The sequence below is a fragment of the Cyprinus carpio genome, chromosome A12 (assembly GCF_018340385.1).
Source record: "Cyprinus carpio isolate SPL01 chromosome A12, ASM1834038v1, whole genome shotgun sequence".
Classification (NCBI taxonomy): Eukaryota; Metazoa; Chordata; class Actinopteri; order Cypriniformes; family Cyprinidae; genus Cyprinus; species Cyprinus carpio.
The window spans coordinates 14,618,238-14,687,556 of NC_056583.1; the positions used below are offsets into that span (position 1 = coordinate 14,618,238).

General features: G+C 37.0%; 1 protein-coding gene across 1 annotated transcript; it reads left to right on the top strand.

The window, feature by feature from the left end:
• Positions 1-34,986: 34,986 nt before the first annotated feature.
• On the top strand, positions 34,987-40,652 carry LOC109058235 (homeobox protein MOX-1). Its single transcript, XM_019075452.2, has 3 exons — positions 34,987-35,767; positions 39,102-39,274; positions 39,896-40,652. Exons 1-3 carry the CDS (start codon positions 35,302-35,304, stop codon positions 40,016-40,018), a joined length of 762 nt encoding a protein of 253 aa, XP_018930997.2. The 5' UTR covers positions 34,987-35,301; the 3' UTR covers positions 40,019-40,652.
• Positions 40,653-69,319: the final 28,667 nt, after the last annotated feature.

A 69,319-nucleotide genomic window follows, 5' to 3' on the forward strand; every position in this document is an offset into this window, starting at 1 on the left:
TTAAGTAAAATTTACCTTGATCTTCAAATTCAATTACTTAAAGCATTGTGTTTCCTTCAGGAGTATGAGTAAATGTTTGAACCTTTTTTAATAGTTGTGTTTGGGCCCCTAATTGTCCTCGGTGTGAAAAGATGGATCTCAAAATCCTACAGTCACTGCTGGAAAGGGTTCAAATATGCAAAAGAGGCTGGAAAACTGAAGAATCTGCAGGACATGGAGTATTTTTCTGAAGAACAATGGACAGTTTAATGTTCAGAACAAACAAGGGACTCATGAACAACCATCACAAAACCAAAAAACAGTTGTGAATCATTCAGGTAACCACACACAGTATTAAGAACCAAGGGTTTCCAAACTTTTGAATGGGGTTATTTTAATAATTTAAGCTATTTTTTTTTCTTGTGGACTAAATGTAAGCATCTTTTATGTAAAATATCTTACTAAGGACAGTACTAAACAAAAAAATAACATGCATTTTGTATGATTTCTCTTATTTTGTTAAAATTATTAACATTTTCACAGATTCTGCAAGTGGTTCCCAAACTTTCGCATGCCACTGTAAGGCTATAGAGAAACACGGCAGCACCAGTGTCTTTCATCTGAATAATTATAACAAGACTCAGCTCTGGACCAGTCTATTCTCACTTGTTTTAAAGCTTAATTACAGAAATGTCTGCCCAAATTGGTTGATGAGGTCTGAAGCAGCTCCACTACTTCTACCGTCAGTTGACATATGTGAGCAAGCAGAACTGCTGTTGAACCATCACAATTTCTGAAGTGTTTGTATTTACAAGCATTACTGTACATCAATTACAGTTTGTCTTAGTAACTATCACAACATGATGGAATTTATTTAAGCCTAATGCCCAGTGGAGTGAGGGAGATCTATAAGTGCTTATGGGGGAAGTCATGTATTATGTGTATTTTGTATGTTAGGTAAACATTGTAGTACTTGCAGAGAGCTTTAACATGTATGAATGATTTGCTGATGAAGGGTCCCATTAAAATAAAGAGTTCCATTATTATTATATATTTTTTTACAGATGCCTGTTCATGGTTTTCCATCTGACTACTGTTATTCCTTGGCAAAGCTACTGGATTCCTCATGCTTGAAATTAATTTGAATAATCAGTACCTTATAATATTGCTGTTTACAGACAGAGGTTCATGCAAAGCTGCACACAAACAACATTACTTTGCACCATTTCAATCAAAGAGGAACTGTTTTTCTGAGTCAGCTAAACATGCTGACAGCTAGAAATAATTAAAGTATAAAATCACCAGGGCTTGTGTGAGAACCAGCCATTCTTGAAAAGTCTGTGAAGTTCAATTTTGATTTTAAAACAGGATTTCCAAGAACTTGCTGTGCTGTACAGTGATTTTTAAGAGGTTTGCACATACAGTCATGGTCAGATGACAATTCCAGTGCCCACTTATTCAAAGTTCAAGATGTTCTTCTGTCAAACAAACATGCCCCTCATTATGCATTCAAGGCATTTCAAATCTGTTGCTTTATAGTAACAGGAACGAAGCCAGAAGTTTTATTTATTTTCATTCATCAGAATCAGTTATTATTGGATATTACATAGTGCACTTAATATTAATAATAGTAAAATTTCATAACACTGTTAAATGTAATCTTTAGCAAATCATAATATCAATATATATTTTTTTTACATTATAATGTTGTGATGCCGAGATTCACTTGTAGCATTTAAAATTATTTATTTATTTATTATTTATTTATTTCTAATTTAGAAAACATAATAAATATTTACAAATACATTTTAATATCAGCCTTTTGTCAATTACTGGCCATAACATTTAAATATTTATTAGGTTATTGGAATCAGAGAGAATATTAATATCATGCATCCCTGCTAAAACACTTTCAACATCAATAAACATTCACTGAGGAGTGAGATTTATTACACCAAAATATGGTTTAAGGTATCAAACACATTTATTTGCAAACCTATACTTTTGTTGAGATCCATGCCATACCACCTGCATGCCAAAACCTCCTAAGGGTAAATACAGTATTTTGAGCTATGAAAAAAAGTACCTGGGAGGAGGTTGCAGTGAATCCCTTGGGATGAGGTGTTGATTTGAACTGCAATGCATGAGTGAAAAAATAGCAGCATGGTGTTGGGAACAGGATGAGGTATAAGAGACACAGAACAAGTGTTTTACATTTGACGCTATTAGACACAACTAGGAGCAAACATACAGTAAGCCAAATCAAACCCATATGCAGCAGATCTTTCAATGAAACTGTATGCATTGCAGCAACCATGATCATTTTTTTCCATTATATTATTTACGCTGGGGAAACTCCAGGTTTCATTAATTATAAACTTAAGGGTTAGTCACAGGTATTGACTGTTTACTTTTTCAGCTGGGTCACTCACTGGCGGTGGTCTTGTTACTTGAATGTGCGAGATAAGCAGCAGTACCATTCATTCTCCACTATACTAAGTTAAGTGTAATTTCTCATATTACTGAACACACAACAAATTCCGGGAATGGATTCGGTTTCTTAAACCTGGTTCCTGTTTGTAGCGAGAGGTGTTTTATTGCAACACAATGCAAAGAGCTTGTTGAGTATGTCGAAATTCTTGGCACCAGAGGATACTATATAAAACAATGGCTACGTTTACACGTATACCAATAGCCTGATTATTATCAATAGTCAGAATAAGGAATTACTTGAATTAAGGTGTTTACATTACATGAGTAAACCTCTTTAATCCCTTTTACATGTTGCATGCCATTATTTTGCTATAAGAAATTACGTATTTAAGCTACTTAGACGCTATTCAGTTGTAGCCCTACTCACAGCTCAAAACATAAATTGCAAATGTAACAGGCCTATTTTTATATGCTTTAAATACACATTTTCATTTGTTTTCTTTTAATACTATATATGCATTTAAATCACATTTATTGCATTCTGACCAATAAAAGTTGAATAAAGATATATAGAAAAGTATAGAAAAAAATGACAAAAGTACATAAAATTACAAAAAAAGCTACAATTAAAACTGAAAATGTAAAAAATAATTAAAAATATTAATAAATACTATAATAGCATATAAATAATACTAAAACTGCACTACCTCACACATGAATACTGTACTAAAATCCTGCACTTCTTATTCAGTGGTGCAACAGATCTATACAGCAACTAGTGTAATTTGATTCCTGAACAAATGACTCTGAATTACTGAAAAGAACCATTAATCACATACAAGACTTCAGTTACTCATGTCAACACATACAGTAGTTAAGCATGCATAATATGCACTTTGCCAGTGGTATTTTATAAAAATACATGAATGAAACATGTTACCACATTATGTGTTTGTTTTGTTGTTTATTATATAATTAAGACCAATTATAATATTGCACTTTTTGCCACTTAAACACACCTTTTGCAAAAATAGTTTGTATCCGTGTGCATGAGTGCATCCATCTGCAGCCATAATGTGCACTAGATATGCACAATAAATGTGATTAAATGTGATTTAACATGCCAACATTGTGCAATTAAAACCACAGCACTTCACATATTTAACTGCAATTATGGTTATGCTCATTATGAGCACAATCACATAAACAATCACAGCATTCTATTTACATGAGTTTCAGCTTAATCGCATTATAAGAGTACATATAAATGTAGCCAATGTGTAAAAACCAAACGATATGGATTACTCTGCCATTGTTGAAACAAGACGTGTCCTTTCACAAAACAAATCTTTACCTCCCTCACATTCTGTATGATTAATGCACAGCATTAAACAGTTCAGATGAACAACATTCCCTCCAGCCTAAGACAAAAGTGTGGTTTTACTTTGTCTTTGATCAACTTTCAAAGCAAGATATTTATTATTGATGTGGTGAGATAGAGTCATCTCCAGCAACCCAGCATCAAAGCTATGGGAACAAAATGTCACGATAGTTTGCATTAGATGTGTGTGCGTGCATTCAATGTTTGCACCCCACAGATGGAATGTGAAATGTTTAATTAGGTGCCTGTGAGTGGTCTCATGGGAAGGTGCTTTTAAATTCTCAGACCCGTGGTCTCTCGTGTACAGACGGAGCGCAGGTCAAACCCATAGGAGGATGGCGGAGGCACAGTAGCGGAGGCTTGCTGGGAGAGCGACATATGCCATGAATACCCACGAACCCCTGCCACAGTTCCAACAAAACGCGTTGCATCCAATTAAAAGCCACAATAGCCGTCTGACATTGCATGACTAGTGATAAGATCACTGAGGAACTGTGAAAAATGAATTACCCTCACACAAACTACTGTGGCATTAAATAAAAACCAACTTGCAACACAATACGCCTCTAAAACACGCAGCCCAGAGCGTGCTTCCAAACATCCCTTGGGAACACCGCCTGCTTATTTGTGGCTGCTTTTCAGAGACAGGGGAAAAACAGGCCTAATCCTTCACACTACCTGGCTGATGCCGTTAAAAGGTGCTTCTTCCCCTGGGTCCGACATGTGACCCTTTTGAGACAGAGGACAAGAAAGAGTAAAAGAAAGAGAGAGCTGGAAGGAGTCATTGCCACCATGTCTTGCTAACCGCACGCACACACGAAAGGTCTGTTCCAAGTGCCATTGACCTTCTGCAATAAAGAAAGAACACAAAACAAGACCTCAATAACCTGAAAGCGATACACTGAAGAGGAAGCAGCCCTGTCGCATGGACTAGGTCTGAATGGTTCCTTTGGATCAACAAATAAAGTGAAGGAAGGGTTGTGTGCTGTCATTGTGAGATCAACAATAGCAGATGGTAAACTCCGGGTAATGGTGTATAAAAGACACACCAAACTATGGATATAATTTTCTGTGAATGATCCTATTGTTCCACTGAAACACTGTTTTTTGGCTGACGACCAAACTGTGTCAGGTAACACAGGTTGTTTGTAGAGAGATCTGTGGTGATACAGGATTGGAAAGAAGTAGACAGAAAGTGATAGTTCCATTGATGGCACATTTTCTTTTTGGATTTGGGGAAGCAGGGTTATTTTCATAACTAAAATGAAACTATGCATAATATATATATATATATATATATATATATATATATATATATATATATATATATATATATATATATATATATATATATATATATATATATATATATATTCATTATTTCAAAATAAACCCCTTTGAGCAATAATGACCGGCTGAATATAAATTATTCCTTACATATTCAATATAATTTATTATACTGAAACTTTTTTTTAAATCTAGCTTTAAATTTCACTAATAGTTAACTGCATAAATGTTTTTCTAGTTACAGTTTTTATTTTTTATTATGTGGAAATATCCATTTGAATTATGCAGTTTTAACATATAACATATAACATATTTAACATATAACAAACTAATGAACTTAATGTTATGGATATTTGTTAGTCATACATAAAATTCTGCACTCATAAAAATCATGGCACAGTTTATTTTTAACTATTATTTGTTTGATTTTATTTAAATAATAATATTTTCAAAATACATTTATTCAGATTGTTTTTTTTTATTTGTATCTTATGAATGTGGGGTGATCTTGGGCTCTGCTGTAAATAGCTATACATCTAAAATGTTTAATAAATAAAGAATAAAACAATACATTTATTCAGATTGCTTAGAATCAGCAAAAATATGTTAATTGTGAAAACAAGTACATTTATTCAGTTAAAAGGTATGAACATGGGTAAAATATAGCTACTGTGCAGTACAAGCAATTTTTATAGTTAGTTAAAATGTATGAAATTGAAACAAATTGGATTGATTGATAAAATATATACTAATAAATATATAAACTTGATTATTGTTTATTTAAAACACAGTTAGTTTATTATTACTAGTAGAGGAATGTTGTAACATTTATGTATGTCTAAAAATATGAATGCGATTATGTTTATGAGTTTATGTTAATAATGTGTTATTCAAATGTATGGAAATTACATATGCAATTTAAATACATACATTTTAAATTTGGGCCTAAATATTTTTTAAGTGTGAAACTAAAAACATAAAAAGAGGTATACTGTATATCCTCATTAAAAAAAGGAATAAAAAATAATAATAAAAAAATAGCAAAATTAAAATAAATATCAATCTGAATCTGCAAAACTATAATAACCCCTTGGGGCACTTAATCTATTCCATTCCATGAAAACAGGTCTGTCAGGCCGTTGTGATACCTAGACGGGCCTGGCAGCAATGAAGCCTTTACTGCACTGGAAACTATCCCCTGACAGGCAGGCTTCAAAACCAAAGAGGTTCAACCATCATGCACATGTTCCCAGTATGAGCTTCAGTAATGTGAACAGCACATAAGAACAGGTCCATCTCATGTCACCTTATAAGTCAGAGTAATGTGGGACTTTGGCGCAACCCTTTGGCACAACCATGCCTGAAACAATTTAGGTGAGTTCATTTCATGGACCTAAACCTTTATTTCCCATGACAGAATTACATTCAGATTAATGGAATTACTATATAAATGCCCAGCTAGGTCTTACAGGCGAATACACACAGATGTGATTCATCCTCAAAGTCCATCTGCGAATACCGACAAGTGATGAATCCCTATCACAGGGAGCAGAGATCTCACGCGTGCACTGACTCGGCACATCTGCTCTGTCCGTGGTTAGGATCTGTAGAGTCAAATCAAAGTTTGAACCACTGAAGTCATGAGTAACAGTCCAACAATGCATCTTACCCACTTAATCCTCCTTACTTCCAGTGTTTCTGGATCTTTTGTTAGCTGAATAAACAGCACCAACAAAGAAGTCATCAGCCAGAGCTTCTTATTGCCTTTGGATGGTGATCCCTTTAAGAATAAGGGTGTACAGTGTTCTCAAATAGAAGACGCAGCAGGTTAAATTTTAAATTGAATGTTTCTGGGCTAGTGTCAGATGTTATGTGAGCCCTGAGGGGTGACAAAACAGGCAAACAACACCACAGGAAGTGGCAGCTAAAATGTACTTGATTTAACTTTATAAATATAATTAATTTTATAAGCTTAATATTAATGCACACACACCAAACTGCCCACATTTGTGTTGTCACAACAACTAATGTAAACAACACAATGTGATCATATACGTAGCTTCTTCAAACTAAGCCTCTGTATATTGAGTTTCATCTAGAGGAAGTGCACGAAAGAGTATACGAGTGCTCCTTTATAGCTTTTAACACAAAGCAAAGCCCATACTTTCAAAATATGTCATGAAACGGAAGGACCCACCCAGGTCTTACCTGCACTCCATTCACAGAGAGAGTGGGTGAATGGGTGCAGAGGATATCATTACAATTAAATAGGAAACATGGTTGAACAAATCCCAAAGACCATCAATTAATATCTGAATGCTCTATTGTGTTGGTGGTCGGAGGTTTAACATTTTTAAATGACACCTTTAAAAAAGTGAAAGAAAGCAAAAAAAGAAGATAAAGATCTTTATGAAGATAAAGATCTTGTAGGCTGCACATTAACATTAAAGGATTTAAATGTTTTATGCAACATCCAGTTCTTTAACAACAGGTACTAAAATGAAACATAACACAACACAGCCTCTTAAATTAGTATGCAATGACTCATTCAACAGGACGATGATGCTGAATTAATCGTCTATGATTTACTGTGCTTCCTCCACAGAATTTCACGTCGACCGCCTCTAGTACTGAGTGCTGAGGAAAAGCTGGTGAACTTGCAGAGCTGGAACCCCAAGTGCTATTATTCATAAACATTGTACTATAACTGCATGTCCTCACTCTGAGCCTCTAATATAGCACTCAACCCTGAGGAGACAGACACTGAGTACAAAGTCTTTATCACCCTCCACTTTCACCTGAGGGAGCAGATTAGAGAGGGGGAAAATGACTTACGGTAATGCAATGTGAGCCAAACAAGACTGGCAGCCAAAGAGCTTTTCAATACCATGAATATGGATGATTCAAAACCTGACAGCGCAGCTGGGATTTAAATTTTTCTATATGTTTAGTAGCCAAAAGTTTGATTTTGTAGAGATTTCATGGATGTATCTGTTCAGTGTGAGTAGTGACAGGTATGAAACTTTACTGGCACGGTGGTCTGTAGTCAAAATCAACAACTCAAATTATGCATAAAATACAATATTACAAAATCATTTAAAAATTCAATGTGCGCTACAGGTCTGTAGTCGTTTACAGGTTGATTTTATTATTTCAATAATAATTTTAGCCCAGCCTTAGTGTTATTGAGAACTAAACTGTTCATATGTTTCATTGACAGATCTCATGTATGTATGATTACAGTTGATCACAGATTACACATGAACCCTTTTCGTTTTGTGCCGCTTATTTTTTCATTACATTGTGGATATTCATTTTAAACTTGTCCTCAAAATGTCAAAACTTATCGGTCTAATAGTCTAATAGTGAGCAGTACTGGAACAAAATTAATAATAAAATTGAGGTATGCCCTGATATAAAGTCTTTATATTATGACTAATAACTGCTAAAAAAGTAAAACCCAAATAACTGCTAAAAATGATCTGTTTCAAAAGTGTATTTAAGCGTCACAAGATTTTTAAGATTTAAGATTAAGATTTTTTTTTTTAAAGAAATTATTAATTTTATTTTGCAAGGACACATGAAAATCAATCAAGTCACACTAAAAACAATTATAGAGTCACAAAATATTTGTTTTTCAATTGTTCTATTCTTAAAAAAAAAATCCTCAAAAAATGTATTATAGTTTTACACAAATATTAATAACCTGGTTTTAACATTGATGATAATAATAAGAAATGTTACTCAAGCACCAAATCAGCATATCAGAATGATTTCTGAAGGATCATGTGACACTAAAGACTGGAGTAAGGACTCCTGAAAATTCAGCTTTGCATCACAGGAATAAATTATATTTTAAAGTGTATTAAAAGAGAAAACAGTTATTTTAAACTGCGATAACTGTATTTTTAAATGAAGCGTTGGTGAGCAAAATAAACATTTTACACACTGCCAAAGCTGGATTCACTATTTTAAATGACAAACTGAATGGAAGAATGGCAGTTTAAAATTTCCTCTAGAACTCATTAAGTAGATGGAATGTGTGAAGTTTGTTTATTTGTATATTTAGAGTGCGAGAGGGTGTGATGAATATCATGCTTACAGCCCCATGCAGGCCCAGGGCATTTCACTGCACCCCTTCCATTAAATGACTTCATCAACGCTCCTTAGCTGGAAGATCAGACATCCACCAGCCTGCCAGCCATACCTCAAGATTTCATATTAAAGAGCCTTGCTTTCACTCTTAAACACACACACACACACACACACACACACACACACACACACACACACACAGAGACACTCACACGTGCATACACAGACACACACATACACACACACACACACACACACACACACACACAGACACACACACACACACACACACACACACACACACACGTCCCATGACCTGCCAGTCTGACGCACACAAACACTCAACCACTCGCCTGATACACAAATCTACAGAAACAACAGTGAAGACTAAACAAAAAGGTCAATAACCTTGATCTCGATGTGTAAAGCACTTTGTCACACAGAGTCAGCATGCGTTTTACACAAGGCAGATCTCCACATGCGTGTGGTGTTTACAGAGCATTCTTCATACAAGTGTGAAATCTCACAGGAATTTAACTGCTATGTTTGACACTAATGAAGGCGCTAATGTAGAATGCTAAATGAAATCTGAAAATATGATCTCAGTCGAAGTCTATGTTGCATACAGGAGAACCTCAAGATGAGCAGAAGTGAAGGACAGCATTTCAAGGGATAGTTCCCCTAAAAACGAACAGTATTTTACTCAAATCATGTTGTTAACTTGTTCCAAACCTGACTCTGTCTTCTGTGGAACACACAAGAAGATATTTTGAAAAATGAAAGTCAATAGGGTCCAATGTTGTTTTAACTTTCATCATGTAGACAAAAACTATTGTTTTTTTGGGTGAGTCATGTCTTTATTGTGTCAGCCTTGGCTTCTGTGGATGCTGCTGACATAATATAGCCTTCAAATTGTGTTTCATTGCAAATGAGCCTCTTTATTTCAGACAGTGCCGCTGGCACCCAAAAACTGCAAAACACTGCTCATTTGACATTTATGGCCCAAATCTGCAAATCATGGAGCCAGTGTTTTTCAGTGACCAAAAAGGTCCAGAGACTAGTGGAGCCACATACAGTATACAAACTGGAGTGAATGTTTGCAAATAAAGTGGTATGCTGGCTGATCATTATCAACCTCTCACAAATAAAGTAATTCAGCGGTCTGTATGCTTTTTTATTTTCATATGATTAGGATTTTTTTCAGGGAGGAAATGGATTATTATTATTTTGGGCCAAATATTTAATGTCCCCATTATTCGAGCAAGTCTATAAACAAATGCGTCAGGAGCAATTCGTCGTACTTACAATAACATTCTGACATTTTCCCACAGTGTGGCCAGGGCTGGCAGTAGGGCCAAGGCTTCTTTTGTACTCCCTGAGAGCTGTCAGACCCTAAGACTACCACAGTGCAGACAGGTAAAGGAACACTGTCAGAACTGAACAGTACTGTACTGATCTGTTTAAGCAGCACAGAACATTAGTGTTTAATATAGTTTCTCGAGTTTGCACTTACATATAATCAGATTGAGCAAATGTTAAGCATATTTGGCATGCTGTCCTAAGGGAGGGCTCCGAGCCCGGAATATAACTCGAACCCAGAGAACTCCCCCCACCCCCACATCCCTAGTCTGGGATGAGAATATTTAAGAGTGAGGATTTGGGGTGGAGGAGGGATGCCGGAAAACTGTTGTATGTATATACATACATATCGTGCAAGTTGATCAAACTCCACTTGTGCTGAATTGATTGATAATCTGAACATGCTCCTCCCGAACCTTGTTAATGAAATATAAAATAAATGGCTATGTGCGCAGGCCAGGCATTCAATTTCATGGACAAGGACTGATCAAATTTAATTTGAAAAAGTATAAATTTATTTCAGATAAAAATGTCTGCCAAAACAGTGTTATTATGGAAAACAGAAACAAATACATTTTTTGACTAAAATAACAAAACTAACATATTTAAATAGAAATAACTGAAACTAAAATCTGATCGCATATCTCTAAAATTAACTAAAATAAAAAACTTTTGTTTTACTTAAAACCCATCTGCGTATAATAAAAATGAACATTCCAGGAGATAGCAATAACACTAGAATGTACTGAGAAATGTAACAATTTTAAAGGATACCAGTTATTGCATTAATTGTGGCAGCCCTAACATAGTACAACTAAAGAAAAGCTAAACACATTGAAATAGGATCACTAAAACTAACAAATGAGAGAAAAATACAAGAGAAAATTGAAAATAAAATATAAATTAAAAAAAGTGTCTTGCTGCATAATGGAAAAGCATAAAATGTTATTATCATTCATTCAGTTTTCCCAAATATTAACACACTGTGCTAGATATGGATATAATAATCCATAAGATTAGATTGACATAATGTTTCCAGCACTGTGCATTGTTACATTAATTTTATTCTTTTTTCTGCCAAATGTAGAATTATCCATGGCACTTTTCCCACTGGAAGCAGTTAAAAGTGTATAATACTGAAAAAAGCCAAAGCACTTAACACAGGGAGGACATATGAAAGCACTTTTATCATAAGCAAATTCCTTTGCATTTACATCCTCAATCACTAGGGATGCGATGCATGACTTAACCAGAGTCGGACATAAATCGTAAGTGCTGATAGAAAGCCTCTTCACATGCTGCACTTCATCACACAACAAGCTTCTCGAGACCCATCTGAAAACTTGTCTTATTAACAGAGTAAAAACATCTTTTGCTCCCTGCAATTCATCATATCTGGGGCTCTGAAATCTCAGAACGGAAACGGCAATGCATCACAGAGAAACTGATCTGAGCCATTTTAGGAAACCATTAGTGAAACGAGCGATGGTGCAGATTGTGTCAGGGCCGTTTCCTTGTTCCAACTCTGCCGGCTGCTATTTACAGCGTTCTGATAATTGTTTGGAGGCCAAACACCAGCCAGCAGATACATATCGTGAAGGAACCCAGTTGGGATCAAGTTCAGCCCAGTCCTTTGTAATTACAGCGAGAGACAAAGGAGCACATGTAAAAGACAGGCAAACAAATATAAGGGCACGTGTACGCAGGATGTCCGAACTGACACACACACACACACACACACACACACACACACACACACACACACACACACACACACACACACACACACACACACACACACACACACACACACACACACACACACACACACACACACACAGGGCCTCATCAATCACACTTTCTCTGGAGGGTCCACATAGCCAAAAGCAAATGTACATTGTGCAATTGGTCCTGTGTAGAACTTGAATAATAGTTCACAGTCCCAGAGCCTCAGCTTGGTTTGGGACTGTGCCTAAATGTTCCTCATGAAATCAAGTGGCGTACGGACATTTCTTCTCTTTGCTTTTCTCACCTTTGTCTAACTCAAGACCTTCATCCTCACTTAGCCGGTTCATGAGAAATGTTAGCCCTGCTGACATCCCAGGCACCAAACATCCTCATCGGATTGGTTTTTATTAGCTGCTTATTTTAGCAAGAGTTCTAAACAATAAAAGCCTTCAGTTTTTGCAGTGAGAACTGAACTGTAAGTGTGGACATGTTACACATTGCAATGTCTTTAAAAGGTGGAGAACATTTGCAAATGTCATCTTGTGGTGGTGGATTTGTTGATTCACCAAGACAACACTAGATTCTTCTGTTTTCAACGAAGAGAGAGAAAATAAAGTGCATTAGTACATGAGTGTGTGTGAGATGTTCATCCATTCCTGCATCAAGCTCTTTAACCTCAGCTCCCTAAAGACTGTCCTCCTTAAAGCACCCCTAAAAAAGCCAGCTATTTTTCTCTACAGATGAAACACTCCACTTTAAGAGCAACAAGAATCACTTGGGCTTTGTGATTGTTACATTTGCAAACCATGACATTTTTTCCTCATATATATTGTATATGACATCCCACAATAAAATTATGGAAACAGAGGAAACTAGAAACAGACATTTAGAGTTAAGAGGATGAAGCTGTAATCAGAATAATTATAATTGTAACCCTTAGAACTGAAAACATATTTACAGAGATTTAAAGTCACAATGAAATGGAAGTAGCAACAGATCTTTCTTTCGTGCCATGACATCCATCTGAGTGAAATATAAGGTGGGCAATTGGTTCAATCAACCGATTGTTGATTGGATGGAAGCAGATCTGAATGCAGACAAAAAGGGGTGAGGTTTAAGCAGATTGGAAATGTCCAGTATACTGTACGTCTGTCATTTCACTGGAAGTTCACGTTTTTGGTTAAAATATGAATTTTTAAAAATTAATAAAAAATGCATTTCACAATAAGACCAATAACATGCATTTCAAAAAATGTCATCCCATGTTAACTTTAAGGAAATATTATAAGAAACAATATTAGAGCAGGAGCCATTTCAACATATGAGTGAGAAAATATATCACTAAATGTTTATGAGGCTTTGCTTATGAAGTATTTACAATGTATGATACAATTGTTGTCAGATAGCCCTGATTTGAAAAGTAATTTAATGTAATCTTAACCAGCGGTTTGTGATATTTTGGTTATTTCTCAATCAAGAAGAAACTATTATGATGAGCTGTACTTGCATGACTGGAAAAAGCTGCCTAGAAGAGTTACAAATGTAGGGATGGCAAGTGAACAGACTTGCCCTTAAGGGATAGGGAGAAAGTGGACCAAAATACAGATTACAAAAAAAAAAAAAAAAAAAAAAAAAAGGTTCTGGCCATAAAATTTGATTGGATGAGCCACACTTAAGTCACTAATCAAACCAATATATCAACTGAACATCAGTTAAATTCTATATTAATACGCCAAGTTACTACTCCACTTGAAGCTATACAGTATGTCAAACAACGCCCATTAATTGTGGTAAAATCACTTTACTGCACAGTCACTTGTTACTTATTACTTTAATATTATCCTTCAAGATGTTCTCTGATACATGGGAGTACATAAAACCCACAGCTTATTTAAGTTGTGATGTTTACAAATCCTTTAGCAATGCAAAGCAGTAAATAACTCTCTCACTCACTTGCCAAACACAATCATATCACATCCTCATATAAAGAGGAAGTTTCTCTGCTATGTATTCAACTGCCTGGAACTGAATGTGGTTTATTTACTGAAGCTTATTAATGTGTGTCTAAGTGATTAAAGAAATGAGTGTGTCACTGCACACGCAATTACACAACGCTGACTCCTTGTCTTCAGTGGCAGATGCCTTGAGGATTTAGTTGAGTTGACATTGGCTCCTTCAAGGCTGAGACTGTGCACTGTGCATGCCTTTGTGGCTCCAAGGTCTGACTCCTGCCTTAAATGCTCCCATGCATCACTGCCTAGAGACTCAGATGCCAAAAGAGCGCTACATTAAACACAGAAGTGCATTAGATGACACCTGACAGAATGGACTATTGGAACTAGCTTTGTAAGTGTGATACAATTTATATTTCAAAAAGTAAAAGCTAAATGAATAAAGTGTTAACTAACCTTACAAAATGCTGGTAGCATAAAACTAAACTTTTGAAGCACAGAACACAAAACTTACTGATGTTAAAAAGTAACCCTGTTTTTTGTTTTTAAAAAGTATCTTCCATGTCAGTTTTATTACCTTATAAAACTGACATGGAAGTTACTTTTTAAAAAGGATGGAGCACTTTTCGGTTCAAATATTTATTTTATGTGTGCTCAACAAAGATTCCAAGTACAACTCACAGCTTGAAGACTTGGAGCTTGTGCTTGAAATCTCTGACAGCTCACCTCTGTGACCCACTTTATGAGCAGCAGCATTCTTGTGTCCTTTGTGCAACAATTACAAATCATTCTCCAATTACAGCGTCTCTGTCAAAAAACATAGTAGGTTATCAGCTTGTGCAAAATTAGTCTACACCCCACTACTCTATTTAGGCAAGCAGGAAAACCACGGATTCATTGGCATTGAACCTTAATTGTAATAATGGCGGTGGTATAGCTAAATGAGCAAACTACAGCCATGAGGGCCATTGTTTATGTCTGCGGTGCAGGGTAAATAGCCCATTATTTATCGCAGCTCTTGTTTGTTATAAAATGCAGCTCTGCTGTTGATCGTATCAGTGCAGATGTGGTCCATTCACTGCTGGTACTCACATTTAAAACAGCCCTCTAATGCTAATAAGTCACTGTTCTGTGCCTTATATAGCCTATTGTACTGCTGTTTGTAGGTATATATAGTATTAAACTCACATTTGAATCATGGAATAAAATAATGTTGAAATATATTGTGCTTACAAAGATCTCAGTTCTTGTGTGAACCTCTGTCAGCTTCTGTCAACAGGAAATGTGTCCACCTCATGCAACAAACCCTGCTGAGAAAACTGAGGGCAGAGAGGTCATTCACAGTAATATTCATATCCATCTCCTCAACACCTCAATCTCCTCAAAAGGTAATGATCTGAACTTCACAAATCTGCTTGTTAAAATGGCAAAGGGCATTGAGAAGTGGTCACTGGATGGAGTATCCAGTAAATCCATGTTTGGAGAAGATCTTAGATCTGAGACGTGGCTTTGTTGACAGAACTGCTGACTGGACCCCTATAAGCACACTATGTTTTAGAGTTTTACCCAGAAGTCAGCCTCTCCTGATATGTGTGGACCCCTGACCCAAAGCGACCTTTTCTGCTGTGGAGAAGCTACAATGGCCCATCCGCAAATTACTTATCTGGAAATCACAGCTTTATACAAAACAGACCGTTCCGAAACAGTGACAGAGAATAGAGACCGTCATTGTTTGTGTTTCACCTCTCCATCAGCTCAGCTCTTCCTCTTCCCACTGAGAGCTGAGACACATGGAGAGAGAGCAAACATGAGGCTCCTGACTCTCCCATCTGTGTGATGAATATTTAATAAAAATGAAAAGATCATGCTACGTTGCATCAGAGCGGGAGGAATGTGATGGGAGGAAATGTCATGGGAAATGCTGGGGAGGAGCCTAAGAGTTCAGCGCCTCCCTGATGACTGTTGAGAAAAAAGAAGGTGAAAAAAGCATTTCCTCTCTTATCCAACATGTGTCATCTCTCAAGAGTTAATGAAAACAACTTGAATAGAGTGATGGGAGTGTTGATGGAGCCGGGAGCAATGGCGTGTTAGACCTCATTAACTGAGGTTCCCTCTTTCATTTCTCCCTCCCTGCATTCCCTGGTCTCTCTTTCTACACTGAGCTCTCTCCAGGTATTGGTTTTCTTGCATTCGTCTGCTCCCCTGCACACAGGGCGGGTCTGCACCCCAGCCACAGCCCCTGAGGTCTCCAGGACAGGCCAATTGAAACCATGTGAGATGAAGCAAGTTTTTCAAATGAGTTAAACGTGAGACCACAATGACAAAATCTAGGGAAAATGTAGGTTCTCAGGTCCCCACCTTAACATAAACACAAAATATGCATAAATGAATACATTGAATATGGTGTTTAGATTTCTTGACATACGACCACACAAAAGGAGTTTGGTAGTAAGTTTACTCCCACTTTATACAACATTATGACGTTATCCAGGAGTTAAAATTGAATTTTGAAGGTGGGGAATCCTAAATTCTGACTGAGGATTCTGGTGGTCTAGCCAAGACATTACAGAAATGTACAAAAAAACATAATATTGCAAACATTTTGTGATAGTATTGTACAAATATTGGTCAAACACACACTTTTACATATCAAACCATTCAAAAGTATGGCATCATTATGATATTAATATTTTAAAAAATTATACTTTTATTCAGCTAGGAAGCATTAAATTGATCAAAAATGATAGTAAAGACTTTTACATTGTTACAATTTCCTTTATTTCAAATAAATGCTGTTCATTTGAACATTCTATTTATCAAAGTAGTTTATGTAAATTGCAATAATATTTTACAGTATTACTGTCTCTACTTTTTTTGATCAAATAACTGCAGTTTTGATGAGCATTTGAGACTTCTTTCAAAAACCTTTGTATCATACTGACCCCAAACTTTAGTATATAACAGTAGTGTATAGAAATTTGTCTAAAACCTAAAGACAAGTGTACACTACAAGACAGAAAATTGTAGCCCTGTCCACATTTAAAGACATTTAAAAGACTCATCCTCTATTGTGTTGGTACTCACATCCAGGACTGAAGTTACGTGTATGTGTGAAACAGAATATACAGTGTATGAGACCGAATATATGTAGTGGATGAAAGAAAAGCTTAACGATTTTTTTTTAAACTCACTATAACTTCTGACAGTATCCTATTGTCTTTAACTTTCCATTAAACTGTCCTCACATGATCTCTGACCTTGCCCAAAACTCCCATTATGACCACACTCTCTCTGTGCTAAACCACTGTTTGAAAACATGCACAATTTTTGGTATTTGATGAGCAGGTTGCACTTGAAATTAAAATGTAGTGTATTAAAATGCTAGAGCCGTCTTCCCTATCTTGCCTGTACTTCCTGTGGAAGAAATCCATCCAAGCTCAGGATGACATAATAAGCTGTGAAATTCTTACTATGTCCCAGGCATATACTCATTTTGTGAACACATACTGTACACACTGACCTAGCGGCATTCAAGGATAAACACATGCTCACAAGTTTGTTTATTTGTTTTGTCACTCCAAAACCATGGAGCTGGGTCTTATATTACTTCATCTTTAATTTCAATTGACAGACCCTACAGATCTCTCTCACTCTCAGAGCTTATAACATTGAGACAGCTCCAGTTTGACTAATCATTTAGTGAGCAATGAGCTCAACTGTTCCATGACACAGGCCAATTTCACATCTTCACCATGTCCACCTTTAAACTCCAATTCAGAGTGATGCAAACCTCAGCCTGGCTCTTCTACATCAGCCTGAGAGTCAGCTGAGGCTGAACACATTTACTTTTAACCCTCTCACATCAGGAATGTCATTATAGTCATATATACTGTACGGTAGACTAATGGTAACTAAATCTGGGGTCTGAAATTGGCAACTTTGATTTCAGGGGGATATTGTTTCTGCCAGCCACCCCAAAGACCGCAGCACACATAAGGCCACGTTTGATGTTAACACACTGTGCAATACAGTCATTATATTGTGTAATCCATTAACATCAACAGCTCAAGATGTCTTACATTCCCTTTTTGAGGTGGTGAAATACTGGATAACCACAGCTCTTATGTGGCTTACTTGTAATTGTTCTTTAAAATGGACTACAGGGAAATGCGTTTGTGCCAACAAATTTTCAGACTGCTCAGAACAGAAAAAAAGCTGCCTGTGATTTGATGGGTTGCATTCAGTATAGTAAGCTAGTCTTATAAGGAGATCTAGAGAGCAGGGCATTGTATAAGAATAAAAAAAAATAAAAAAATTCCTGAATTGTAATTCAGAGAAATTCAACATGGGTAATGCATTCTGGGAAATGTAGTGTTATTTTACCCTGGTCCACAAAAGTTGTGTGATGAAATATAAGTTAGACATAAATTTCTATATGTGACAATTAAAATTTTTCTACTACCAACCTTCCAATCTATCTTTCAATCTGTCCATCTTTAAACCTTGTTCAAATTTCAAACAAGGCTTTGTCAAGTCAACATTCAAAGTTTGTCTTAAAAACATTGATTTTCCAATTCAAAATGAATTTCATGAATCTTTGAATTCCTGCTTCCATACATCCAATTTCCAGTTCTGCATCCTGTTTGCTACGTCATTTTAAATTATTTTAAAATTCAAGAATTTAATCGTGATTTAAAAGGGATTCTCAATTCAGTTCTGAATGGTGCACAACCCTGCTAGAAAGGTTCAAGGACTCAATGTTTGCACAAAGTGATCCTCAAAAGCCAGAACTATTACATGTTTAGAGAGGTATTAAACACTTGAAAACATGAAATAGCCTTCAGAAACTTCCGAGGCAATGTGAGTGTTACTGTCCTTCCAAGGCCATCACTCTGTTGCTGTTACTGAAATCCTCCAGCCTTCTGACACTCTGGGGTGTTATTTTGCATAATGGGTGCTCATGAGCACCCTTCTAAATCATCGGCCCTCAGACTGCTAAATGTGACATGGGCAGAAGAGTGCAATGCATCGTGGAAGCTCCATGAGGGGAAGGGAGGGTGAAGAAGATAAAAAAAAGTCCTTCTTCTGTGTAAACAGCATGATTGGAAGTCTGCAATTACAGACTGCAGATAGGAGAAGCTGGAAGAGATAAAAGTGGCAGGATTCGAGCGGTTCAATTCCCAACAGATTGATCTGAATGCACCTCCACACGCAGAGCACACGCACGAAACAGACATCTTCCTGACCTGAAGCAGAACTAAACCACTGCCGACAAGGCAATCAAATTCCCCAAAGGGGAGTTTCAAATATGACGATAGTTTGTATTTGTGGTAAACTAATATTACAACTACATGTATATTTTTCAGTAGGGAATATTTAGTCCATATGTCAACATCCGAATCAACATAACACCTTATGACACTGAGGTTTAAAGACAAGAATTCTTTTTTTAATGCTACTTCAAACTCAAATGTCTAACCAAACATCTAAAACCTCCTAATGCTTGCCAGGACTGCTCTGGAATGGTCATTAAAATCTGTGCAGGAGTTTGGAAGGACTTATATGCTGTGTTTTTTCAAATGTGTATCTTTATCCAGAGGTGAATAATTCCATGTTTACTTCATCATTTATTTGTCCCGACCAACCTAGGCACACAAAAACAAATATAAGGGGTTTAGTGTGTTTGTTTTGAATGTCCCCGAGAGAAAGAACTCCTTTAAATAAAGCTGGGGGATGGTGGATGGAGAGTGAGAATTTGGTGCTCTGCCTTGTGCTGCAATGTCTCCCTCTACCTCTCTGCATCTTGGATTCGACCCATTTCCTCCAAGTCAAAAGAAACATTCAAGGTGCCACTGAAAGATGACCCTCTCTACTGAAGCACAAAATCAACTGATAGTAAAACCCTTCACTAACCAGCTGGCAGGGTATCAGAGAGTGAAATGCTGTGAAATGGGGATATCTCTCGAATGAATCGCCTTAAGAATTCAAGCAGTATCTGTTCTTAAAAAGACAATTATGCTTGACATTTTATACACCACTTGCTCTTCTTGACTTAGATAGATTCAGTGACTGTACACACCATCAGTGGAAAAATGACATTACAGCATCAATATCTATTGTCGGGATGGAAGAACCACCTGTGGTCAGTAACATTGGAGTGGATGAGGTCTGCATGGTAATATGATTGTGGTAAAAATGAAGAAAGAACACTCATCCACCCTAGAACAGCTGCTGTGCTTAAGTCAGAAAACAGAACAACACCTGCTGTTGAACATCTATGACCAGAGGAAATATTCACTGAACATAACCTGTACACATTTCAGCTCAGTGAAACTATATATAAATTTGCGTGGAGTATACGCTAAGGAAATGTCTCTGTATGAAGGGGTGAATTCATAATGCCTTGACAACTTCAATTAAATTCCTGAAATTCAATTAAATTTCTATTATGGTAGCAAATTTGAATGAAAAATTCAGTGAATAAGAGCAATTTTGAAAGTGTAATTTTTACATAATATATTTGTAGGTAATATTTTAAATAAGAAATATTTTGATTCATTCATTACAAAAAAAAAGTTTGTAAAGACAAACATTAAATGAGCTAATATCTTCATAATTAAGAAAAAAAGCAGACTTCACTGAAACGTGTTTCAATTCAATAAAATCAAAAAAGTTGAAAGCGAACCAGTTTAAAATAAATGACAGGAAGTTCAACTGAAAGCTGAATTGGAATGACAGAAAGTCTAATTTACTGAAAATTTGTCTTGACAATTGTTATTCTCTTGTTAGAAATGACAGCTATATCAACCCAATCTCACGGGAAAACATAACTATTTTACAAGGTGGCAATTTTGTATGAATTCGTGCAATGTGAATCATTCAACCACGTGATTTTTAGTAAAAGAGTAAATATTATGACCCGCCCCTAATCCCCCTAATTCTTATGGTTTGCGTCATTATATGAAAATAATCACACATGACTGTGTTGGTTATTTGCATTTCTTTGAATTCCAATTTATTTTTAGTCTCATTTCTTACAGTCAAAATGCAATTCTGCATCATGTTTCCAACCTCAAATGAAATTCAAAATTAGGAATTGAATTGGAATTTAAAAAATCATTTTGTGCCCAATCCCAGTATCCTGTAGACCTATGTTAGAAAGCTATTTTGGTTTCTCATCATGATACCTCATCTAACTTACAGACAAAGACAATGACGGCTTAAGGAGGAAGTACAAGAAACTGTTCATGCCTGAGAGCAGCAATTACTCACTCTTGACTCACTTGTTATCGTTTTCTTTATCTTTACCTCACTCCCTCTTTTTCCCTCTTTACCCCAGTGTGACTCCAGCCAACAAGATCTCCAGAGAGCAAGCCCGTCTTGCCCACAATACCCCCAGCTCCAGCTCACAGCCAGACCGGAACTGCAGGGCATCCGTCTGCCAGCTAATGGCCTCTAATTTAGTCCTAATAGAGAATGCAATGAACATGCAGGAGAAGAGGAGGAGGAGGACAAAAGAGAGAGAGAGAGAGAGAGAGAGAGAGAGAGAGAGAGAGAGAGAGAGAGAGAGAGAGAGAGAGAGAGAGAGAGAGAGAGAAAATAAACATAAGCAATAGGAAGGGGAAAAGGGCAATTTCAGTTGAAAAATATTAATGTAATCAAGGCAAATTAGTGGGTTTGGGATAACATTCCTATGGTGCAGACTGTTTACGTTCTGGGGGAGCGGTGGAAAGTGTGGTGGGTTGAGGCAGAGGGGAGTCTTGTCTATCACACACGTAACAACCCACAAGCAACATGCGCTTGTACACACATACCCACGTGGATGCCATTGAGGTGTCGTACACCCTCGACACCCCTTGACTGTCATCTCTGATGAGGATTAAACTGTTTCAAAAAAACACAAACAAGTCCTGCACAAATTATATTAGTGTATTGAACACATGTGGGAAATATAAGAGGGTGTTACACAACTGAAGCCTGTTGTATGATTTAGAAAAAACTGAATGAAGGATGCTGTGGAAAGAGAACAGAGGATATTGTCAAAACATTGGAGGATGGATGGGAGGATGTCTTGAATTTTTTTTTTTCAAGAATTAAGATGAAACTGCTAGTAGATTGAGGGAAAGGATGTATAGAGAGTTGCGATAGGAAGTGAAGAGGATTTGTGGGAGCTATCATTGAGTTGATAGAGTGTGTTGATGTCCTGTTTTCTTATGGGGCAGTGTCTCTTCTGTTTTCCTCCTTGTTAGACACGCTTGAGTGAAAGGAGGCTGACCCTGGGGAAAGAGAGAGAGAGAACGAAAGAAAGAAAGAGAGAACTCATGCTGAGCTCCACTACTGAATACACTACGCTGGGATACAGCATGGAAACTCATTTGAGGCTCTAAATACACACACACACACACACACACACACACACACACACACACACACACACACACACACACACACACACACACACACACACACACACACACACACACACACACATTCATTCTATGAAAAGAGTAATTTGTGACTACGACATTTTCTGAAGTGGACCATACACAAAAATCTTCTAAGCGTTTTGCAATATCATATATTATTTAAAGTTTAAATGAAATAAAATGTAATATAAACACTTATTCTGTGGTAATTTCAAGCAATGTTTCTCTATGAAAACTAACAAATATTAGGGTATCAAAAAGTAATACTCACACAATCTATGACATTCATGTTATAACAAAGTTAAACTCAAATCAGTTTTTCATGTTGACATTATATTACATTAACAGATTTTTAATTTAACAAAATGTTCATGTAATACAGAAAAAATATGATGATTAATGATCCATAATCCATCATCTTTTTTAAATAATGTATATGTAAACTTTTTGTTTTTAAATTAATAATATACATCTGTCACACTTATTTAGCACAAAAGGTTAGTCAACTTTCACTTTAAACCACATGATCATTGGGGTTTTCAGAGGAGCCAACTCTTAACATTGTTTCATAATTAGTTTTTTTCTTCATACTAGACTCAATTTTTTTCAAGCATAACATATCCGCTCCATCACATAAAACAGAAGAATGAATTTTGTTTTAGATGACACTTAAAGCTATTCTCTGTCTGATAGAATGATTGAAAACATAGGTAATTTGACTAAAAATGTCAATTTTCTAAAGTGGAAAAACCTGGTTTCAAAACCCTGACTCACATTCACACACTGCTTTTTAATAAATAGTAGAGAAGTATGCAAATGTGGACTTAGGAAGTGTGTCTCCATCCACATATCTGCACCATAACATCCTTTACCCATGTGGTTGTAAGCTACTTTTTTGGCTGGCTAGCATGCACAGTAACAAACACAATCACACACAATCAGACATTTTAACATTCTCTCTCAAGTGACTATGCAACAGGTCCTCCATGCATCTGTCATGGCTGTGAGCTGATTTACTGATGTACTGTATGTTTGCTGTGGCTAACCTTTGAAACTGCACTCCCATGTGGAGGAAGGAGACTCGGAAGTGTTGAGACAGTCTGACACGGTGGAAAAGTTGGTCAAACATGCGTGAAACGATGCTCAGGAGACTTGGATCCTCACAGCTAGGGCTTTATCCTACTCACTCTGCTCAAATACACTGCTGTGTACTACACAGAATTATAATTCAGAGGATATATGGCTTTATGTTTGCTTTTGAGGAACATTGCTGGATGGTCTAATTTCTTTAATCATTTTTGGACATTGTGATGTGAAAAGTAATTAAAAGAAATCTACAACAAAAATTCAAAAAGTCAATAATATATAAAAAAAAAGAGATTTATTGAATCCAATTTGCTCAACTGCTTAATATTTTGTTAATATATAATTAAATTATGCTAAAAAAAAAAGAAAAAAAGAAATCAAGCTGACCTGAAAGTCACAGAGTTCCCACTAGTGGTGAAATTCAGTACAACATGACAAATGAGGGACAAGGGAGGAATTTAAAATGTATTTCTCCTAGGGAGAAATATCCAACATCAACCCATTCTGAATGTTGCTCAATGTTCTGTGTCTATCAGTAGGTATATCTTAGGGATATATAAACGAATATGATGTAATGTAATAGAGTCACATACAAATACAAGGGTCATTCATTGTCTGTGAATAATGACCAGGATGGCTGTGGCTGGTTTGGGTGAAATTGAAGACAGATGTTCTTGTGAAAACATTTCTTGGGTGGTGTAATTTAGGTCACCCTAGACGAAGGTGGGGTGGAGTGCAGGGTCGGTAAAAACAAAAGTCACAGTGAGCATGATCATATTGTATACTTTCCAGAACCTTGCTGTTTTTGAAGCTTTATAACATAGCGAATAAATATATTACCCAATGGTTATGCCAAAATGCATATGAAACTGCCTATATCAGATACTTTTGGTTTCAAATACCTGTATCAAAACAATGACACAGGGACACACTGAACACTGAACATATGTTCCTGGTGACCTGTGTTCTATAACATTCTATAATGCAAGTATGTCACTTATAATGACAACAACGATCCATCTGGTTAATCTGTCCAATTATCCAATTAGCATTGGTCCTTGCTTTGTTTATAGTAACAAGTGCTGACTGATCTCTCCTGAGAATCAATAAATGTGTTAAACATCACATTAAATACACATTTCAACACCTACTCATCTGGAACTTATAACAGTGTTGTTCTCTGAAATGACCCCACATGTGCTTAAAGATAATTCACACTGTACCTAAAGAACCTCAACCTATAAAAAAGTCACATAAACAGTTTGTAACAAGTTCATATATATATATATATATATATATATATATATATATATATATATATATCTATATATATATATATATATATATATATATATATATATATATATACATATAACAGTAATAATACTAAATACCAATAACTGGGACTGGGACAGAAGCAGGGAGAGCAAGTTTGCAGCGTGAAATGAAAGTCGTGAAACTAGTACACTGAATGCCACAGTTGACCACACAGAATCAAGTCTTCCAGAGAGATGCAAAATAAAATAAAATAAAATAAAATAAAATAAAATAAAATAAAATAAAATAAAATAAAATGATTATGATTAAAATGATTAAATTGTTATTTTAACTATAATAAAATAATATATTATGAGATATAATATTAACAATTATGCCTAACCTATTATCCGATAATATATAATTCTGATCCAAGTAAGTGAACTTTTTTTTTGGCATTACCACTATTCACCTCAAGAGGACGCCATGTACATGCAGTTGTTGATAAGAGCTTTCACAGTGACTTGTTAATAGAACTTAGCATGAACTTGCTGGAAACATCAACAGTTAACAACCATTGACCAGTAACAGAAATTAATACAGAATTATGAACGAAATAGCTTTTGTGCTTACTACTTTACATAAGTCGACTAGTCACCACTACACAACTGATCCTTTCAATGATTTCCCTCATGTAGGAAAAGTCATAAGTGCTTCGGCACACAAAAAAGGCTAAATAAATAAATGTATCACAGCATGCTGTGTTTACAAGAATGATTTCTGCGATCATTTATTTTCCCTCAATAAAGCCCTCTGCCTTGTAGATTTGTTTTTCCCTTAAAGTAAGTGGCTGTTGTTCAACAGCTTTCAGACAATGAAACATGACACTCCCGAGGTCTCATGATAGTCTGCAGAGTGCATTTTGTTTGGCACATAAAAGCAGGCCATCTAATGGAATACGCAAAGAGAAAGAGCACAGTCTGTTCGGTGCACACCGCATATCAATACTCATTAGGGGAAACCCATGTATGTGTTGCCACACATGCTAATGAAATCATGTATATAATTCTGAATAAAAAGTATCATGTTTTGGTGCGCTCCAACTGCTGTACAATATGGTGGTTTTACTTAGAAAAAAAAAGTAAGTTTTTTGGCACCTGAGACATGGTTTGGCCTTCCATACTTGGAGTTCAAAGGCACTCTGAAGGGTGCATGAAGCACACTGCTTTTCAATAGCAATTTAGCATTAGCAGAAACTGCTTCAACTCTCAGATTTCCAAAGATTACCTGCTCCATTACAACACACAATGTACTCACAGACTAACAATTGCCACTAAATGAGTATATTCAATGCGAAAGTCCTTGAAGATTTGGTTTGAATGGATTGATAGCTACAACTACCAATGCTAGTTGTACAACAAATTCTGCAAGACCTCAGGCCTTTCCTGAAACATTACACATGAAACTCAACACGCTACATGTTCGCCTGCTGTGGCTTACAGACAGCGGTCCAGAGAGACCTACATGGAGTGTATGCTCTCTTGAAGGAAGCCAAACCTCCTGCTATTTGTTACTCCCTACACTATTCCATCTGGCTTACCTCAGTCTAGTGCAACTTACATCTAGAACCCTTTTTATTTGTTAGTCGAATGAAAAAAATCTTTGAATGAGAAGTCTTTTCTGTACATTGAAATTTCTCAAAATGCTATCTGAGGTATATCTGCTATCGAGAAATATATTAGTCAGCATGCTTCCCGCATCTTGGCTTCGGTGCATTTCCCACACCTTTGCTACTGGAATTCCCAAACAGCATAGCGTAAATGTCTCATTCTGCAAGTTCCGGAGAAGCCTGGCACGAATCAGCAGAGCAATGCAACGCAGAAATGTGCATGATTGAAAGGCTTCCGAGAATTCTCTGGCTGTGCAAAGCCACGTACAGGAGATTCATAATGGATTTAGCAGGACAGGTACACAAAGCTCTTGTGGCCACAAACCGGAGCTGTGAAGAGTTCACTGTTGACATCTGGAATGTCTTTCCTCCCTTGCTTTTCCTTTTGATTGAGTCACATCAGCAGCCAAAGTCGCATGTTTCTATGCCTTCATTTTCTCTTTGACTGCATATGCTCTGTGATCAAAAAGCAAAGGATTAGCCAAATGTTAACACAACACATGGACAATCAGAATTGGACAGAAAACCTTTTTGATATTCTACTATTCAGTCTGCTTAAAGTATGGAAAAGAAATGTCCTTTACCTAAGCACAATAACACCAGAAACTATGCAATTTGTTTTAGTGATCTTTGAACTTTCAATGCCAGTACAAACCACACCAGTTATACTTGTTTAAACATTATTCTTTTACCTCACTGAGTAACTGTTTAAATAGAAACTTTGGCCATCATGGACAAAGAAAAAGTACATCAAATTCTAAGCAGATCCTCTGGAAACCATCCTCAAATGACTAAGGCAATTGTCGGAAACTTGCAGATGTTCCCTATTGACTCCCACAACAGAGGCATTAAATACAATGAAAAACAGATCACGAGTAATGCGCTTTGCAAATAGACAATTTTTTTTATTAAATCAACCAACCAATCAATCAATCAATCAATCAGTCAAAAAGGCACTTAAGGTCTAAAACATATGCTGCTGGGAAATCAAGTGTGTCTATAAAAATACAGGATGTAGATCTATCACCACCAAAAATGTGTGTGCACATTTACATGCAAGAGTGTGGACACAAAAGAGTATAAAAATAGGACAGAGAGCTAAGTTCAGGGTGTTTGTTCACATGTTTGTGTATGTGTGAGTGTGCATGTCATGTAAACTGTGGCATGCCTGGTGTTACAGGAAGTGTTTTCCACGGCTGTTCCCTTTTGGCTTGTTGAGTATGTGGAGGCCTGATCCTGAGAACTCTCTGGAGAGCAGTTTGGACATAATTTTCAAAGCCCTGAGCTGCACAGCAGGAAGTCCTGCCCTTGGATGTTTGGGACAGGACAGAATCCACAGGAAGGTATTCCACGAACATGCCACGCAGGAGTCTCAACTCTTCCCAGCAAACTCAGAGACAGCTCCTTGAGAACTGTAAAGTTCAAGCGATGCTTATAGAAAACAATGTTGCAATGTTTTAAGACTCTTTACTCTGTTACAAAATGTAGTAATCTTTCTACCTAGGCAGTATTTTAGGGCACTGAAGGCACACTCCCCACATCTGTTCCAAAAGGGCATCTTAAATAATTTTAGCCAAATTCCTCTTCTTTTATGTTTTATGTCAGTTGGCAAACCAATCTAAGCCAATCTCCAAGGCAGCAGAGACCTTAGTCAGGTTAGACGCCATATTAAATTTAACACATATGAAAACAAGACTGTGAGGGATAGATTTAAGTCTTTACAATGGCACACACTGTATAAAGGTACTAGATCACATAATTTTCATAGCTCACAACTTTCAAAACTGTTTTATGGAGTTTTTGTCTACTGAAAGGCATTTCGTCAGAATGAACAATCAGTATTTTGTTAAACAACAGTACAATCCTCCCATCCTCATTTTCATTCCTGTCAAAAATTAAACTCAAAGCTACCCTAATTCAGATCTATTGCACGTATAGACTTCAGGATTAGCTTCATGGAGAAGCCAATCACAGAATGCACTGCAACAAGGTCAGTGGAAAAAATAGACTGGTCCCGAAATTGCATACTCTCTGAGTAGGTACTTTGTGACCAGGAAAAAAGTACAGTCTGTATAGTATGAATGTGTGTATAATGAATGTAATCCAGACATACTACATTTGTAATACTGTCATTGTCATGTGACCTGTAGCGTCAGTGGTCACTGGATGTCAAGTCAAGTCACCTTTATTTATATAGCGCTTTAAACAAAAAAGATTGCATCAAAGCAACTGAACAACATTAATTAGGAAAACAGTGTGTCAATAATACAAAATGACAGTTAAAGGCAGTCATCATTGAATTCAGTGATGTCATCATGCAGCTCAGTTCAGTTTAAATCGTATCTGTGCAATAATTTGCAATCAAGTCAACGATATCGCTGTAAATGAAGTGTCCCCAACTAAGCAAGCCAGAGGCGACAGCAGCAAGGAACCAAAACTCCATCGCTGACAGAATGGAGAAAAAACCTTGGGAGAAACCAGGCTCAGTCGGGGGGCCAGTTCTCCTCTGACCAGACGAAACCAGCAGTTCAATTCCAGGCTGCAGCAAAGTCGGATTGTGCAGAAGAATCATCTGTTTCCTGTGGTCTTGTCCCAGTGGTCGTCTGAGACAAGGTCTTTACAGGGGATCTGTCTTTGGGGCTCTAGTTGTCCTGGTCTCCGCTGTCTTTCAGGGCTATAGAGGTCCTTTCTAGGTGCTGATCCACCATCTGGGCTGAATACGTACTGGATCCGGGTGACTGCAGTGACCCTCTGACTTGGATACAGACTGGATCTGGTGGCTATGGTGACCTCGGAATAAGAGGAGAAACGGACTAATATTAGCGTAGATGCCATTCTTCTAATGATGTAGCAAGTACATTGGGTGTTATGGGAAGTGTTCCCGGTTCCGGTTTACCTAATTAATGCAGCCTAAAAATCCTTTAACGGATTTGGATATTAGAAGCGTATTAGTGTGCTATGTGTAAACCAGGTTACAGAGATGGGTCTTTAATCTAGATTTAAACTGCAAGAGTGTGTCTGCCTCCCGAACAATGTTAGGGAGGTTTTTCCAGAGTTTGGGCGCTAAAATGGGAAAAGGATCTGCCGCCCGCAGTTGACTGTGATATTCTAGGTATTATCAAATTGCCAGAGTTTTGAGAACGGAGTGGACATGGAGGACTATAATGTAACAAGAGCTCGTTCAAATACTGAGGTGCTAAACCATTCAGGGCTTTATAAGTAACAAGCAAGATTTTAAAATCTATATGATGCTTGATAGGGAGCCAGTGCAGTGTTGACAGAACCGGGCTAATATGATCATACTTCCTGGTTTTAGTGAGAACTCTAGCTGCTGCATTTTGGACTAACTGGAGTTTGTTTACTAAGCGTGCAGAACAACCACCCAATAAAGCATTACAATAATCTAACAATGAGGTCATAAATGCATGGATTAACATTTCTGCATTTGACATTGAGAGCATAGGCCGTAATTTAGATATATTTTTGAGATGGAAAAATGCAGTTTTACAAATGCTAGAAATGTGGCTTTCTAAGGAAAGTTGCTATCAAATAGCACACCTAGGTTCCTAGCTGATGATGAAGAATTGACAGAGCAGCCATCAAGTCTTAGACAGCATTCTAGGTTATTACATGCAGAGCTTTTAGGTCCTATAATTAACACCTCTGTTTTTTCAGAATTTAGCAGTAAGAAATTACTCGTCATCCAGTTTTTTTATCGACTATGCATTCCGTTAGTTTTTCAAATTGGTATGTTTCGCCGGGCCACGAAGAAATATAGAGCTGAGTATCATCAGCATAACAGTGAAAGCTAACACCGTGTTTCCTGATGATATTTCCCAAGGGTAACATGTAAAGCGTGAAGAGTAATGGCCCTAGTACTGAGCCTTGAGGTACTCAATACTGCACTTGTGATCGATATGATACCTCTTCATTCACTGCTACGAATTTCATTTGTAACTCTAAGGAGAGCAGTCTCAGTACTATGATACGGTCTTAATCCTGACTGGAAATCCTAACAGATGCCATTTTTCTCTAAGAAGGAATATAATTGTGAGGATACCACCTTTTCTAGTATCTTGGTGCACGATGTGCATGTCAAAATCCTGACGGAATCAGTAGATCATCCGGATACTTTTTTCCTATTGTTTTATAAATACTGTGAATTCAGACTTACTATTTGCCTACAGTTTAGTAGGGAAGTATGTATAATCAGAAGCCACCTAAATGCTATCTTCATAAATAAAGCTCCTATTTATGCATTCAAGAATGAAAAATAGTACTTATTTATATTTAATAATATTTCTATATTTCCTATTTTACATTTTTTTATAGTGTTTTTATCAATTATATTTGTATGGTTTTTAACAAATTCATTCATTTATCAGAAGTAACATTATTAGATTCTACAGCACTAAAGTGATTACTTTGAGTAAGGCTTTTATTTGAGATGCAGTAGGTTAATATGACTGATTTTTCAGTGTTACAACTGCCCCCAAACACTAGGGGGCAATTGTAACACTCTGACTTCTTGCATTTAATTTAATATTATAGTCTTGTAATTATTAGTGAAATTTAAAAATATATCAATTGTATTATTAATTAGTGCACATATATTTGTATTTTGTATGAAAACATGACTAGTGTATTTCAAGTAGTCTGTGAAGGAAAATGTAAAAAAAAGTTAAAATTGGCCCCAGTCTCCCCTATGCAAGGCTTGCAAAGTTTACACACACACACACGCACACACACACACACACACACACACACACACACACACACACACACTGTATGTACAGAAGTTATAGAACACATGACTTTTCAGGAAATCCCTAATATGGACCATGGCATTCTCTGTAACTGGAGTAAAAAGAAGATTGAAACGTTTTGACTGATGAAACATGAGGACAATAAACACTTGACTTCAACAATGTATAGTGTATCAGTGTTCTTCAAGCCACCTTGGGTATTTTCATAATAATTCAATATTTTTATAATTCATTGCTAATCGACATAGCCTTTATTACAGTATATTTTCTTCCTCATACTGTGATAAGAAGCCACATCAGATCACAAAAGGAAGTTATTTCAAACACTCTACTGATGTTGTGCAGTGTGTTATAATGTTCTCTCTTGTTGGACAGCAGGTTTAAAAACACTTCTCATTACAAGTCATTACAACGGAAGATGTTTGATGTGTGTTGCTTTTTCAAATTCAAGTTATAAGCGGGGAGGCATGAACTGACCTCACGGGAGCACAAACAACAAAGCCAATTTGGAGAGGAATAAAACGCACGGAAAATATTCATGCAAAGCCGTAAAAAAAAGTGATTTACAAGCGCATATTGTCCCATGGATGAATGGTTCAATATTATATAGAGAACTGTGGCACCCTAAAATATACATACATACATTCATACATATACATACATACATACATACATATATATATATTACAAAAGATCGAAACCTCTTTCAAATATTAACTATGGTTAATTTTCTTAAGGGACAGGAAGATTATAGAATATTTTAATATCATTTATAATTTTTAAATTACAAAAAAAAAAAAAAAAAAAAAATCCCACTTTTTTGCATTTTGGGGCTATAGAAAATTAAATGTATTCACTCCTAATTTCATGTTTCATGTTGCTTTTGGAACTCAAAAGTGATGAAGTTTTTCAAGCTTATTTATCATTCAAAACTCTGATAGAAGTACGAATAAAAATGGCCTTTATCTACTAGGAAATATATAATGAAAAAAGGTTTATATAACGAAAGAAAACTTATATGGTGATTACTGAATATGAAATAAATAGTCCCAATACATTCTGACGGAGCTCTTAGGCACTACATGGACTTTCTAAACCAATAGAGGGCAGTATTATATAATTTTACCTTCAACTCAAAACAAATTGTGCACAAGTGTCATCAGAAAATCTGAATCACTGAGTCCAGTGGATATAACCAGTGTAATCAAGTAACTAATATCTATCTGTCTACACACACACACACACACACACACACACACACACACACATATATATAAATAAATGATTGAAAAGTATTTGCATTTGGAAAAAAATATGGTAAAAATAGAGATGTTTACTTTAGATGATTACTTTTAAGTGTTTTAAGGAGAATGTATTTAGAATTTTACTTTTGATCATTTCACTTAATGGTCATCTCAGTTCAAACAAACCATGCCACGTGTGTGTGTGTGTGTTTTGGTTGTGTGTGAGAGTGTGTCTCACAGTTTGGCGGAAGCAGTAAATGAAGTGTACAGCAGCAGGGTCTGAATCTCTTCTGTTCTCCCACAGCTCTCTGACCCGAGTCTGGCCTCGGCCGATGCTCCATTAGGACTCTCTTTCATCCTTCTTATTCTCTCTGGTGTCATGAAGATGGATCAAATGAAAACACAAAAACACCCTCTTTGCCCCCAACCTGCCCTGGCCGACTGACGGCAACAGGTTTAAGCATGGAGCAGTGACTACTTCAAGACCCAAAATGCGCGTGGACTAACACACACAAAGAAAAACAAAAACGCAAAACTCTCACACACAGATGGTCCCGTCTAAACCCAAATGCTGCCAATGCAATTACCCCAGCCCCCTGTGGTCATGGTAGGGCCCAGATTGCCAGTAAAGACGTGGATGCTTCATGGCTCAGCTATTTGCTGGGTAAAGGGAAAGGATTGCAGTCTTACCTCAGAGCCTTTAAACATTACGCTGCTTAAGTCGAGGTGAAGGCTGTGCTGTTCACAAAGGTCAGGATCACACAGAGGACAAAATGAAGCAATAATAAAAAAAATAACCACAAACCACAGATCTTATAAATGCAACTAAACATGTTTGCTTTCCATCACTTGTTATAAAGCCTGTGTAGAGAGAGAAAACGAGAGATTCCAACCTCAACCACTTTGAAATGTCAAGTGAAATCTGCTCAATAGAGTACTTGCCAGAACAAACAGGAGAAATGACTTCACATTTGGAAGATACACTGATTGCAAACAGTGTGAAATATAGAAGGGACTCCTTTATCAGTGTTCATTTATATGAAACCAAGCATGCCATTGTTAAAAAATCTATATTTCTGACAAAAGTTTTTTTTTTTTTCAAACTGAAACTTGAATTTAAAAATGATCTCTGAATCACTAATGAGTATTGCTGTCTTTAAAGGGTAAGTTATGTTCACACTGATAGCATTTATAATATAATATAATATAATTTTATAATTTTATTATTTTAAAATGGTTTATATACATTACTGTTTAAAAGCCTGGGGTCAGTACAATTATATTTAAAGAAATTATTAATATCACTCGGTGAGGATATGTTAAGTTGATTTAAAAGAAAAATAGCAAATAATATAGCATCTTATGACAAAAGATTTCTATTTCAAATACATGCTGTTCTTTTGAACTTTCCATTCAAAGAATCCTAAAAATTGTATCACATTTTCCCCCACAAAAAAAAGTTTCTTGAGAACCAAATCAACTCATTAGAATGATTTCTAAATGATCATGTGAAACCAAAGACTTTGCATCCTGAATAAAATACACAATATATTAAAATAGAAAACTATAATAGAATGGAATATCTAATAATATTTTAAATGTTTACTATATTTTTGATCAAATGAAATCAGCCTTTCATGAGACTTTTTTCAAAGTAAAAAAAAAAAATACTCAAACTTTTGAACATGATCACCGTTTACTAAAATATTATCATGTACTTTTGTTTACACATTTTTCAGTCAGCATTTTTATTCAGCCATGTTTTAAATTATTCTGATAATTAAGATGCTAATGAGTTTACACACTAATTTGGTGTTAATGACAGCATGTTTGTGTGTTTGTTGTAATAGTGCTTGTGTGCACGAGAGGTGTGGAAAAAAGCACTGCTTACGTCAGGACTTTTCACCAGCAGTGTGAGAGAATCCCCAGGCTGTGTCCACAGCCACTACACACATCCTTAATGCAGACTATGGAGCACCAGGATAGAGCACGGTCCATACTGAGTGGGGTACAAATTCCCAATAAAAATGTGAATTGCATAAAAAAGTAGAAGAGTGAAATTGGGGGTTTTGGGGATAAAAGAGCTAAAAAGGATCCGGTCAACTTTCCTGTGTGGGTGTTCATTTTATATTTTACAGACAATGTTCCTTTAAAAGCCAGCACCTGGAAATCCCATTGCATGTGCATATAAAATCCCCCATGATTAATAGTATATGAGGCAGGGCTGGGCTGGGATGGGGAGTACCAACATGTGGACCGTAGGACTCCTCCTCTGCAAGCTCACATTACACTCCATAAACTTGCTACTCTTTCCCACCTAAGCGTTTAAAAAGGAGGAGGGATCGCTTGTCAGGAATGTCTCAGAACTGTGAAAAGAGCGTGTGGAGCTGAGAGTGGATGTAGTGGGTCAGGCTGAAAGCTGAATGAGAGAGTGTGTGAGCTGATGTTTTACACCCGACTAACGGAAAGGCCACTGCTGGAAGGTGTCTGCTTTCAAACATCTGCTTATTGATTTGGAAAGGTGGACTTTGAGGCGTTGATGTGCACATGCTGAAGTGGATATTTCCCTCGTTGACTTGCACCAGACCCAAAAAGCTGCATCTCTGAGGACACGTACTCTGTGCTGTGTGCTCTTCAGCATGGATCAGCCAGCTAGTAGTTGCATGCGGAGCCCTCACATGGGCAGTGCTCTCTGGGGCTGTGTCAGGAGCCCCCATTCAGGAGGGTCCGGAGCCGGGCTGCAGCCCTACCAGCAGGCCCCATTTGCCCTGCACCAAAAGCATGATTTCCTGGCCTACACAGACTTCTCCAGCTCCTGCCTGGTGCCGGCACCGCACGCTTACCCTCGCGAGGACAGACTGTATCCTGAGGCACACAGCGGGTACCAGAGGACGGAGTGGCAGTTCTCTCCTTGTGAACCCAGAGGCAGAGGTCAGGAGCCATGCCAGGGGGCAGCAGAAGCGGTGGGATCTGACTTGGACAGTGCAGGGGGAGACAGGCTGCCTGGAGCAGTCACAGCATGTCTAGAGAGCGAATACTCACCTCAAAGTGTGCCAGCGGTTGACACAGAGAAAAAAAGCTCCAAGCGGAAAAGAGAAATCACAGGTGAGTCATATAGGCAAGAGTGTATGAGATATGAGGCAATGGCTGGAGTGATTCACTCCGAATCATATGAAGCATCTAATTTTTTGCCTTTCCAGAAATTGTAGCACATTATATAAATCACATTATATATAATTACATTTAACATCTAAATTCAGTGTAAGGGCTATTTGTGATAATAAATCTGTTATATAAACTGATAATAAAACGCTGTGGTTATTGTGATCATTGTTTATCCAAAAATGAAAATTCTGTGATCATTTACACAAATGTAATTAAAGTCAGTGTGGTCTAAAACAACACTGGAACCCACTGACTTTCAATGTGTAGGAAAAAAACACTTTTTTCACCTTTTGTGTTTAGCAGAATAAAGAGAGGATGAGTAAACGATGACAGAATTTTCATTTTGGGTTGAATTGTCTCTTTAAGGATATAATAGATTTTACTACAGATGTTCTATTTAAAACTCCTCATAGCGGCCATGCAGATGAAGGATGACCTGTAACACAATATTTTGTGCACATTATTCTGCAGTTGTTTCCTTCAATTGTTGGAGGCTCTTAGGTAAAGTTCAGATTTACAGTGTTTGCTATTGTTTTCAAATCATCTGTTTGGCAGTTTTGACATTCAGTAACATCTGTCACACTTTCTAAAGCCAGATATTTTGATTCAAACGAAGGATGTAAAAGATCTAAAATGTAAATGTCATCAAAAGAATCAGATTTTATTGGCATGGTCTGTATATGAATAAGTGGATAAATGTTATATAAGTCTAATAGACTTCCAAAAGAACAGACGATCAGAAACTGAAACCAGCATTTTGTGTCCAATATCAGAAGTGTCATATTATTCAAATTGATTCATAGAAGGTTTTATTATTATTATTATTAAAATTACCTTTATGGCACCCCAGTAGTGTACTCTACTTTGAAATGTAAAGTTTTGTGCTAAAAGTTTATATTCACCCATTGTAATATCTAAATAAATGTAGGTTTCGATGAGTCCTCCTATTTTAGGCTAACGATGTCCAGAAATTATTATTTGAGAGAAGGAAAAGTGAACCTCAGTGTTTATGGCACATCTGGTGTATTAATTTAATCTCTAGGCCTTTCTGTGGAAACTGAGAAAGCATTTCTGGGATCAGGGAAAATTTCTCGAAGATAAATACATTTCTCCATTAGTGTTTGTATAGCATTGGCCAAAACAGCAAGACAATATTCATTATGAGTGGCATTTAAAAATGATTAGCACAAATCCATCACTAGGCCTACTACTACAACAATCCATCCAGGCTTCATAGTCTAATGTGGGGAATAAATATACCCTTTCCTTCTCTGGGTTACCTTAATGTAACCCTACATCACTTGCGGTCCAAACAAGCCAGACCTCGTCTGTAATATAACTTGCCTGCGTTCCCACTTCTACATTCTTATCCATTGACATTTTCCTGTCGTTAAGCAGTTACAGGATCACCACAGAACACACTCTCCATTTGACTGGAGAGAAATTCACCATCCTGAAAATATTCATCACCGAGGTTGAGGTTTAAGTGGGTATTAATATACAGTAAGGTGTTTTAAAATGTCATTGTAAATGATAGAGGTGTAAATTTGGCAAGGATATGATAATCAAAGCTGGTAGTGATTTTGGTTTCAACCAGGTTTTTTTTTTTGTTTTTTTTTTACCTGAAATGACAAGCAGACACTCGGTGATTGCATGAAATTGTAAACAGATGTGATATTCGCTCCCAAAATCACAAAATTTACGTCACAGGTCTGCAGTTCACTTTAGTTTAGAGAAATACAATTGTTATAGAAAATAATTTAATAACATGAATTAAGACAACAGAAGCAAATTTGATCAAATTTTGGAGTGAAAAGAAATTGTATTTAAATATACTGTATATATTATGTAGTATATATATCAATTAAATGTGTGGGTGTGTATATTAAATTATTATTTATTCTGCTCTTCTGTCAGTTGTCTTTTAAAGATTATTACTGAATATGTGTTGAACACATTTGTAGACAGTAATTTTGACTGTTCCCCTTTGTTTGGTAAACAATAACTGACGTAAAATTAGGCTTGTCAACTAATTTTGACTTCATTTGGTCAAATTACTTTAGTGCCTTCTAAATAAAATGCCAATCCCACCAGACACCCCACCGAGGGGAGAGGTTTCTCCCTAAATGTTAATGGGCTTTTGCTGGGGAAATTTATTGGAGTCTGTTTTTTTGGAGCATGCACATACACAAAGTGCCAGGTGTTTCTCCCCCAACCTGCCACCACCTTTCCATTTATTACTCTCGGCAGTGCATTTAAATGAACAGGACTTTAATGACGATAATAATGCGCCTTCTAAAAGGAACAGAGGCTACAGGTTGCCATATGTGAGAAAGTACTTGTCTCACTTTCCCACTCACATCTGGCAGTCCAGTTCATTTCATAGTCTGGCCAGGATCTGGCGAACACGAAGCATGAATTCTCACATTGACAAATTAAAGTAATTTCACAGAAATTGCATCAGCTTTCTTTCAGTGCTACCGTTTCTAATATGCGCCATACAAAGGGTCACAAGGTTGGAATAATTAATTAAACTTACACAAACTGTGTAACTTGAATGCATTTAATGTTTTTCAGTGTCAGGGAATATATAAGACACAAATTCACACTCTTATGCTTCAGCTAGACCCATCTGAGTCTTTGTTCTTTTGTTAGCGGATTTAACAATGTTCCGGTGCATTCCTCTGCTAACTTGAGTCCTCTGTGGTCAGTTGTGGCCCCGACAACCCCCAAACTCCCAGCATGCTTTAACTGGGGTTCAAACACCCTGTGATCTGAACTGAGGTCTGTGCAAATGTGTGCCCTGTGTGGCCCACAAAACGCCTTGTAACCATGTTTTAATGCAGACAGAGCTTTAAACTTAACATGCATGAAAACACACGCCACTCCTGGAGGAGCTGAACTACAGTGTTGCATTTGACTTTATTCTTTTTTAAAGGAATATTTAAAAATTCAGTCATCATTTACTCACCCTCATGTCATTCCAAACCTGCATGAATTTCATTTTCTGTTGAATACAAAAGAAGGTATTTTGACGAATGTTTCAACTGTTTTCTGTTTTTGTACAATGACAGTCAATAGGGTTTAAAACTACATTAGACCCACAAAGTCCGCAAAATATATTCTTAAGTGTTCCACAGGGAAAAAAAAGTCATACGATTGTTAATATATATATTTTTTTATCCCTATAAATAAACTTGTTTAATTACAAATGTATGCCTTACTGCCATAGATCACAAAACTAACTAGTCTATTTTTCCTTTGTATCCTCTAGATATTCAGGACTCAAGCTTCAAAGCAGACTCAAACTGCAAGGCTAGAAAAGAACGGACTGCCTTTACCAAGGAGCAACTCCGGGAGCTGGAAGCGGAGTTCACCCACCACAACTACTTGACCCGCCTGCGCCGCTACGAGATCGCTGTCAACCTTGACCTCACTGAGAGACAGGTACGAAAGATACTTCAGCTCATGCTAGTGGTATTTTTGGCTAAAAACAGTGAAGAAAACATTCATCCGTCAAGTCTAAATGAGTCTGTATGAAATATGATTGACAATTCCGAAGCAGAGCCGTCATCCCATCAATCCCTGACTTCGCCCTTCAGCGATTTTTGAAATAGGCTCTTTTTTTTCTTAGGCTCAGACCACACTTAGCTTGGTCCTTGATGGTTTTCCCAGGCCTGAATCTCAAGCACATGCCAGATCCCAGCACAAATCTGGGCTTCTCCCGAATCCCTTTGCAACCCTTTCTCCACTTTTTCCGATGCATCCTACATATCTTGGCTGTCTGCCACCCTTTGCTTTCAAAATGAGTGGCAGACAGATTCAGTCAAGAAGGAGAATGTAAAAATAGTGTGGGAACAGATGGTCCATGTTCCAGTGTTTCCACAGGGAGCGAGGGATGCACAGGGGTCACAGACTTACGTTCCTCTGAGCTTAGCCGTCAAAAATAATGTCACAAATCTCTTGATTTGCTGGCTGCAGAATTATTTCAAATCACTCAAGAGAGTATGCATTTATTCTCAAAATCATTTCCAGACTGTTTTAATGCATCATTGTTTTTATTCACAGGTGAAAGTGTGGTTTCAAAACAGACGGATGAAGTGGAAGAGAGTGAAAGGAGGACAGCCTACATCTCCTCACGACCTTGAAGCAGATGAGATGGACTCCGCCGCGTCGCCCAGCTCAGAGTAAAACTCAGACCTAGACATTTGCTCATATTTACAGTCACCCAAATTACCCTGGCCATACACACAATGTCCAATTTTTCACTAGTCCTTCCACGTATCCTGTTACACTGCTTCATGGACAAAAGCATCCGTGCTTCCTGTTGCTCTTTTCGCTCAGATGAATAATTATCAACAGAGCTTCAACGCCTTGGAAGCACCATCCACTTTCAGTCCACATGTTTCACTTTCATTCATAAACACATCAAGTGAAATCAGAGGCCTATAAAAACCCAATTACTCACATGTAAAAACAATTTATATCAACTGTTCATGCCCTGGTTTAATAGCTTTGACCTCCAGCATGACGGCATGATGTAGGTCTTTCACACTGTGGTGATGGTGCCTGAAGCCTGATCAGAACCACCTGTGAAGGTCCACAGAAAGACTAGACGGTCTCTGGATCACGTCAAACCACCAAAGCATTGATGTCACATCTTTATTTTTACCCTAAATTGTGTTGTCAGGTTGCTCTTAGAATGAACCATTTCCCTTGTTGAACTTTTTTCTGTACCTCTCTTTTTATATGAAATGAATAAAACAGATGTTGCATAAAAATGAGAAAAAAAATAATAAATAATTTGAAAACTGAGGAAAAAAAACAAATTGTGATTTTTTTTCCCCTTCTAATCTCATTTGAATTGTAATATGGACAATTTTATACTGACACCTGCTGGCGTGGAGGCAGAATTACATCAAAAGTATGTTAATAACATAAATTTCATAAATTTTACATAAATATCAACAACAATCAATTCTGTGAGATTTAGAACTAATGCACTGGTTTGCATGACATGAATACATTATAAAATAGATTTATAATCCAAGATGGGTTGTTTCATTATAATTAAAGGGATAGATCGCCCCAAAAATGAACTTTCCGTCATCATATACACACCATCATGTCGTTCCATGACTTTTTTTCTTAAAAGACAAAAGAAAATATTTTGAAGACACAAGAAGATATTTTAAAGAATGTTTTAACTGTTTTCACTTATAAAATAAGAGGCATCATTGTGTGGACAAATGTATTTCTTCAAACGAAAGAACAAGATAAGTTATTCAGGTTTGGAATGACATGAGGAGAGTGACTGAAGACAGAATTTCAATTTTTGTGTGAACTATGCCTTTAGGCATAATAATAATCTTCCAGAAAGCTCTCAAAGCTCTGTTTAAAGTACAGTTTGGGATCAGCTCCACTCTCGGCTCCAAAATTTTGAAGAAAGCATCTGGATGAGCCCGAAAATCGATTTCAACCAGAACTTAGACCGGCCCATGTGGGGGCGATTCACACCAGAAGTCTGGAGAGTGACCGCTGGTGTAGTGCTGTGGAGAATAATAGGTGGGTAGGAGTGAAAAGATGACTTCTCAAGTACAGGATGTTGTTGTAGCAGGTAGCCAGTCATCCAATTTCCTGCTTCCCAAAGAAAACAGTGGTAAAGCATCCAAGGTCCAGGGACTCACAATGGTGGGCCTATACTCTGGCTGGCCAGCCGGCCAAACAAAGACTGGAGAGGTGAGTGTCCTGTGAGGTGGACCGGCGCAGGAATAGTTCCAAACACACCCATGATGGGGTTAAGACCCACAGTGCTGCTGACCTTGTGCCACCTCAGCTTGCTTTCCACCATTACATGCACTATAATTGCTTTTTTAGTAATGACTATGAAAATAAGCCATGCATATAAATGTAATTATGATATTACAGCCCCTAATAAAAGCACACTAAAGTGGTCCATTTACACCTGTGACGTTTACTAAAATAAACACAGTAGGGGATTTATTCTTAAAGATACATTCACATACGTGCTATTTAAACAGAACCGTACCGGTTTGTTTAATTTTGGCCCCCAAAAATAGCATGTTAAGTAATGTGATCTTGAATACTCGCACTCGTTTGCCCCGTGACTTCATTTAGACAAGGATTCTCTAGGGTTAAAATGGAGAGAGGAAATGAGAGAAAGAAAGACAGATGGTAGAGAAGTCTGGTCTACTGAACAGGATGAACGCTCACAGCTTAGACTGACAGTTAACTAAGGAAACCAGAAGACAAAGTAGGGCAGTTTCATCATTCTGTGGCTCAGCACTTGATGACGAATATGCATTTCAGTAAGAGACATTTTAAAGTAGCTTTTGACTAAGCTTTTTCAATTTGAACTTTTTGTGGGCAGTAAAACAATGAGACACAAAAATACATTTGTTTGGATATGCAATAGATTCACTCTGCAATGCAACAGCATTTCATCTTTCTCAGAGACAATAAATATAGTAGAAACACATAAAGAGGCTGGTGATGTTTGGCGTTCTGTGGGGTGGGTGGGGGTGTGATGAATTGCCGGAGGTGTGCAGGTCAGATCTATGAGACGTCTGCAGAATTAAAGCATGGCTTACAGGCCTTGCTTCAGTGCTGTGGTCCATCTGTATGGTGTTATTGTTTACAGAGGCAACATTTCACTTTGACATCAAAGCTTCATGACCCTTCACACAGCTCAACTATGCAACCACAAGCCTCGCCAAACTGCATTTTTGATAACTACACTTTATATATATATATATCGTTTTTATTGGGGAAAGCATATTCAAGTAAATTTCAGAGTGAGTTTTTAGCAGATAAAGCCTTTTAAACTATATCAAAAGAAAACCTAATAACATAAAACACTTCTTAGATGCAAATTACACAATATTATTTACATACAGTAATATGATCAGTCTATTTTTGTTAAGTATTTTCATTAATAAATTTACATTCTGAAATTAATAAATTCTTCCAAAATATTTATTTTTATTAATTTGCATATTTCTTTTTTTTCAGCTATTTATTTCTTTATTGGGCTATCCCATCTATTAGACACATTGTAACATAATAAAAAAAATCCTTTCATAACATAAATAAATTCTATCATTGTAGGTGATTTTATTTTAATCACGTTATTAATCATTTTTATTAATTATTTCTTTTATATACAAATCACATTTATTTGTTTGTTTGTTTATGCTATTAGAGCCATCAGATCTCAGAAACCTTTCATGACATTAATACATTTTTCCATAGCAGGTAATTATGTATTAACTTGGTTTATATTCTTTCTGTGGTGATCTTTTTGTATTTATTTATCACTATTCACTATTAAGGTTTACTGTAAAAAAAATATCTAAATTATAATTAAATGTTGTTTTTTTGGTTTTTTTTTTTTATTAATTTTTTTTTATTTTCTTTGTATGTAATATATCTTTTTTGACTACAAGGATGTTTAGTTGAATGAATGAATGAATGAATGAATCTCATAATCTGCTCTTACAGCCAATAATAATCAGTTATTTTAGCTTTATTACCATAGCTTCTGACTGTCACTTCTAGTCTTAAGACAAGCTGCAAATTTACTCTAGTTTCTGTCTTTACAGAACTGTCTAATATTTGCTACCTTGTCTAGGGAAGAAACTGCTGGGAAGGAGGGGAGGAAGAAACAGAGGAAATCTGTGATAGCTTCCGCACATCCTCCCAAGACAGTGCTTCCACTGGAGAGGAAAAAGTAGAAGAAAAATGCATGTGTATTGCCTGTTCAGGTGTGTGTACATTTGTGTAAGTGTGTGTGAGAATCTTCTGAAACAGCTTCTATTTAGAGGATGTGGTCAGCGAAGATCCGTGCCCCCCAAAAGCCCCTGTAATGATTAGTGATCCCCTCAGGAGAAGTAAATCTCACAGTTTCATTGCACAATCATTCAAGATGGGCCAGAGACATGCAGCCTAGTTTTAAATTATGCAAGACTTCCTGCCATGTTCTTTTGACAGCCCTTACAACCCAAAGTTTTTTAATCTACTTAAAATAATGTCTTTTGTTGTTTGTCAGTAGTTTGGACTGACCTGCATTTACCTCACAGAAGTAAAGAAAAAGGACAGGACAGTACCTGGCCTCAACACCCCATGAATAATCTAGAATGAAACATGAAAATCACTGCTTGACCCATATGTACAAAATGTTTAATCGGGAAACCATAATGTTAAAAGAGGAAAACCTCTGAGTACCATCTACCATCTTAGTCTATATAATCTCTGGCAATAAAATTACTTAAAAAGAAAAGAAAAGAAAAAAAAAGGTCCTGACACAATTCAAGTTTCACTATCTAAATTTGATGGCCATTCACCTTTTTCTCCTTCAACCACTGTGTGGTCAGTTTTGCTGTGTGCTTTAGGTCATTGTCATTTTGGAAGGTAAACCTTCTTCCCATTAACAACTTCCTGGAAAAGGACAGCAGATTTTCCTCAAGAAATTGACTGTAATTTGCCCATTCCATTTTTTCTTCTATTCTGATAATTACTCCAGACCTGCTGCAGAGAAACACCCCATAACAGGATGTTACCCCCTCCATGCTTTACTGCAGGAATTGTGTTATTTGGATAGTGAGCTGTATTGGATTTCTGCCAGACAAATTGTTTGTGGTTGATTCAATTTTAGTCTCATGTGGCCTCAGAATCGTCAAGGTGCGTTTTGGCAAAGCTCAGTCGTGACTGCATGTGGCCTTTCCTGAGAAGTGGTTTTTTTCTCACACCCTACCCATATAAGCCACATTTGTGGAAAATTTTGTATTTTGTATTTTTGATACTCTTTGTCATAAATTCCTGCAGCTGCTTCAGAGTTGCTGCAGGCCTCTTGGTAGCCTTGCTGACCAGTTTTCTCCTGGCTCCTTCATCCAGTTTGGAGCGACGTCCTGATCCAGGGAGGGTCTGTGTTATACCAAATACCTTCCACTTCTTAATAATAAACTTCACTGTGCTTCTAGGCATTGATAAAGGCTTTGGTTTTCTCCTGACTTGTGCCTGTTAACTTTTGACAGTGCCTTGCCACCCATAGTTGATAATTTGCTTCAGTTGCAATACCAGTGACTGAAATGCTCCAGGAAAGCTCTTTCCATGCTGAGCTAATCAAAATGACCACAACTGATCACAGTTGAAAGTCAAATGGCTTTGTTTCAAATGGCTAATTCTACTGGAAAAGGAAAACTTGATGGAATCCAAAATCTCTTGGAAGACCATTTTTTTTTCAGCGTCTGATGTGAGCATGTGTGTCTGTGTAAATGGACACTGGAGGACCTTGATCAGGGTCGGCTCACTCTGCATCACTCAGCTCGCTACAAACCATGGGAACACTTTGGGTAGGGGAAGTAAGCTTCATGCAAGGGCTGCATCTAAAAATAAAGCCACAGGATCTTTAAGCAAATGTTTAAGCAAAAAATTGTGTGTGATGATATTGGCTTGTAAAGGTAAGAAACAAATGGGCTGTTTTGGAATTCAATGTATCAAATACTGTCCAGAATGACACCTAATGAGACACATCAGGTAATGACGTAAAATTAAAAATATTTATGGCCCTCAACTGTCTTATTTTAGAGAATATGATGAAAAGTAGTAACAAGATGTAATTAAAAGGGTTTAATCTTTTAACATCTATCCTATCCATCTATCCTATTAACACTAAAATGATTGTTTTTAATTATCTATTGATTTTCTTTCTTCAAAATCAATAAGAAAAGTTCAATCATCAAAAATTCAAAGTTCAAAATCATCCATACTAGAACGGACTTGGCAGGTGCATTAATATACAGATTTTAAATATGCTTTATATGTCTGACTGCATAAAAACTATACTGTTACTTGCTATCTTGTTCAAAAAGCTTTCTTCTTCTGCTTTCAAGAGTTGGCTGAGATCTTAGCCTTTTTTGAAGTATTTAGTTATATACTTCATCTGCTCAACACACTCCCATATTTTCCCTCTTCTAACCACCCCCACACTCAGACTCCATCTCCCATAAGGCCATGGGCGGGGGGCTGGGGGTGGCGATTGCTGCGCTGTGGTGTGACAGACTGGGATTTCTGGAGCCTTAACACTGTCTTTCATCAGCATGGTGCTCCTGGGCCCGGAGTTGGGTTTCAATCCGAGTCTGTGTTTGCAGCACGTGGGAGGAGGGTTTCTAACACATGGATCCCGTTCCCACTGAACAATGAAAGTCCTGTCAGTTCGCGCTCCCTCACCGGGGCGGTATGAGTGTGATGTCACAGAACATGAGCCCACCCATTCTTCACAAGCTAAATCGGAGACATGCATACACCAGCAGCACCGCCGCACTGAGCTGGCTCTAATTAACACCTGTTTTTACGAGCATGTTCCCCCTGGCTGGGGTAAGCTGTTTGGTCTGGGCAGGATTAGCGTGTGAGCAGTGGTAATGCCAGGCCTGTGTGTCTCACTCACGTCTGTTGGATACTGAGCTGCACAGAGCAGACAAACAAAGCTCAAATCTCAGACACGAGTGGCTGGAACTGTCCCTATGTGGGCAACCTGCTTGGCCTGCTGCCTACTATTTACTGACCATGCCAACAGGGCTGCCCACAACCGCAATCCAGTTCTTTTATGAAAGAATTTACCTTTTTAATGAGGATTAGACTAAGGGCTGTACATATGTTTTTGTTTTCATTTTTATTCCATTAGAATTTTTGTTTGGCTTACATTCAGACATTATCAGCAATACTGAAACAACATTTTGCATCATCTTATGCATATATACACTACTTTCCAAACCAAGTGTAAGATTATTTGTTATTATTTTTAAAGAAATTCTTACTTTTATTCAGCAAGGATGCATTAAATTGATTAAAAATGACATAAATAAATAAATATTTAGTAACATTATACAAGGTTTTATATTTCAATAACCACTGTTCTTTTGAACTTTTTATTCATCAAGGGGTAACACTTTACAATAAGGTTCATTAGTTAACATTAGTTAACTACTTTAGTTAAAGGGGTCATATGATGCTATTTAAATTTTTCCTTTTTCTTTGGAGTGTTACAAGCTCTTGGTGCATAAAGAAGATCTGTAAAGTTGCAAAGATTAAAGTCTCAAATCCAAAGAGATATTCTTTATTAAAGTTAAGAGTCAACCACGCATACCTAAAATGATGTGGGAACATTTGCATAACGCTGCCCAAATGTTCACGCAAAGAAAGAAGGCGTAACTTTTATTCTCGCTGTTGCTGCCGCTGCCGCTGCCATGTTGTGGAGTCACTGTGTGTTTCTTTGTGAAAACAAAACTACTTTGTTTGGTTTTCCAAAAGAGGACACAACTAGAAATCAGTGGTTAAGTTGTATTTAATTACAACACTGTTCCAGAACAGTTCAACCCTAATTGAGTGCAGCGTTAGTTCAGTCAGGCCACGGAGGCATAGTGCTGCGACCAGCTGACGCGTTCAGCTGTCAAATCGCTCCAATCACTACCATTCTCCTATTAGACACAGGACATATATACATGTACGTGACACTACTGCTCGGTAAGTATGCTCAAATGGCTCGCAACCCTCCCTCCATCCCCATTATAAGCATGAGCATATTACTGTGCACCTTCTGGTTGTCCTCTTCTTTGTTTCAGATCACTAAGGCTTTCAAGTCCCGGTTGGCATGGAACTCACTGCTGAGAGACACTCATCCTCATAACCAAGCTACAGGATAGACGTCCCACTGCCACATCTACACGATTACCACTGTTTGCTTGTAAAGACATTATTAAGTGTCTTAATTGTCATGTATTTCCAAGCTGATGGTTCCAGGGGGTTAATGTTTAAGCTCTTGTATGTTCAATTAATTTGGGAGCAAGAACCCCCATAAGGAACCATACCGCCAAAGATAAATTGTGTTCAATAAACTCAAGTTACTTGCCAAAGTGGTCCTGTCTGAAATATTCAGATGTGTGCAGTATTTTACGGAGGACGAGGACTGTTTCCTGGAAGAGTAGTCTACAATGCCAGTGTCTGTTATAAAGTGGGGCAATTCCAACTTTGCAAGGACAGTCTGGCACTTCTGACTCACAGTCAAGTATGTTTTCATATTTAAAGAATTTGCCACTGATGATTTAAACGTGATTTTTTGAGCAGTGTAGAGTAGTGCTTGTTGTTTGTTGTTTCTCCTATGACAAATGCAGACATGGTTTTATGATTATGCAACACGATACGCAACACAACGTGTAAAAAGACAGTATAAGTCATTATAATCAGTATTATTTGGCCACTGGATGCTACAAATACCTTGTTTGTAATGGGCTTTATTGGTTTTGTCTCATTGTGCTGGGACTCAGCATCACATTATGTTAAGGGGCGTAACAATTCCGTCACACGCTTGAGGCATTCAGCCAATCACAACGCATTGGATAGCTGGCCAATCAGCGCACACCTCGCTTTTCAGAACAATGAGCTTTGTAAATATTGGCGCATTTCAGAAAGGCGGGGCATAGAGGAGCAACAGTAATGTACAATGTTCTTTTTAGCAATCCCATATGACCCCTTTAACTAAGCATGAACAATATTTCTACAGCATTTATTAATCTTAATTAACATTAATTTCAACTTTTACTAATGCATTATTAAAATCAAAAGTTGTGTTTTTTAACATTAATTAATGCAGTAGTAACAAAGTAGTAAGTAGTAACAAAGATGAATAAATACTGTTATAAATGCATTGTTCATTGTTTGTTCATGTTAGTTAATACATTAACTCATATTAACTAATCATCAGAAGCGCCAATTATAATGATTTATCTGTACATAAACACACTGCGTGTCGTTTTTAATCATTTCAAATGAGATCATTCTTGGAAAGGCACAATGCTTGCAACATAATCAACTTGTGCATAATTTCTTGCCACAGTACCTCTTCCAGTCTGGGCATGTGTCACACTTTGTTGTGAACCCAGGACATGAAGCATTCGAGATCTGTGGTGTAACACATAAAGCTAGTCGCTCATGCACGTTCAACAGGCTGCTGAGGAGAGGTTTCGGTGTGAGAATGAGCTCATAAAAAAGTTCCTTAGCATGTAAAATAGATTAGCATGCGAAGCAAATTTAACACTAACTTAGCTTGTGGATAGATTGATAGCTGAAGAGCCACATTAGAAGGAATGGCAACCGGTTAGAATGCTAACCAATTAGCATGTCAGTTCCACAATCCCTTGCATAAATGTGTTCTGCTGACTCCAAGCCAGTGGACACATGCTGTTAGATTTTTTGAAATTCAGGGCAGGTACTTTCTCTCACTTTAGGATCACCTAGAGCAGGAAGTGAAAAACCTAGAGTGGAGTAGAGCTATAATGGTGTCATTACAGAGCATCTTCTGTACATTGCTAGGCCACATGCAGTGCTTGATGCTTTGGCTTCATTTGGAAACATTTCACTGGTGGGGAAAAAAATACAATCTAACTGGCCAAGTTTGATGCATAAGTTACTCAATATTAACTTCTTGTTTATAGAACTGATGCATAAAATCAATAAAACCTTGATGACATTCAGTACGACAGTGTGATATTTCTTACATGTGACATAATAGCTGTGAGGTCACACAGCAAATGTCAACATGGATTCTTATTAGTGATAATAACAACAGAAGCCTGACAACACAGTTAGCCTTTATGTTGTAAAAAGATCAACAAACAACATCTCCGTTTTACTTAAGACAACAGGACTGGGACTGTCCTCAGATTTCTCGTCTTTGAGAAAAACATTCTGAAATCATCTGAACAAATCTAATTAGTCTTTGGTCCTGTCCCACGAGCAAACTATGTCAGCTGCCTTCTCTGGCATCAGTCAGAGACTCTCGTTCTCTGGTCAGTGCCTCCTCTGGTATTAAATGAGATATCTGAGAACTTTGAGAACTTTTGGGAAAACAACAGTCAGAGGTCAGAGCAGAGTTCAAGGATTGAATGAGTCGCGCTGAGGATTGTGTGCTGGAGGAAAGTGAAGCAAACCCACTGGGGCACTGAGAACATGCTACATACTGCGTAGAGTATGTACACACACGTGCACATCAAAATTGTGACTTTCCATGGACATATGCAGTTCTTAAATTTAGCTATTTGCAATTTCTATAGACAAATGAAAATCCCCACAGTGTAAGATTTGCCCACACAGATTTCACAGTGGATTCACATGTTGTTCTTATGGTTTCATCACGTTGACCAGCAGAACATACATCACTACACTATTAACAATAGACAATGGGCCTTTTTTTTTGCCTATGCTAATTCCGTCTCAATTTTTAGACCTTAGTTCAATGAAAACAGGGAAGTTCAAACCACAACTATAGCTGTAACACAGAACGATATCACTGGAATCACTTGACAGGTCCTGAGGAGTTTTTTCACCTATTTGGCCTTCAAATCAACATGTAGGTAACATCTAGGTAAGACATACACATAGAAACAAGTTTCTCAACTACAGAATTAAAGATGTAGAGAGATTCAAAGTTTATCGACGTCGATGTCCAGTGGCGGATTTGGGTATGGGGGACATGGGCAGCCAGGGTTTTTTACCGCGGCACAGAAATATCATGCCACTGTGTGGGTCAGTTAACCTGGTCAGGGCAGTAGGGTATGATGTGTAACAACTAAGGTGTGTTCGCAAAAGTGATAGACAGAGTGTTTATGCCTTTTGTGTAGCTTTGAGCAAGTTAGCATCTGTAGTTGGGCAATAAAATGTGTACTGTCTTTCACAATTGTCACTTTTATGTACTATTGTATGTAAACTGTGTATACTGTTATTCAGTTCAGTTCGGTTCAGTACACTTGTTCTGTATTATGTAACATAATGTCTGTAGTCACTTAAAATCTCATAGTCTTATGTAAATTAGCAGCAAGGTCTAAACAGTAAAGAAACAGTTTTTTACATTATATACATACATTTGTTTCCTTTCAAAGTATGTCAGATCAGTAAGCAGTAAGGCACATAACAGCTGGACATAATCCTGCCACTTGGAACAGCCTTTTGATACACTACAAACCAGCCTTTGATTTCCGTAACACTGCTGTAAATTAGCTGTAGTGGGGAATAAGATCCAGCATGCTGTCTGCAGCCCCTTTTCCACTTGTCTCCATCCACCACACCATCAGGACTGTGCTCCCCAGTCACCTGCTTTCATATCCCCCCCGACCATATAAATGAAAGACAGGAAATCTACCCTTGCAGTGATTACAGTGAAATTTGTCCGAGTCTGAATAGGAAGTCTAAGCAGCAGTCCAACCAGCTCCTGCCAGGCGATCGGTTTTCAGAGCAGGCCCTAGTGTTATTATAACATAGTCCATCACAGTTGAGCCCCATTCATCTCATCCAAGCTTTATAAATCTAGCTCACTGCATTCTGGGTTTATCCACAAACGTGCTGTTTCTTTTATACCCTACTGTCTATCTACCAAATCACTGTCTCTGTATTTTCTTCTAAGAATACTTCTGAAGTGATTTTACCCCACTTTTATTCAATGTCTTTCAGTTTGACTCACAGTTCATAAGCAGCTCCAGACTGTTCTCAGAACTTTGAATTGTGTTATTTTTTATATATATTTTTATATGTATCTATCTATCTATCTATCTATCTATCTATCTATCTATCTATCTATCTATCTATCTATCTATCTATCTATCTATCTGTCTGTCTGTCTATCTATCTATCTATCTATCTGTCTATCGGTCTATCGGTCTGTCGGTCTGTCGGTCTGTGGCAAAGCCATTTTTAGCTTTATATTTTTGTGCAAACCATGACTTTTTTTTTAGGATTCTTTGATTAATAATGAGCTTAAAAGAACCAAACTTATTTGAAATTGAAATATTTTGACTTTTTTGTTACTGTCAATTTGGTGCATCCTTTGCTAAGTAAAAGTATTAGTATCTTTAAAATGTTTAAACACTAATATATAATATAGTAATATAGTAATATATATATGTTTAAACATTTTAAAGATATTAATGCTTTTATTCAGAAAAGGATGCACCAAATTGATAAAAAAATGACAGTAAAGACAAAATATTTCAATTATATATACATATATATATATCATTTCTGCACACTTATGAGACACAGTCAGACACAGTGGAGACCAAACAGACGGAAAAGGAGCCACACTCTAAGCAACACCTCATTCTGTCCCTTTTGAAGACTGATAGACACCTTGAAGAAAATCTGATACATGGGAAAAACAACTATGAAATCAGACTTTTATTTAAAGAGCTCGACTGTCGATCTCCAATATCCCAAGTGCTGGTGCGGAGCTGAAGGGAGGGAGGGGGTTCTGGGTGAGGTTTGCACTGTTGTTTTCTGAACCACTGCCAGGAAAAGTTTAATGGCTATGGAATTTGGACAGGAAAAATGCAGGCTGGAAGTTTCAGAGGAAGCAGGGATTTGTGGCTCACGCAGCACCTCTGTTTGTGTTCTTCTGGGTTGGCTCCACTTCGGCCACCGCTCTGCTCCGCTTCTAGCAAGGAAGAGCGTCAAGCGCTTTTCCACATATGGTTGTGGTGCCCCAGGAGAATACCTACCGGCGACATGCAGGCCACAGCCTATAGACCTCCACCCTTCACATACACACACAATGCTGGACAGATGTAGTGCTAAAACTCACATAGCTCACAAGCTCTAATTGAATACAATACAAACGCTCAGTTCCAAAAGCACATGATACTCTAACCTATTCCTCCATTGTCTTCAGAGAATGTGACTTTTTTTAAACTTGACCTTTGAACTCAAGTTCCATCGTGGGATGCAAAACAAATGAAATTTTAGACAAATCTCAATAATGTTACTCAATTTATTAAATCAAATATGCATACAAGATCCAACCAACCCACACACAAAAACAAAAATCTATACTATTTTGTTTTTGAGTTCGACCGCAGTTTCTATACATGACCTCAAACATGGAAACTATGTGCTAACTTGAGTTTGTGGGCTAAAACAGTAGTTTTGCCAATGCAAGTCTACATTTGATATATGGATAATGCACTTTTCCTGCAAATTATGATTTGATGGTTATATCATATTGCTTCCATTTCACATCAACAATTGTCCCTAGACATTGAATATTTTCAACATAAAATCTCACTCCTTGCAACGTGCACATCTCCATGCTCCAGATGTTTCACAGTCAGCTCTCAGTCCCCATGGGTACTGACTCAAAGAGGAGCTGGTTATGAGGAAAGGGAGGCTTGTATCACTGAGATGATGTCTGCAGTCCCTGTCAGCAGTAATCATCCCTGCTCCCTATCACTCAGCTCACACCTCCACACATTCCCTCTCTGTCTCACCACACAGGCCCAGGCTAAAGTCTTCTATCCAGACTCGGTCAGGCATCACTATCCAACCAGGACCATTGATTTTTTGGAACATATCTCCTTCCAGTTTTTAGAGTCTCTTATTTAGTGTTTGGATTAAAATGGGCTAGCACATACTAACATAGACTAGATCTGGGCCTTTTTTGTATTGGGTAACTCCACATTCCCATCAATAGATTCAAGTATCATTATCAATTCCATACTAGAAATATGTAGGTTTTAACTGATATTGTACTGAATATCATGTAGTATTAGCATGAATATGAATAAAATGATAACTTTATGTATTTATATTATGAAATATATATTTTATGATTTTTTTAAAGAAATTAATACTTTTATTCAGCAAGGACATATTAAACTGATTAAAAGAGACATTTAGATTGTTACAAAAGATTTCTATTTCAGATAAATGTTGTTCTTTTGGACTTTCTATTTAGCACAAAATACTCAAAAATGTTTCCACAAAAACATTAAGCAGCACAGCTGTTTTCAACATTAATTATAATCAGAAATGTTACTTGAGCACCAAATCATCATATTAGAATGATTTATGAAGGATCATTTGAATCTGATGACTGGAGTAATGGCTGTAATAAATAACTTTTTAAAATATATTAAAATAGAAAAAAGGTTATTTTAAAATTGTAATAATATTTCACAAAATTACTGCCACAAAACAGTTTAATAAATGAAAAAAAATGTGGGAAAAATTTTTATTACAGTAATTCACTGTAAAACAAACTTAAAAACAATGGATTTCGAGGCTAAAAAACAGATTCACCATGTAGAAGGAGAAATATAGAATCCTATAAAATCTTAATAAATAAAATATAAATGTATATACAAATATAGAATGTATTACTGCATTTAGTAGTTGATAATGTTTTTGCTTATAAACAATTAATTTAAAAAAAAGAAAACAAAATAAAAAAATTAAAATAATTTAGAAAATGAATTGTTTTGACAGCACTAATAGATACACATATATAGGCACATTTATTAATAATGATTATTATAAAGTATTAATATCAAAATCAATGTCTTTCCAAGTGCTCTCTGTATAAATACCTAACAGGGATCATTGCTGAGCAAAAAAACTTGAACAGCACCACACAAGTGTTAAGGTGAGACTGCTCAGCTCAACATTTGTTCATTATAAAAAGAGCACTTTTGTGCCTCAAACTTTTGTTTGTTTTGAGTCCAGACAGCTCTTAACAGTGAGCGCAAGTGGCCATGTGTAATGGTTTTGCGATCACTCCACAACACTTCTGAGTGAAGGAGGCTTGTAAAGGTCTGGTCATTAGTCTAACTCAATGATCAGCTCCAGTTTGGGAGGTGTGAGTTCAGACACTAGGGGCAGAAACATAAACAGACAGAGGAGGAAATGCTAATGGACAAATGGTCTAAATGTGAAGGGAGCAAGAAACACAAAAAAACCCTGGTGAAACACAGAAAGGGAATGGCCCCTGTAAAGCTCATACCTTCACTGCAGAAATCCCCCCTGCCAAGTGGAGAGTACAACTTTTGACACTGAAGCAGCATATAGGAAACAAACTTCTAGCACCCCAGTCCTCCCTAAACAAATAAACTAAAGCCTCATGTAGTCAACAACTGAGCAAGTGGATGTGATTCTCTGAGTCATCTGGAAAATCAGGATAATTCTCATGAAAACAGATCATTTGAAGGAAAACAACAAAAGAAATGGGAAAGTACATAAAAAAATCTCTGTCTAAACAAAGAACATACTAAGAAAAAAATGACAGGGTGAAAGCTGGAATGCCGTCTGTGGTTGGATCAAATAAGAAAGGCAGTGGTTTTGTTCTCTGATATCGATCTACTTCACCAGTATGTCGAGACACAGAAATGCTGTAATCAGTCTTTCAGCTCAGTGCCAAATGAAAGGGGCACAGACTAGAACAATCAAACTTCAGCGTTCAGTCACTAAAAAAGTACCAGCAAAAAGGAAACGGTTCATTTTGAAGTTCACCAAAAAATTTGAATTCTTTCATTACACAGCCCTTCGTCTTAAAAAAGCCTAATATTACCTAGTTTGATGATATTGAGTACAAAAATATTAATACAAGCTTTCTGTTATGTTGTTTATTTTACAAAATAAGAAGAGTTTTCAAATAATACATACATATACATATACATATACACACATACACACACACACACACACACACACACACACACACACACAAGATTTTTCAATAAATGAGATTTTCTTATTGCCACTTTTTGGATGCAGTAAAACACCCACAGATGTAGCAGAAAATATCTGAGTCATGTTTGCATTTTCTCCTGTCTCTGGTCATAATTCTAACCTTGAAACCAGAGATTAGGTATAAAATAATGTATTCAGAATCATTCGTAAATGTGAAAATCAACTGAGAAATTAACAAATATGGAATAATACAAGACTTCTTCACATTACAAATGGTTGTTGAAAGCAAAACTGCTACAAAACGCAAATCATAATTTGTGAGAAAATGCTAGAGCAAAACAGGCTCTGTTTTTGGAATTAGCAACCAACATTAGTAAGAAATAGTTATTGAATTTAATTCAGCAAATAGGCTCTCTCTCTCTCTCTCTCTCTCTCTCTCTCTCTCTCTCTCTCTCTCTCTCTCTCTCTCTCTCTCTCTCTCTCTCTCTCTCTACATGTTTACATAGAATATACATGCCTTTTTTGTGTCATACAGATTCTAATCAAAAGTCATACAGGTTTGGAATGACATGGGGGTGAGTAAATAATGACAAAATCTTAATTTCTGTGTGAACTCTTTAAATCTCTTTTAAAATGGAGCACATTCATGCAATTTCAGTTTCATCCAAGTTCCTGCACTCTCCTCCTGTTCTACCACTCATCGCCCTCTGCTGTCCCCTGTGCGTGACAGGACCATCCCAGGAGAGAGCCAGGGGGTCTTGGGGAGTAGTTCGGGGCAACCAGGGGATTTTGGGAACCTGTAGCTGAGCTCCCAGGCAAGGCTGGGCTGGAATAACGTGGCCTGTTTATTCAGCTGGTTGAGGGGAAAGAGGATGTGTTCAGGGCCTCATTAATCACGGGCGCTTCGGAAGAGATAAACAGCCAGGACCCAGTGGGGGTGCTGACGCTCCAGGTTAGCTGGAGCAGGGGAGAGTGGGGGTCTGTCCTCACCACAGGGGAGAATGTCTGAACACTTGCTGTAGAGTTGTTCGGGACAGCTTTGCGAGATTTGAAAATATGTATAATGAGCTATTTTAGACATTTTAATGACAGGAAAAAAATTAAACATTTATTTTTTATTATGTAATTATCTACAAATAAAACATATACACTAATGTTTAAAGGTTTTGTGTACACTTTTAAGGAGGTCTCTTAGCTCACCAGGGCTCCTTTTATTTAATCAAAAATGAAGTAAAAACTGTAACATTGTGAAATATTATTACAATTTTAAATACATGTTTTCTATATTTCAGTATATTTTTAAATGTAATTCATTCATGTGATGGCAAAGCTGAATTTATCAGGAGTCATTGCTCCAGTCTCCAGTCAGACTTAATTATATAAAATGTATCTATTTAGATACTTGTATTGTATCTTTTGATTAAGTTAATGCAATTAATGTTAAATGTATTAATTTCTTTCAAAAAGAATCTTACTGTTTAATAATAGCATACATATAACCATAAATATGTCACACTATTATACTTTACATTTTTTATGACAGTTGTTGTACATTCTTACAGGCTACAGTTATCATTTGATTACAGTCTTTATTTTGTAACACTTATTGCATTTAATGTAGTATTTATAGCATTATATGTCTCAACTGTTTCTACAAAACCCTTTGAAAATGAAATAAATCAATAAATAAATCCAGAAGTATATATAAATAAAAGTAATAAATTAACTTTTTAAAATCATAACAATATCATAACTTGTACTCCATCTACTTTTAAACATTTGTTTATTTATTTTTGACAAATAAATGCAATGCAATGTAATATTGCTACCAAAATAGGACAGAAAATTACACAAAAAAACATATGCAGCTATTTAAAATGGTGTTATAAATATTAAAATGCTAAGTTACATAATACTTTTTATTTTACTTTTACTCAAAATGGCTACAGAGAGTGCATTTATCATTTATGTTACATTTATTGAGCATTACGTTTATACTAGTTGTCATTTTTAAGGTATGATTTTTTTTACATAAAATTATTTTCAGTTTAAATATCCTATTAAAAATAAAAGTTAATACACCTAAAGGTCATATGGATGGCAGAGCAAACATTTAAATCTGAGGTAAACAAAAGCTAACAGGCCACATCTGCACCTGTGACAACAAACAAGACAGAAAAACACAAGCGCTGACAGAATATGATGAATCTCTCCTTCAGAGATATTCAGTGGGAAAGCTTCATTTATTTGACAAATTTCAAGAACGGGAAGTTCAACTCCACATATTTCACTTGCTTTATTTATTTCTGGGACTTTTGTTTGATCGTACCAACTTTTTCTTCAACATGTTTGTAAGTGACTGCACAATGACTTTCACAGAACAAACTCATTTTGAAGTCTTATTTGAATACAGGAATGTTCCACAGACGCATCAGCAAACAGGCAGAAAAAAAAATATAGAATCTGTCATCTGCAGATGCTCGGCCAAATGGGTGTTATTCTACACTTCCAGATGTTCTCCTGTCTTCTCTTCTCCTCATCAACAGAAAATAAAATGCTGCTGAAATCCCGATCCCTTCCAAAAAGCCTGCCATTATTACCTGCCGACCTTGTGGGCTTCTCACATGGCCCATGTGATTCACTACAGGCTGGCTTTCACTCATCTTCCTGTCCACATTTCACCAAGGAGGTGGGGAGAAGTGGTGAGGAAGGGGGAAAAGAACAGAGGGCAAATGAAAGAGATGGAGAGGGAGAAAATGAAAGCAAGAGGAGGAGATGATAAGTGTAGGTGCATGCTGGGAGAAACAGAGCACAGAAATGAAATGTTTTTAAAGTCAAATGACTGATCTACAGGCCTGACAGATGGGTTTAAATGTTTACAACCTGGCGAATGTGTTAAAGATATTGAATTTCCCTGTTTAGGTAAGATTGCTTGTAATGTTTATACAGGATTATTATGCAGTAAAGGTATACGTGGATGTGTGTCTCTGTGTACATTCAGAGGTTAAAGTCTAATTGGTTTTGAAAGTTCTGGAAAGAACAAGACATCACTGGTTTTCCATGGATTGCTTCCAATCACAGGTACAAATTAGCTGAGCTAAAGGATGTAAGTGCAAATACTTTTTTTTTTTTTCTCTCACATGCTTTCTTCTTATCGCACTCAAACACACAAACATACTTTCAACATTGATGTTCAACCATAAATAACTTATAAATTATGACTATGTTACATTGAGATCATGACAAGGATTTCCATGCATTGTGTGCTATGTAGTATAAGTTTCTTTTCCTAAATTTTACAAATTATAAAAATTGAAAATCATATTAATTTTAACTTAACTTAAACTTTCAGATCTTGCATTAAAATATCCAAAAAAATAATCACTTTCATTCCTGTTAGACTTGGCAATATCACGTTAAAAGACAAAAGCCAGGAGCTTACTGACATCATAACCCCAAAATGACATCATTTCGGAGGGAAAACAGCACCACACATAAGTATGTAGCAGTAAATTACAGTATATGATTTCTGTCCAATACCTCAAAAGCTATGTAAGCTCTTAACTTTAGCTCTGTGCTTTCATCCTATTAATGTTCTGTCTAAATATAAGTTATCATTAATAAAGTTTAAGTGAGTTTGACCAGAGCATATTTCTGACCGTCTGATATACTACATTTATGAATTTAGATAGAACTATTTAAATTACAACACAAGAATATTCATTTCGTGAGATATACGGACATCTCATGTTGTCCTGCCATCTACTGGAGAATGGATAAATATACCAGCAAATGTACTAAAGAAGCAAATTCACTAGTTGACTTGATTAAAAAAAAAAAACTATATTATTTTGTATATAGGCTATATTTATACATGCAATAGATGTTTAAAATGACTGAACCTTAAAAGAATAGTTCATCCAAAAATGAACCATTAACATCTTTTGAAGTGAAAAGCTGATTGTTTGTAAGAAACAATCTCTTCTGGCCAAAATAGAAGTCTGTAATCCATCAGCGTACTTGTTTAGAACTGTTTTAGACTGCTTTCGCTTGGTAAGCAAGTCATGCATTGTTACACTTCTCCAAATCTGTTCCAATGAAGAAGCAAACTCATCTACATCTTGGATGGCCTCCATTAAAGCTGCAATATACGCAAACCTTTAAGCAACCTATAAGCAATAGCAGTAAGTTAGACATAGCAGCCATTTCTGATGCCTATCAGTGAAGTAGAATACAATACGTAATCCAGCTGACACATAAATTAAAGTTAGGCCGGTTTCCTGTTAATTTAATTTAATTTAATTTTGGGCCTAATACAAACAAGTTAATTCAGGACAGAATATTCTCATAGTGACCACATGGTGGCGCCTCTTACCACAACTATTGTGATTTGAAACCTAAAAGTCAGTGTGCTCACATTAACGGTGTGAGATTACAATGATCTCAGAGTTAACTGACCCAGTCCAGAAGGTATAGTATTGCTTTTGTTGCAAAAACAACACATTTCTATGATGCAATTAAAACTAACACTTTCAGTTTAATTATTCTAATTAGAGGACCCATAGTGGATGAATAAAGTAAGCTTTATCCCTGCATCTGCAAATGCATGGAAACTGACTTGTTTCTCTCTTTTTGATAAATATATACAGCTCAATTGAATATAGCAGAAGTCGGGTGCTTTACCGAAAACCCACAGAGCTAAGCTCATGTTCACCTCCAACAGATAGGCCTCTGGATTTATTTCACTGGATTCTGTTTCTGAGCGATAGAGCCATAAACCTTATCGAGCACTTTTGCTGAATGACCCCATCTGTTCCTACTGACATCCAATGAAGTATGAATGTAAGAGTGAGAACGCTCGGGCCTGGAATGATGGCGACATGAGTACATAACTGTCTAATGTTTGCTCAATGACACAATCCTATTTTGCCACGCTTGAGCGTTACAGAGGCTGTATTGACTTTCACCATGGCAGTGGCAGGATGCTCAGTTATGGGTAACAGGAGATGCTCCCAACTCCCAGTTTGCCCTGGGCTGAATGAGACATGATAGCCTCAATGAAAGACGATGTGCCCAACACTTCTGTTCAGAGCATGCAGGGGTAACAAAGCTGAGATTAACCTTGGTACTTTGTCCCACATGAACAGAACGATACTGTAATATTAAAAAATAAAAAACATTAAATCCCATGAGACAAAAAGATTTTGCAAGCCTATTTGTTAAGATACAACAGAATGTGATTTAGTGTCCCAAGAAACAGGACTGTTACAGTGGCAATCCCTGAAGGTGAAATGAACCCTACCATAGATATTCTCCCATGGACTGCGATGCTCTGCACAAACAGGTTCTCCAAAGGGCTTAAATAACAAGCAGCGACGTGACTTGTTTTGACTCTCCGGTGATTATGCAATAGCAAGTGTAACTGAATAGCTAAATATACACACAGCCGGTCAGACCCACCCATTCACACTAAAAATATTTTTGGCAGGAGGATCGATAGCATAACTGTCTTTTTATTTATGTCTAGATCTATTAATTATTAAAAATTATACATTTCTTTGATGAGCATGTTTTTCATTTCCAAATTAACTTTTTTTTTTATATATATTTTTGAGGCGCATACACTCTTAAAAATAAAGGTGCTTCACAATGCCATAGAAGAACCTTTTTGTCTAAATGGTTCCATAAAGAACCTTTGACATCTGAAGAAACTTTCTGGTTCACAAAAGGTTCTTTGTAGCTAAAAAAGGTTCTTCAGATTAAAAAAACACAAGAAAGAAACGGTTCTTTAAAGAACCTTTGACTGAATGGTTCTTTGTGGAACCAAAAGCGGTTCTTCTATGGCATCGCTCGAAAAACCTTTTGAAGGACCTTTATTTTGCAAGGTCAAAAAAAGGGAAAAAAGTATGAAAGGCTTGTAAAGAAAACCTTATTAAGTAGTTTTAAAATTACCCTTGTAATATTATACCCCCCCCCCCCCCAAAAAGAAAAAAAAACTAACAAAATTACTTCACTGCTTATTCATATTTGAAAAAAAAAAAATAATAATAAAAAAATAATAATAATTAAAAATAATAAATAATAAAATAAAAAGAAAATAGATTAATCAAGGTCAACAAGTCTCTTAAAAGGCATTTATTAATTATTAATATTCATTTAATATATATATTTAAATTATTATTTTGAGAATTTGACTTTCTATAAAAAAAAGGCTAGGTTATAAATGTTATGTTGTGAAACTTCCTAAAATCTTGATGATTTAATAATGAAATTAATTATTTGTGTTATTTTATGAATTTCATGTTATTTTTGATTTTATGTTCTCATACTTGTCATGCTGTACAAAAAAAAAGGCCCTTTGGGCTTAGAATATAGCTTGACCTTGACTTATACATTTATAACTTAACTTTTACATTTATTTAAAACCTTCTTATATGTATATATATATATATATATATATATATATATATATATATATATATGTATATATATATATTTTTACTTGATGGTTACACCACATGACGTTATGGACATATTTTTTTTTTTTTAGCTTGACCTTGACTTATACATTTATAACTTAACTTTTACATTTATTTAAAACCTTCTTATATGTGTATATATATATATATATATATATATATATATATATTTTATTTTTTTTTTTAATTTTTTTTTTACTTGATGGTTACACCACGTGACATTATGGACATAATTTTTCTTTTTTTTTGAAAACTGTTTTTCAAAGCCATATGAAACTAGCATGAACTCAATACAAGACCTGAGTACCATGAGCACAAGACCTGGCACATGTGTTTTAAACTATTTTATAGGTTTTGTTTGTTTGTTTATTTGTTTTTAATGAAAGCATCATAAACAAAGGTTATTTTATTCAGTGTTTTAGGTTTGATGTAAGGCCATCAGTGATCACTGGCTGCTCAGATAGGATAAAGCAGGTGAATGTAGCAGGTGCTGTGTTTGATATTCAATGGCTAAAAACAGCAGACATCATATGCTCACTATAACTCAAATGAATCATCACCTTTTGAACATCAAAGGGATCAAAGTTGGATGCATACACTTTATTCCTCATTTAACCCAAGATGAATTGGGTTTCTCACTCTTCAGGGGACACAGGAAGGTTTAGCATCTGATACCATTCTTCGAAAATGTACACAGAGAGAACTAGTCGCTGCTTTTTACACCATGTAACGAGATTCCCAGCTAATCAGTGACTTTCCTGCTTTATCTTAGCCATCAGGACACTGGGGAGGATGTGTAACCGAGACAAGGGCTGATGTCATGGCTTGATGGATAAGGTGGAGTTGAAGGGAGGGTGATGGAGACCATTTTGATGTTGTTGAATACATCACTGTTCAATATGCAGCCCTCAATTACAATCAGATTATTGTGAAATTACACGAGGAAATGGATGAACTTATATATGAAGAATACAATGGATGTACAGGTGCATCTCAATAAATTAGTATCATAGAAATCATAGAAAAGTTCATTTATTTCAGCAATTCAACTCAAATTGTGAAACTCGTGTATTAAATAAATTCAATGCACACAGACTGAAGTAGTTTAAGTATTTGGTTCTTTTAATTGTGATGATTTTGGCTCACATTTAACAAAAAAAAAAAAAAACACAAATTCACTATCTTGATGATTTTGAATACTTCATAAGACCAAAAAAAAAAAAAAAAAACATTTTTAGTGAATTGTTGGCCTTCTGGAAAGTGTTCATTTACTGTACATGTACTCCGATTTACGAACACCGTTCTAAGCTTAGAGCTGCTGAAAGGTTGTGGCGCAAATCCAAAAATACTACTGACCTTAATGTGTATCAGTCACTCCTCTCTTCCTTTTCTGCTAATGTCTCCACTGCTAAAAAGACATACTACCATAACAAAATTAACAATTAATCTAACTCTCGCATGCTTTTTAAAACATTTTCCTCACTCCTTTGTCCTCCTCCTCCCCCTCCTGCTTCATCTCTAATAGCTGACGACTTTGCCACGTTTTTTCATTAATAAAATTAAAAAACATCAGTGCACAATTTTTCCACACCACAATCCATCAAGCACATCTCACAAACAAACATACACTCATTCACATCCTTCTCTTCACTCTCTGAGGCAGTAGTCTCCAAACTCATCCTTTCTAATCATCCTACTACTTGTCCACTTGATCCTATTCCATCTCATCTCCTTCAAGCCATTTCTCCTGCAGTTGTACCTGCACTCACTCACATCATTAACACATCCCTTCATACAGGTGTTTTCCCCTCATCATTTAGACAGGCTCGTATAACTCCACTCCTTAAAAACCCACCCTCAACCCATCTCTTTTAGAGAACTACAGACCAGTTTCCCTTCTTCCTTTCATTGCAAAAACACTTGAACGAACTGTATTCAACCAAGTCTCTACCTTTCTCACACAGAACAACCTCCTTGACAGCAACCAATCTGGCTTCAGAAGTGGACATTCAACTGAGACTGCCTTGCTCTCAGTTGTTGAAGCCCTAAGACTGGCAAGAGCGGAATCCAAATCTTCAATACTTATATTGCTTGATCTATCTGCTGCTTTTGACACTGTTAATCACCAGATCCTCCTGTCAACCCTACTGACAAAGGGCATCTCAGGAACCGCACTCCAGTGGTTTGAGTCTTACCTATCAGATAGGTCCTTCAAAGTATCTTGGAGAGGTGAGGTGTCCAAGTCGCAACATCTCACTACTGGGGTGCCTCAGGGCTCAGTTCTTGGACCACTTCTCTTCTCTGTCTACATGGCATCATTAGGTTCTGTCATTCAGAAACATGGCTTTTCATAGCATTGCTATGCTGATGACACTCAACTCTACCTCTCATTCCATCCTGATGATCCATCGGTAGCTGCTCGCATCTCAGCTTGTCTAACAGACATTTCTTGCTGGATGAAGGACCATCACCTTCAACTCAACCTTGCCAAGACAGAACTGCTTGTTGTTCCAGCAAACCCATCGTTTCATCACAATTTCACCATCAAGTTAGGCACATCAACCATAACTCCTTCAAAACAGCCAGAAACCTTGTAGTTAGGATTGATGATCAGCTAACTTTCTCAGACCACATTGCTAAAACTGTCCGTTCCTGCAGATTTGCTTTATTCAACATTAAGAAGATCAGGCCCTTTCTTTCCGAACATGCGGCACAACTCCTTGTTCAAGCTCTTGTTCTGTCCAGGCTAGACTATTGCAACGCTCTCTTGGCAGGTCTTCCAGCCAATTCTATCAAGCCTTTACAATTAATTTAGAACTCGGCAGCAAGATTAATTTTTAATGAGCCGAAAAGAATACACGTCACACCTCTATTTATCAATTTGCACTGGCTACCAATAGCTGCTCGCATAAAATTCAAGGCATTGATGTTTGCCTACAAAACCACCACTGGCTCTGCACCCCTTTACCTAAATTCATTTCTTCAGACTTATGTGCCCTCTAGAAGCTTGTGTTCTGCAAGTGAACGTCGCTTGATTGTGCCATCCCAAAGAAGCACAAAGTCACTTTTACGGACTTTTAAATTAAATGTTCCCTCCTGGTGGAATGACCTGCCCAACTCAATCCGAGCAGCTGAGTCCTTAGCCATCTTTAAGAATCGGCTTAAAACACATCTCTTCCATCTTTATTTGACCCTCTAACTTTTTCACTCACTATTCTAATTCTATTTAAAAAAATAATAATTTAACTACCTTTTTAATCTTTTTGTATTCTATCTATTTTCTTTTCATTTATTATACAATTATAAAAAAGACCTCTAACACTAGCTTGCTCTATTCTTTTTCTATTCTATCTGTTTTCTTTTTATTTATTATATTATTTAAAAGCCCTTGCTACGTATACTGTGTTTAGGCTAACTGAGACTTGTTATAGCACTTATATATCGTTGCTCTTTTGTTGTTTTTGATTGCTTCCATTGTCCTCATTTGTAAGTCGCTTTGGATAAAAGCGTCTGCTAAATGACTAAATGTAATGTAATGTAAATTTACTCAATACTTGGTAGGGGCTCCTTTTGCTTTAATTATTGCCTCAATTCGGCGTGGCATGGAGGTGATCAGTTTGTGGCACTGCTGAGGTGGTATGGAAGCCCAGTTTTCTTTGACATCTGCATTTTTTGGTCTCTTGTTTCTCATTTTTCTCTTGACAATACCCCATAGACTCTCTATGGGGTTCAGGTCTGGTGAGTTTGCTGGCCAGTCAAGCACACCAACACCATGGTCATTTAACCAACTTTTGGTGCTTTTGGCAGTGTGGGCAGGTGCCAAATCCTGCAGGAAAATGAAATCAGCATCTTCAAAAAGCTGGTCAGCAGAAGGAAGCATGAAGTGCTCCAAAATTTCTTGGTAACGGGTGCAGTGACTTTGGTTTTCAAAAAACACAATGGACCAACACCAGCAGTTTGCTTTGCACCCCAAATCATCACAAACTGTGGAAACTTAACACTGGACTTCAAGCAACTTGGGCTATGAGCTTCTCCACCCTTCCTCCAGACTCTAGGACCTTGGTTTCCAAATGAAATACAAAACTTTCTCTCATCTGAAAAGAGAACTTTGGACCACTGGGCAACAGTCCAGTTCTTCTTCTTCTTAGCCCAGGTAAGATGCCTCTGATGTTGTCTGTGGTTTAGGAGTGGCTTAACAAGAGGAATACGACAACTGTAGCCAAATTCCTTGACACGTCTGTGTGTGGTGGCTCTTGATGCCTTGACCCCAGCCTCAGTCCATTCCCTGTGAAGTTCACTCAAATTCTTGAATCAGTTTTTCTTGACAATCCTCATAAGGCTGCTGTTCTCTCGGTTGGTTGTGCATCTTTTTCTTCCACACTTTTTCCTTCCACTCAACTTTCTGTTAACATGCTTGGATACAGCACTCTGTGAACAGCCTGCTTCTTTGGCAATGAATGTTCATGGCTTACCCTCCTTGTGAAGGGTGTCAATGATTGTCTTCTGGACAACTGTCAGATCAGCTTTCTTCCCCATGATTGTGTAGCCTAGTGAACCAAACTGAGAGACCAATTTGAAGGCTCAGGAAACCTTTGCAGGTGTTTTCAGTTGATTAGCTGATTGACATGTCACGGTATTCTAATTTGTTGAGATTGTGGGTTTTTGTTAAATGTGAGCCAAAATCATCACAATTAAAAAACCCAAAGACTTAAACTACTTCAGTCTGTGTGCATTAAATTTATTTAATACACAAGTTTCACAATTTGAGTTGAATTACTTTTCCATGACATTCTAATTTATTGAGATGCACCTGTATATTAGTGTGTGTGTCCATCTTTCTGTGCCAGCGGTGATATCTGTAGAGTGAGGTTTCGGGAAGGTGAGAAAAACATGATGGTGTACACTCACCTAATGATCTAAATTGAAGTAGATGAGCTTCTCTCACTCATTGTGAGTGGAGGTGTCTTTTACACTGGCTTTCTGTGCAGCATGAAATGAGCTCATGCCTTCAAATACCACAGACTTCATTTACTGACATTAGACAGAAGTCTGAGATCAGTCACAAGCTACCTGCTGCACTCCTGGCACAGAGGAGGATGTTTATTTAACATAGCACTATGTTTAAGTGAAGCAAAAGACAGTTTTGCTTTCTGTTAGGGAACAACAAAACAAGACATCCTTTTTCTCCTCCCAAAATATATATTATATAACTTAATAATTAGTATTACAATCATTGATGGCTTTGGTGATACTACTACTACTTCTAATTATAAAAAATATTGATAATAATAATAATAATAATTAAATTATATACTACTACTAATAAATATACATTTGTTATTGCATGCAATGAAAACTTTAGCAATTCATAATAATATTCATGTTTAAGCATCCATTTTCCATATCATAGACAATAATAAGGCTATTGGTGTCCGGTGGGGCTTGTAGCATTTAGAGTAAACAGGAAGTTAAGTGTGTGCACAGGCAGGCGCTTGGTAAGGTGCTGACCCTGGGATGTTTACAGTGCACCCAGGGCGTGAGGAAGGGCAGCTCGCCGGGCTGGGCCATGTCGACTGGAAGAAGATTCCCAGTGCAAACAGTGCCGTGTGAAACTCGGGAACAGGGTGTGCAGGCAAGGGCAGGGGACAAACTTTTTCTACAAACCATCTACTAAATAGTACAACTAAAAATAATCCCCACAGACGGGCTGGCCACTGACTTATCTGACTTCCTTTTTATGCCACGTTGCCAAATTTGGAGCTGGGCTGCTTTATATCCTGTACAGCAGAAACTAAGGCATCTTGTGTGCACTCCCTCTAATTTCCTTCAAACAGTTTCAGTTGATTTTAAATCCTGCATGTCTATATTTCTGCTTATTTGGAAATGGACACATCAGCACTGGTGCTTGAAACAATTATTGAGGCTGTAAAAGCTGTGCTCACCTTGGCTATATTTGGGTTTGTAGGCATTGTAGATGATTGAAACACTTGTTTATTGTGGCTGTGAAATTTAGAAGCACCTCTTCCACGAAAGTAGCAGATATGAATGCTAGCATAGAGGAGGAAAGGAGCGGAGGCTGTCTGTTGCTCTGCGGTCTGTTGTTAATCTTAGTGTGGTGTGATGGCAGACACTGTGCCAGATTTACACTCTCTGGCACCGGGTCATTGTGTCACACTGTCTTTGCCTGCTGGTCTGCACCAGCTCACATTGTAGCTACAGTGGAATTCTCAACACTGTGGGATACTAAAAAATGAGATGCAATTGAGAATTTGAATTTGTATTTGTACATTGTTAAAAATAAAATAAAAGCAATTCTGAGAAAAATTGTGAGAATTGCAACATCTGAAATAAATTCAGAAATGCAAGAAAAAAATATATAATTGTGAGATATACACTCATAATTGTGAGAAAAAGTCAGAATAGTGAGATAAAAAGTCACACTTACCTTTTTTATTTTGTATTATTCTGTGGCAGAAACCAGCTTCCATACACATGACATAAAGTAATACATTAAACATTAATTTAACAACATAAAATGTAACATAAGACCATAATACATAACTGATAGGAAAAAACTAAGAAGAAAAAAATAGGAAGAAGGAGGGAATGTTTTGTTAACTGAACAACATAGCATGTTTACAATCTTTTACTGTTAAAATTGCTATAAACTTATACAATGTATCTGTTTGTCTTTATTTCTGAATGTCTGAGTATCACTGTGCCCTTCTACAGCAGAACCACTGTGTGAATGTGCTTTTAAGCATGCCTCTGTCTATATTTTTGTAGGTCTGATGGGCATTTATGTGCACTTCGATACCAGTCTTTGCCTTTTATTCATTCCTTCTCTGTGTTTGGCTGTTGCCAGGATGCCTTCCTATGTCAGATTAGGCAGGAAATGCCTCCTCTGGCATCTGAGCAGGAATACGCAGCTCAATCCAAACATGGCCCAAGCACCTGCAGCCTCAGTCTCCTGCCTCAGACAGAGGCCTGCTTGTTTGTCAACAGGCCCTGTCCCTGTTTAAGTCAGGGTCTCTCCGTAAGCTCAGTGCCATAGAGGATCAATCAGACTGGCACAATAGGCCTGTCCTCCAGTGAGATCTTTCTGATGCCCACACAGCTGCACCAGCCCAGCTGAATGTAAACATCAGACGCAGTGACCTTTCCCTCTTATTCCCTCTGACAGCTTTTCTCTGGCTGCCAGTAGCACATCAGGAGTCCGTGGAGAAAACCGTTTTTTTGTGTGCTTGTTCTAAATTTGGTGGGATCGGGGCAGTGTGAAGACACAGAGGAGTGTTGTTAGCGTCTCTGACAATGTGGCTTTTGTTTACATGCTCAATTGTTGGTTCAGCCAACTAGCTGACATTTCCATTTATATCCCATTTTCCAGGCCATTTCCATGCTAATTTAAGGACAAAACAAAATCACATGTACTTCAGCTATAGTAATCTACTTGTGTCTGGGCCACAGAAGGAGCCGTGGGGGTAGGAGT

Coding starts and splice junctions, on each gene's coding strand:
- LOC109058235 (XM_019075452.2), top strand. CDS start 35,302: ATGGATCAGCCAGCTAGTAGTTGCATGCGGAGCCCTCACATGGGCAGT. Junction 35,768..39,101: donor GCGGAAAAGAGAAATCACAG/GTGAGTCATATA, acceptor TGTATCCTCTAG/ATATTCAGGACTCAAGCTTC. Junction 39,275..39,895: donor TTGACCTCACTGAGAGACAG/GTACGAAAGATA, acceptor TTTTATTCACAG/GTGAAAGTGTGGTTTCAAAA.